The sequence below is a fragment of the Vombatus ursinus genome, unplaced genomic scaffold (genome assembly GCF_900497805.2).
Source record: "Vombatus ursinus unplaced genomic scaffold, bare-nosed wombat genome assembly UNPS02014499.1, whole genome shotgun sequence".
In the NCBI taxonomy this organism is placed as follows: domain Eukaryota; kingdom Metazoa; phylum Chordata; class Mammalia; order Diprotodontia; family Vombatidae; genus Vombatus; species Vombatus ursinus.
This window is the reverse complement of record NW_020954277.1, coordinates 182,015-244,457: the sequence shown is the minus strand read 5'-3', so window position 1 is coordinate 244,457 and position 62,443 is coordinate 182,015. Positions and strand designations below refer to the sequence as shown.

Sequence of the window (62,443 nt, the reverse complement as noted above, 5' to 3'; positions counted from 1 at the left end):
GTGAAGGACCTTAAAAGCCAAGAACAAGTTTATATTTTTTACAAGGTAAAGTTTGTAAGCTTGGTTTTGAAAAACATATAGTTTGATAAATGGGTTTCCATAGAATTGACTTCCTCTCTAATTGAAGACGTTTACCTACACTTCCCAGAAAAACCTTAAAACTTTGAGATTCCTTGTAGACTCACTTCTCTCTCTTTGACAAAAAGAACCTGGCTTCAGTTTGGTTTACCAGTCCCAGGAAACCCTTCAAGTTTTAGAAACTGCCTTATTGCCCTTTGAAAGCAAACTCCCCCTCCCAGCTCCCTTCATTCTCAACTCTCATTGTCTGTTCAAATCAGACATTCCAAACGGAAATTCTCACCTGGACCCTTTTCCAAACGGTCCACCTCCCCAGTCAACTGGCTTTCCCATTGTTTTGCCTTCCTGGCCATTGCCACCCTTGATCCTAGCTAGGCTGCCAGTGTTCCCTTTGCCCCAGCTTGCTGGCCACCCCCATCCAGATCTCCCTAGACCCCTCCTCCCCTCACCCCAAACTGCTTGGCCACTCCTTGGACCCCTCCTCCCATCACTCCAAGCTGCTTGGCCCCTCCCCAATCACTCTGTAATTAAGGCTCACCTTTCCCCCATTCTGATGCTGAGCTGTTCTCGAGCTTAGAAGCATGACACCCCTCATGCCAGCCCGTCTTAAGGGCATCACCTGGCCTGACCACCCTAGCCCCAGCCCCCACTCAGACGCTGAGCTTTCTACACTGCCTCACGCTGCTCATCCTTGTGAGCGTCACCTGACCGCCTTGAACCCTATTTAGAGCACAGGTACGTAGGTTCTTTTCCAATCTGGCCTGTAGGCTTATCTTTAATAAACTTTTCTCTGGCTGGAAGATCTGAGTTGAATTCATTCAGGCAGATCCGTGCCGTGATTTGGGCCTTTCCCCACGATCTTGGGGTGCCTCTGTGCATCTAAGAGCACCCCAAACTCCCCCCTTCATAATCATACGTATTTTTTTTTCATATTGTGAGAAAGGGATCCTTTGGACAAGGTGTCGCCAGACACCAAAGGCATTCGGGTCACAGAAAAGGTCAAGACCCTTGTTCTCGAGGGAAGAGGCAGCCACTTATGAGGGCTGCTATAGAGGGAATTCTTCCTCCAGTATGAGTGACACCACATGGCTTCTGATTGCCTCTTCCAACTCTGATCTTCTGTAAATCTGTCAGGTGGTAGCACTAGGGTCAAGGGGAAAGAAGGAATGACTCTTTCTCTGAAACTGGAGAAGAATTCAACTGGAGAGATACCAGGAATGCCCTTCTGTTGGTCTTCCATCACTTACCTAGAAATGTGCATCTTGGTACATCTCCCTCTGGGAGCCATAGGGCTTCACCTCTCTCCAACTGAGAAATCACTTGTGGTTTGTAAACAGGAAGCCCTGCTCAGGGGAAAGAAACAGGATGTACTGAAGACAGAGCACCATCCCAGCGCCTTCCCTCTGTTAATTATTTCCTATTTTTCCTGTACATCATTTTCTTTCCTATATATTTGTTTACATGTTGTCTACACCATTAGATTGTAAGCTCCTTGAGGGCAGGAACTCCCTTTTACCTTTTTGTATCCCCAGGGTTTAGCACATAGTAGGTACTAATAAATGTTTACTGAATTGAATTGAATCAAATTCTATTAGAAGCCCCAGGGAGTAGTAACAAAAGACTTCTGTAGAACACCGTACATTGTATTCCCAGGGAGTGCAGGGAATGGATCACAGGGTGAACACTGAAGTTCAAATCAAACTAATCCATTGTGGTCCAACCCCAGCTATGAAATATGAACCTTTCACATCTCTGGCATATGTATTCAAATAATCAATCAATGGACAAATCCCATTAAGAGCCTACTGTGTGTGAGGCACAGTACAAAGCACTGGGGATACAAAGACAAGTCTTGCCCTCAGGGAGCTTATATTCTGTAGGGGGTGATAACATGTAGATTTATAAGCACATGCAAAGTAAATGCAAAATAATTTAGGGGGTGAGGCACTAGGAGCTGGAGAGGGCCAGAAAAGGATTCCTATGAGAGGTGGCATTTGAGCTGGCCTTTGAACGTAAGGATCATGTGAGCCCCTCCAAAGAAAACCTAGGTTAACCAATCAGAAAAGGCGCCCTGCTTGATATAACAGACATGCCTCGAGTGCTCTCCAACTGAACCCAAAGCTCTCCTGCTGAATCTAGCTGATTGGGAGCATTCTTCTGAGAAGGACCAGGCACCCTTGGACGTTTCCCTTTTCTTATTATTTTATGACTCTCCCTGGTTAAAGACACTGTCTTGAATAATGGCATTTCTCTTATGGACACTGTTATGTTTTATGACGTCATTGCTTATGGTAGAAGAAAACCAGACATTCTGGGCATCCTCTTGGAGCTATCATGTCCACTGACACTACGGCACCTCTCTCATTTTACTGCCTTGTGGACCATATCTTCTTATGGGCTCTGCCCCGTTCTCATTTTAGGTCGTTTCTGTGGTCGTGGCTAACACACATGGGGACTAGCATTTTGGGTGACACAGGCGTCCTGAGTCAGGAGGAGAGGAGGTCTTGCTCTGAAGATATAACAGTTCCCTTCAAATATCTCCTCTTTGAGTTCAGAATTATTTCTGACTCCCGTACATATGCTTCTCTAGCTTAAAGAGAATAAACAGCACATATACAACCTAATTCCATTTGTTTCTTTATACACCAAACCTCCGACCAGGTTGACAAAGGAAATGAGCTAGAGATTCTGACAGACAGAGGTGAGCAGAAAGTGCATTCCAGGCACAAGGGACAGAACTGTACAAAGCATGGAGATGGGATACGGGGTATGGCGCATGGGGAAATGAATGCATGAAGGGCAGTGCCAAGACTTTAGGAGAGAATCTTTCACTGGCAATTCAATTCAGTCACCATTTCTTAAGCATCTACTAGTTGTGTGCCAGGTACTATGCTAGGCTCTGGAAATAGAAGACAAAATGAAAATGGAGCACCAACACAGAGTCCCTGGCACTAAGAGATGAAGGAATTCATCCACTTTGAGAATATCCCCATACAGCAAATCACACCAGACCTAAGTACTCCAGACATCCTGCAGCCTTTAGGAGGCCACTATCCAGAAAGAAATAGGCTCCAAACATTTTAATGGTGGCTATGAGAGATTCAATGGAAAAGCAGAATCATTGACCTACTGTCAGAGAATCCTCAAAACCAGAGACTATGGTGGGGGGGATTATCATTGTAGGAGCAGTCCTGAAAATTACAATTTCTACGTTGTCTCCTGGCAGTTCCTCACTCATGACACTCTGTCTCTGTCTCTGTCTCTCTCCCCCCTTCTCTGTTTCTCTCTCTGTCCCTGCCTCTGTCTTCTCTCTCTCTCTCACTCTGTCTCTCTCTGTCTTCTCTCTCTCTCTCTCACTCTCTCTGTGTCTCTCTGTCTCTGTGTGTCTCTCTCTCTCCTCCCTCTTTCTCATCTCCTCTTAGTTTTCCTGCTTCTTTCAAGTCTCACCTAAAGTCTGACCTTCTACAAGCAGCCTTTTCCAGAAATGGGTTCTGCACGACCGCACATACTTGTTTTGTTTTTCTTGCCTTCTCATTGGGTGGGGGAGGGGGTAAGAGGAGGGAGAGAATTTGGAACTGAAGATGATAAAAGTAATAACAAAAACAACAACAATAAGGTCTCTGTGCTTTAAAATAAATAAGCACAGATAATTGTTTTGAAAAAGAAAACAAAAACTGAACTAAAAAGGGAGTTGTTCGCAGTGTTCCTTAGCCTTAGCGCCTTCTTTCCGAAACCACCCCCACTGTCTTCTGCACGTTCCTTGTTTGCACACACAAGGTCTCCCCCATTAGACTGTGAGCTCTTCGGAAGCAGGAACCGTTTTGCCCTTCTTTGTATCCCCAGCCCGCAGCACAGTGCCTGGCACATAGTAGGCACTTATAAATGCTTCTTGACTTGACTATGAGCTCCTACATATTTCCGTCAAGCTCAGTATGAATGAATCAGGAATTGAAAAGGACCTTGGAGACTAGCTTAATCCACCCTTTTATGTTCCAGATTAGACAGCTGAGGCCCCAGAGATGTGAAGCGATTTGTCCACAGTCATATAACTAAAAAGCGGCAGAGTCAGGATTAGAACCTGGACCTCCTGAGTGCGAGCCCATTGCTCTTTCCGCTATCTCACGCCTCGTATGACGGACCTCCCAGATAGAGAGGTTTTTGTTTGGCGATAAGAGCTGGGTAGAAGAGAAAGGGACGATGGCTACTGACCCAGCAGCTGCTGGGACTACTGCAGGGTGCGCCAGATCCATCCTCAATGTGGTTGTCAAACTGCTATTCCGAAAACATGGATCTGACACAGTGCTCCCTTGCTCAGAAATGTTCAGAGCTGCCGTATTATCTCCCCTACAGCACTTAAAATATGACTCGATTCACAAAAATCGGATTGCCTCGACTCTAAAACACAAAATTCCCAGCTCGGCCTTTAAAGCCAGCCCTACAGTAGGGCTCCCACCCAGACTGGTTTTCCCAGACTTGCTTCTGTCATGGTACGTCCTCCCTTCAAGCCCCTTCCACACGGATCAAACCGGGCTGGTTGCGTCTGGACGTAGCATCCCACCTCCTACTTCCACGTCCCCATCCTGGCTTCACCTCTACCACCTTTCAGCGTCTCCGGCTCCCTGCAAAGCACAGCTCGGGTCTGACCTGCTACGAGCAGCCTCACCAGATTCCTCCCGTTAGCAGCGCCCATTTCCCTCTAGAGTAATTTATGTAATTTTGTGCTGCTTATCTTCACAGATGGCACATCCCCCACATCTAAGTAAAACTCCTTGAAGACAGTGTTTTGTTTCTGTTTTTGCCTCCCCGGCACTTAGCACAGTGCTTTGCACATAGTAGGCATCTCATAAATGCTTCAGAATGGCACCGTTGACTCTCCAGTGGTCAGATGCCAGCTCCGGGGGCAAGCTGTCCTTACCAAGGGAGACAAAGTTCTGATAGTTCTCCAGCATCACCTCCCTGTACAGGTCCTTCTGGGCCGGCTCCAAGCGCCCCCACTCCTCCTGGGTGAAGTCCACAGCCACATCCTGGAACGTCACCAATTCCTGAAAGAATCAACATTTTGATGGTGCGGTGGATGGAGCACTAGGCCTGGAGCTGGGAAGACTTGAGTTCAAATCCAGCCTCAGCCTTTTGCTACAGGTTTAACCACATCACCCACATTCTCCTACTCAGACTCCAGCGATTCGTTCTTACCTTCAGGATTAAACGTTGGGCATTTAAAACTCTTCACAAGTCGGCCCTTTCCCACCTTTCCAGTTTCTCCCTTCCCCCACTCCACAATTCAGTTCTACCGGCCTCCTTGCTATACCTCATATGTGATGCTCATCTCTCATCTCTAGGCGTTTGCATTGGCTGTCCCTCAGGCCTGGAGTGCTCTTTCTCCTCACCTCCACCTCTTAACTTCTCTGGCTTCTTTCAAGACTCAACTTACGGCCTTTGCCTTGGGACTAGAAACCAGCTCCAGGCAGCCCTGATGCTTGGCTGAAAGACCACCAGGCCCACTCAGCGGCAGCCAGATCAACCAGGGATGTCCTCGATGCACTGCCTGGTTGAACAGCCTTGTGCTGTGGCTAAATAAGTCTCCTTTTGTGAACAGCTGAATGACCTCAAGCATTTCATTTCATTTCAGTACCAAACGTAGTATTTGTACCATATTCTACCCAGAAACCAGCCCAACTCAGAGCCAGCCCAGAAAAGAAGGAACAATGTTTTTGCCTCTCTTTGCATCTCCAGGACTTAACACACATATGATCAGAGCTCAATACATGCTGGCTGATTGACGCTACTTTCTTTCTTTTTCTTTTCTTTTTTCCCTGAGGCATTTGGGGTTAAGTGACTTTCCCAAGGTCACACAGCTAATAAGTGTTAAGTGCCTGGTCTGAGACTGAATTTGAACTCAGGTCCTCTTAACTTCAGGGCTGGTACTCTATCCACTGCACCACCTAGCCACCCCTTGATGCTACTTCCTAATTCGATATATCACTCTCCATTACTGACCACAAGGTTTGGGGAATAATCAATCAACCAGCATGTACTAAGCACTTACTGTATGTATACAAGGCACTGTGCTCAGGAGTCAGATTATAAATCACAGATATATATGTGAGCTTTATCTCACCTCTAGGCATTAACAACTGTGACCTCAAACCACTCCTCCCTTTATTCGAGGTATCCACGGTGCCCTATCTCTCCTCCTTCCAGGAGAAGGGGGTATCACAACTCACTGGGGGGAATATGGTTAGTGGACCTTTGCAGATTCATAGGATTTTCAAGTAGGTGGCACATCCCAATCAGGCCTGGAGTTGGGAAGACCTGAGTTCAAATATGACCTCAGACACTTACTAACTATATAATCATGAGTAAGTCACTTAACATCTGGCTGCCTCACTTTCCTGATCTGTAAAATGGGGATAACAATAGCAACCTACCTCCCAGGTAAGGCTCAAATAAGATATTATTTGTAAAAGCATTTAGCACAGTGCCTGGCACATAGGAAGCATTGTAGAAATGTCAGCTGCTATTGTCATTATTATTATTCAAAAGGGAGAGGCAGGACAGGCCACAAGGATGGTGAAGAGACAATGCAGGCTGGTTGAAGGAGCGGGGTGCCGAGTCCAGAGAAGAGAAGGCTCAGGGGAGACATGATGTTGTCTTCAGGTATCTGAAGGGCCATCCCACGGAGGTGTCTTCTGCTCGGCTCAAAAGGGCAGATCAAGAAGCAACGGGTCAGAGTTGTGAAGACGTGCATTTAGGTGTGAGGCAAAGAAAAGCTCCCTAGCCCCGGGAGAGAGATCCAAAAGTGAAGCTGGCTTTCTCAGGTAGTGAGGGAGTGAGCTCCCTGTCACCAGAGGTCTTCCAGAAAAACCCAATGGCCATCTGGGTGCAGGGTAGATGCTCGGTCGTTTCGCATCCTCAAAGCCCTTGATATTTTCAAATGGCTCAACTTTCAAGAGGATATGTTGGACTGTTTTTTAATCGGATAGCTGCATGGCACGGTAGCTAGAACCCTGTGCCTGGGCGTCAAGAAGACCTGAGTTTGAATCTATCTCAGACATTTACAAGCTGTGTGTCTCTGGGCAATTAACAACCTCCATCTGACTCAGTTTTCCCATTTGTAAATGGGAATTATAATAGCATATACCTCACAGGGTTGTGAGGATTAAAAGAGATAATATATGTATATATTTATTATAATAGAAAACAATACAGGACAACTGAATTCAAGTCAAATACAAATATAGTTTTTGACCCAGATAACCGTCTGAAACATTCATTCTTTCTGTTACAAATGGTACTCAAAGAGTCCAAAGCTATGTGTACTATCAGTTACATGAGATAATTTTTCTGAATGGTTTTTTTTTAATTAGAGAGTATTATGAATTTGGGGAATTGCTTATTTGGAATTAACAGATATATCAAAACAAAGTGTATTATATTGTTTAATGTAAGGAAACAAAATAATTTATGGGGGACAAGGTTAATAGACTCAATTATATAATATCTGCCTGGTGAAATATAAGAAAATTTGAAAAATAAAAAGAAATGGAATAAGAAACATGATTCTTCCTACATATGCATCATAAAGCTTCATTTGTAGAATTTATAGGCAATTGATACAAATCTATGAGTATAATATGTAATCTCAGTGGACAAAGGGCCAGAGGGCCAGACAGTCTACAAATGAAGGAATATGCCTAGTAATAATAATAATAATAATAATAATAGCTAGCATTTACATAATGCTTCAAGGTTGACAAAATGCTTTACAAATATTATCTCATTTGAGCCTCACAACTCTAAGAGCTAAGTGCTATTATTATCCTCATTTTACAATTAAGAAAACTGAGGCAGACAGAGGTTAAGTGACTTGCCCAAGGTCACCAAGCTAGTAAGTGTTGGAGGCCAGGTTTGAACTCGGGTCTGCCTGGCTCTAGGCCCAGTGCTCTAACCACTAGCTACAAATACTTTGCAAAATATTCAGCATCACTAATTACTAAAGGAATAAAAAGTTAGCATGTGAGGTACTGCCTTACACCAACTAAAGTAACAAAAATAAACGAAAATGATCAAACTTAATGTTAGGGGAGCTGGCAGGAAACAGACAAGCTTAGACATTCTGGTGTCTTTGAAATATCCAGTTTTGCTGGGTAACGATCTGGCACTTCCAGGCTTCCCTCATTCTAAGAATTCACCCAAGCCCTAATTTCCTGTCCCTGTATTTCCAGCACTGCTATCATATGTGGGTAACCTGTTTCCCCACTTTCCTTTCCTTTGCCTTTCCCATACCCTCCAGAAGACTAATTTTTTTTCTGATCAAGTCAAATCAACAAGCATTTATTAAGCACTTACTATGTGCCTGGCACTGTGCTAAGCACTGAGAATAGAAATATAAGCAAACAATCGGGAAATCTGATTTAGGATGTGCGTAGATTTAGGAGGGGGTCAGCGCTGGAAAGGATATGAGAAATCATGTTAGCCTCCCCCCTCCCCATTTCACACATGGGGAAACTGAGGCCCAGAGACGTGATGTACCTACCCAGGTTCACCAGGGGTAGGACCTGGGCCAGGATCCAGTCATCTTCCCATTCTGCCCTAGCCCTGTCCAGCGAATGCTTCTTCCAAGCTTTCTGCCTGCTGCCGAAGTCTCCTCTTTGGACATTCATTAGGGTTCTTTTTGGTTGTTTCCCTTTTTAAAAAAGGTGTTTTATTTTTAATCTGTTATTACATCACATTCACTGATTTGCAACTCAGTGGTGCAGTGGATAGGGCACTGGGCCTGGAGTCAGGAATACCTGAGCTCAAATCCAGCCTCAGTCACTGACTAGCTGTGTGACCATGGGCAAGTCACTTAGCCTCTATCTGCCTCAGTTTCCTCATCTCTAAGATGGGGCTAATAATAACCCTTGCCTTACAGGGTTGTTGTGAAGATCCAGTGAGAAAATGCATATGCACAGTGTTCTGTAAACCTTAAAGCACTATGTAAATGCTAGGTATCATTATTAATGATGCAATAACAATAATAATGAATGTATTTCTCTCCCTTCCCTTACCCAGTGATTTTCCCCTTGTAACAAAGATAAAAACAACAGTTCAGCAAAGCCCACCAACGCATCAGTCGTATCTGACAGTATCAGTAACATCTAGTAACAGCACCTGCCTCTCACAGTTGGTGGGAGGACCAAATAGGATAACGTTTGTAAAGCGCTTCGCCCAGTGCCCGGCACATGGGAGGCCCTATATAAATGTTAGCCCTTATTATTATTCTTATTTCTCCTCCTTTCACTGCTCCCCTAAAAGGAGAGAAATATGCTTTCCTATCTCTTCTCTGGGGCCAAGCTTAGTCATTACATGTCTGTGGAGTTCACTTACATTTTTATCATTTTTTACCTTTCCAATGGTATCTTCATTATGTTTATTTTTTTTTCTTGGTTCTGCTTACTTCACACAAATATTTCTGTATTTTTCTGAATTCCTCATATTGGTTATTGGGCTGGTCAGAATTTCTAAGTCTTTCAAAGTTTGTCTTTACAGTATCTTTGTCATTGTATAAATTGTTCTCCTGGTTCTGATCACTTAACTCTGTATCAGTTCACACGAGTCTTCTCAGGTTTCTCTGAAACCATCCCCTTCCTCACATTTTTTATTTTAGGCAATTGGGGTTAAGTGACTTGCCCAGGGTCACACAGCTAGTAAGTGTCAAGTGTTTAGTCTGAGGCTGGATTCGAACTCAGGTCCTCCTGACTTTAGGGCCAGTGCTCTATCTACTGCGCCACCTAGCTCCCTTCCTCATTTCTTAAGGCACAAGAGTATTCCAACCCATTCATATACCATACTGTGTTCAGCCATTCCCCTCAGTGTCTAGTTGTCATCACAGAAAAGCTGCCACCATTAACTTCTTTTAAAAAACTATATTTAATTTTTTTCCAATTACATGTAAAAACAAAATTTTGACATTAGTATTTTAAAATTTTGAGTTCCTAAATCTCTCCTTCCTTCGCCCTCCATGAGAAGGCTGGATTGGACATGATTACAGGGCACCAGGCAAGGACAAGAGAAAGAGAGGTTTGAGAAATAAGACGGCATTTCAGAAGAGGCAGGAAAGCCTAACTCACCTGGGACTTGGCCGTCAGGTGCCCAGATGTCACTCCCTCCACCTCCTCCTTCACCCTTCTCATTGGCGGAAGGACAAAATCTTGAGAGAGCAGAGCTGGGGGAAAAGAAAAGAGGTAAGCGGCCAGTCCTAGAGGGCAGCTCCCAGACCCAGCAGGAGGACAGCTCCCCACGCACAGTTGGCTGGGAGGCCAGGGGCAGCCTTGTTGGATCTCCTTGGCTCACAGCCATGGCTCGTGGGCCCGACTCGGCAGGTTCCCAGGGACAGAGAACGTCCCACTCTGCCCTGGGTGACACTGAGTATGAGACTCAAGGTCTCCGTGCCTCAGTTCCTTCACTTTTGGAGGGAGGAGGAAGGGTGGTCCAAATCTGTGACTTCACTCATGTCAGAGGCTCTCCAGTGAGGAACGTCCCTATAGCAATCCTCGGCTTCTCCTAGTCCTAAGAGGGTTGTCTAGGGCACTGGGAGGCTAAGTGCTTTGTCTCGGGTCACACAGGCCATGGACCTAGAGGTGGAAGGGGGCCCTGCCTCTAGCCCGGACCCCTGAGCATCCAGTCTACTGAAGTCTGTGGACTCCTCACAATCACGTCTCTAGGTGTATAAAATAAAATGCATAGGATTACAAAGAACCAATCATACTGAAATACAGTCACTAAAAGATAAGAACCACTTCAGTCCTAGAAAACGGAAATGACTTGCCCAAGGTCATGCAGGTAAGGAGCATCAGAGATGGACTTGGACCCAGATCTTTCGGACCCCAAGGCGGTCTCCCAATCCCCTTTGCTGCTAGGCTGCCTCTCCACATCAAATTCAGTGTTTCCATTCCCTTCCCTGGTTTATAGGCAATATGCGGGATCTGTTTGGCTTGGCCTCTGATGGCAGAGCTCGGGACAATGGGTGGACAAGACCAGGAGTCATGGGCGGAAGTCACCAAGCACCCATTTGGGCCCGATGTCAGGAGAACACGATGTCCCAGTGGTTAGAGCCATCCCTAGGGGGGAGGTCAGTCTTCCACCACTCATCAGGTATATCTCTTTCCCAAAAAGACTGAACCAGAAGGCTCCCAAGTAGCCTGACATTCTGTGATTTGGTGTGAACCAACTAGCTGAACTGGTGGAAAAAGCTAATTGATGTCAGCAGACATCTAGCTTTCAGAAGCCCCCCGTGTCAGGAGCAGTGAATGGAAAATCACTCCCAACCTCGCTTTTGGGAACAAATTTTACACGCTACAGAGCTTGGGAGAAGGAGAGAAAGGGCTGGAAATGGACTGATTGCCCAGGGACGGGCGCTACTGAGGGATGATGAAGGCAGCGGAAATTGACAGTGGTGCTTTTAAAAATGAAGAAGGCAATATCAGTAAGACCTCAGGGATTGAGAGCTGGAAGCAACCTTAGAGACCACTGAGTCCACCCCCCTCATTTTACAGGTGAGGAAACTGAGGCAGACAGCAGTTAAGTGATTTGCCCAAGGTCGCACAGCTAGTAAGTATCTGAGGCAGGATTTGAACTTGGGTCTTCTCGGCATACCACTCAAGATCCGCCTCGTCGCCTCATCTGTAAGAGTCTTCACTCACCAAGCCATGGAGATCTGCTCTTCCCTACCTTACATCAGAACATCAGGAAGGACGCGGTTCTGCGGGGCCCAGAAGGAGAGCCCAGGGATGGCACTCTCCCAGGGGCGACGCGACCGCCTTGCTCAGACTGAGGGGTGGCAGGTGAATGGAGCTAGACCCAGACTGCCTTGGCTACTCTCGCAGAACGGAGACAGAGGATTCTAAGTCCCTTCCAGAACTGAACCTGTGACCCGATGAACGGTGTTTGAGGCAGGAGGGGCTCTGTTACGTCTGGGCTCCTGCCCTCCCTGCCAAGAAGCCTGCCTCATCTACCTCCCCGAAGGGACCAGGCGCTGCCGTCCCTCCCCCGTGGCTCTTCTCCACACTGCCCCACGCCCCCAGCCCCAGAACTCCTCACCTCTCTCTTCAAGCACGAGGAGCCAGGAGGCCTCCGTGGCCACCTCTCCTCAAGGCTGGTCTTAACGTCTGGCTTTTCTCAAGTCCTTTCTCCCCGGCCCCAGTGACGGGGACTTGTCCAATCACCCAAAGCTCCAGGACATCTTCCTTTCGTAGACTCAACGCTGAAGGTCCAGGCAAAGGTCTGGGCACAAGGAGGATGGATTTGGGCTCCAGAGGGCTGTTTTCCAATCCCTCCACCTTTCTGAAGAGCTGCTCACTGGCGCTCTGTGGATTCACCTTCAGGGTGCTGGGGGCCAGAGACAAAGTAGAGTCATCCATGAGACGCAGCAAGTGCCCCCAAGCACTTAGCGCAGTGCTTGGCACAACAGTAGGCACTTAATAAATGCTTATTGGCTGACTGGCTGACGATCACACATTCTAGGCCAGGCCCACACAGAGTATGTGCTGTTTTTTGCATGTTATTGTCTCCCCACCTGGCCCCAGAACATGAGCTCTTGGAGGGCCAGGCTGTCTTTGCCATTCTTTGAAGCCCAGCACTTAGCAAGGTATCTGGCACACAGCAGGCGCTTAATAAATGCTTGCTGATGGATTAAGTGCCAATACAAAACTAGGCATGAAATCATTTCCCATGATTGCACCCCATTCATTTGACAATTACCTAGTACACACAGCATGCCAAACCGTAGCAGATACTACTAGACCAGAGATCTTAGATGGGAGATGGGAGGCTAGAGAGACACCCAAAGGTGGGAGGGGGAAAAGGCAGCTGAACCGAGATAGCTAAGCGGCACTGTGAATAGGGTGCTGGACCTAGAGTCAGGAAGACCTGAGTTCAAATCCTACCCAGCCACTTAATTAACTTGTGACCCTGGATGAGTTACTTAACCTCGGCCTGCCTCAGTTTCCTCATGAGATAATATACATAAGTATTATGTGAATGGTAGGCCTGCAGGAGGCCTTTCCCTCTGAAATCACCTTCCATCTACCCTCTGTGTGTGTGTGTGTGTGTGTGTGTGCGTGTGTGTGTGTGTATGCATGTGTACATGACGGGCATGAACTGGATTTCAGTGAGGCAGAGCTGCACAGTCTCAGCCTCACTCTCCTCCGGAGCCATCAAAGTCCAGCGGCAAGACAAAAGTCTGGAGGACCGGTGATGGCCCAGGCTGCCGGGGGCGGCTGACCGAGCTCAGCAGCAACATATGTGTATGGTGTATGTGTGTGTCGTGTGAGTGTAGTACAATAAATACAAAATACGTAAATACATATAACACAATATATCCTGTGTGTACCTAGTTATTTGCATGTTGTCTCCCCGATAGAATGTCAGCTGCCTGAGGGCAAGGGCTGAATCTTTGCCTCTCTTTTTATCCCCAGCTCTTAGCATTGTTCTTCTGACCCGTCAGACTCTTCCTGACCCCATTCAGGTTTTCTTGGCAAAGATACCGGAGTGGTTTGCCTTTTCATTCTCCAGCCCATTTGGGGAACTGAGACAAACAGGGTGAAGTGACTGGCCCAGGGTCACCCAGCTGGGAGGTGTCTGTGGCCACATTTGAACTCTGGAAGATGAGTCTTCTGACCCCAGGCCAGGGTTCTAGCCGCTGAGCCACCCAGCCTAGTGCTGGCACACGGTCAGGGCTTGTGGCCTGACTTCCCTGCAGCCACCCCTCCTCCCGACCTTTCCCTGTCCTAGGCACTCCAGCAATCTCTCTAAACGGCATCTCCCTGGACCTCCTGGCATCATACATACATGATGTACATACGTGCATACATGATATGCGCCTGCCATCACAGATGCTCACAGCCCCCCTCAGACTGCCAGCTCCAGCTTCCTGAGGCCCCCAACACCCAGCCCTCAGGCTCTCCAGCCTGGGGTCTAAGAGTGTTACCCCAAGACGCTGGATCTGGTGCCTAGGACAGAGCTCCCAGGTCTGTGTGTCTACACAGGGAGACAGACCCCCGGCACAGACAGAAGCGGGGCTCTGCTCTCGGAGTGAGCTCCGAGTCTGAGCACACCCCCATGCCCTGCCCTCCAGCCTTGCAGAGCCCCTTCCCCTCCCTCTGGCACACATGCACGTGCAATCCCACACGTACACGACTGTACACATGCACAATCCCCAGCCCCTCGCACACTCACACACGCACGTCACGCCCATGCACACACAAGCCCAGCTCCCCTCCCTGGCTCCTGTCCAAGTGCCCCAGGAACAAAGCACCCCCTCCATCCCTACCCCTGCCCAGACCTGGAGATCTGCGCCTACGCACCTGAACCCGGTCCTCAGGACACCGCTTAGGAAGATGTTTAGGGGATCCCTGGACAGGTCACTCTTCAGGGATTCTGGGAAATGAAGGCGTAGAAGAGAACACGGCCTGAAGGATTCTGGGAAATGTAGTCCAGAAAAAAGTACATGCTCCAATTAAGTGTGCAGTAAGAGGAATGGGGGGGGGCGGGGGCCCAGGAACATATTTTGGTAAAAAGGGTTTAATTAAATTCAACAAATACTTATTAAATTTCTATTGTGTGGAGGACCCCATACTAGAGACTGGGGGGGAAATATGAACTGTCCCTGTGTCCCCCATGTAGCTTAGAACCTAGTTTGTTGATATGGCATAGGTAATAGCTGATAGGTGAAATGTACGATTAGATATGTGACTAGTGAATTAGAGAGGCACAAGAAAAGTGCTTTGTGAGGTCTTAAAGGGAAAAGGTAATGACTAATTTGGTGCATCAGGTAAAACTTCACAGGAAAAAATAGCTCTAAAAATGGGTGTTAAAGGATGCATAGGAATCCAACAAAAACCTTATGGAGACCATACCAAACGGAATCAACAAGGAAGATAGAAGGTTATCTTTGTGGGAAGGAAGATGAAAAGAATACTACATTTTTTAAAAAACTTGAAGAAGAAGGTGGTGCCAGACTGTGGAGGGTCTTACATTCCTAGAAAAGAAGGTTGAACTTTACTCAGCATGCAAAAAAACAGCTATTGCTTTTTTTTTTTTTTTTTTTGAGAAAGAGAGTTGGGAGGCAGCATGCTGCAATGGAGAGAGCTCTGCCCCTGGAGTCATAAGACCCAAGTCCAAATCCCAGCTACTGCCACTATAAACTTGGCCAAGTCACTTTACCTTCCTGGGTATCAGTTTCCTCACCTATAAAACGAAGAGGTTGGACTCCATGACATTTAGTGTCTCTTCCAAATCTAGTTCTGTGTTCCCTCATAGAGAACATCAGTTTGATAATAGCATAACTAATGGATTGGGGTAGGAGGGGTAGAGAACAAAGAAATTACAATAGCCTCCAGAAGATGGTCATGAAGGCCTGAACTCCACTGATGGGAGTAGCCATTGACAGGAAGATACAGGTGTTAATAGGAGAACTACGAACACAGAGAAAGATGGACAAGGTTGAACTTATTAACAAATTTGATGTGTAAAATGAGGGAAAGAGGTCAGAGTCTCTTAGAGTGGCAATCTTGGAGTCATCCTTAGCTTTTCTCTCTCTCTCTCCTCTCATATCCAAGCAGTTAGCAAGTCTGGTGAATTCATTCATTCAAGAAGTATTCATTAAGTACTTACTCTGTTACATTTCCCATCTCCATGCCTTTGCACTGGTTGTCCCTCATGCCAGGAGTGCACATCCACCTCACCAATGCCTGTCAGAATCCTTTGTTTCCTTCGAAATTCTGCTAGAGTAGCACCTTCTACATGAAGTCTTTCCTGATCACCTTAACTACTAAACTAATGTCACCCCTCAAAAAAATTACCCGGTATTTATCTTGTATATATAATAGGGCATTGGAGATAGCAATCTATTGTCAGAACAGTGTGGCAACCCCCATGGGGCATGTTCATCTGGCATTCCAGGCCAGCTCATTGAAGCATGGGGGAGGCGGGGTAGAAAGAAAGCCTCCAAGATGTGTTATGGAGAATTACTCTCCCCCTTCCCCACCCAACTTCCAAACATGCAGATATTTTCTGAATGTTTACTGTTATGACTCAGAGATTCATACTGTATGGTAACAAAAAAGTCTTTTCACTGGATGCTGAGCTGGAAGTCCATGAATATATCTGTAATAAGGCCATCCCCCACATGTGGCATGAAGATGATGTTGTGCTGTTTGAAGGAAGGCAGAGTAGTACCAAGCTGAGGGCAGGATCATGATGGAGATTGCCAGCTCCTCTCATGTCAGCTTCTTTCCAGAGTCTTTGCCTTCAGAAATCTTTGTTTTGGTTTTTTTTTTTGGTGAGGCAATTGGGGTTAAGTGACTTGCCCAGAGTCACACAGCTAGTGAGTGTCTCCACCTAGCTGCCCTTGTCTTCAGAAATCTTAAGTTGAGTTGGACAAACCCATTTTCTCTCTTGAAACTGAAAGCCAGGGGAGGCAGAGCCAAGATGGTGGAGAAAAAAAAAAAAAACAGGAACACATCTGAGCTCTCCAAAATTCTCTTCCAAACAACTTTAAACAATGCCTCAAAGCAAATTCTGGAGTGGCAGAACCCACAAAAGGGTCCCTGTGTTGGAACTGGCCACAGGATTCTGTTGCATTGCCTATACTCAGATCTGGGTGGCAGTCCTGGGTCACAGTCCTGGGTCGCAGTCCCAGGGCAAGTAGGAGCATTAGCACACCAGAGCTCGTGGCCACAGGGGAGTGAAGTCCCTGGTCACAGTTCCAAGGCAGAAAAGAGTGCTTGTGGTCACTCAGAGACCAGAGCACAGACCAGGAGAGTAGTAAACACACTTCTCCTTAGATCATACCACCTTGGAAGAACTGAAAGCTACAGACCCCTAGAACTAACTCTGAAAACCACAGCACAAAAACCTGAAGCTTGGGACAGTGCTCTCTGCACTCCAGGACCAAAGCCCAACTTTAATGTAAAGTTAAAAGAAAAGAAATAGTCTGGGAAAATGAGCAAACTACAAAAATTTCCCCTTGGGTGAGATCTGGGAGATCCCTCTTTTAGTCAAGCTGTTACTTTGCTCTCAATAGGAGAACTCCTTCACTCTGTATTGCCTGGTATATGTATATGTAGATAGATAGATAAATAAGTGTATATACGTATGTATGTATGTATGTATGTATATGAAAAAAAAAGATCTTGACCATAAAAACTTACTATGGTGACAGGGAAGATCAAAACACAAACTCAGAAGATAACAAAGTCAAAACTGCTACATCCAAAGCCTCAAAGAAAAATGTGAATTGGTCTCAGGCTATGGAAGAGCTCAAAAAGGATTTTCAAAATCAAATAAGAGAAGTAAAGGAAAAATTGGGAAAATAAATTACAATGAAGCAAGAAAATCATGAAAAAAAGAACCAGTCAATAGCTTGATAAAGGAGGCACAAAAAAATTGATGAAAATATTGAAAAAATACTGAAGAAAATAACACCTCAAAAAACAGAATAGGCCAAATGGTTAAAAAGGCACAGAAATCCAATGAAGAGAAGAACACCTTAAAAAGCAGAATTGGCTAAACGGAAAAGGAGGTACAGAAATTTACTGAAGAGAAAAACTCCTCAAAAAACAGATGGAAAAAGATGTACAAAAATTCATTGAAGAAACTATTTCCTTAAAAAGTAGAATTGACCAAATATAAAAGGATGTACAAAAGCACACTGAAGAAAATAATTCCTTAAAAATTAGAATTGAGGGGCAGCTAGGTGGCGCAATGGATAGAGCACTGGCCCTGAAATCAGGAGGATCTGAGTTCAAATCTGGCCTCAGACCAAACAGTTGACACTTACTAGATGTGTGACCCTGGGCAAGTAACTTAACCCCAATTGCCTGAAAAAAAAAACTTAACCTCAATTGCCTGAAAAAAAAAATTAGAATTGAGCAAGTGGAAGCTAATGACTGCATGAGACAATAAAACAAAGTGGAAAGAATGAAAAAAAAAGGAAGAAAATGTGAAATATCTCATTGGAAAAACAACTGCCAAGGGGCAGCTAGGTGGTGCAGTGGATAGAGCAACGGCCCTGAAGTCAGGAGGACCTGAGTTCAAATCTGGCCTCAGACCAAACACTTGACATATACTAGCTGTGTGACCTTGGGCAAGTCACTTAACCCCGACTGCCTCACTAAGAAAGAAAAGAAAAGAAAAGAAAAGAAAAGAAAAACAACTGCCATGAAAAATACATCTAGGAGAGATAATTTAAGAATTATTGGACCACCTGAAAATTATGATCAAAGAAAAAGCCTAAACATCATCTTTCAAGAAATTATAGAAGAAAACTGCCCTGATATCTTAAATACAGAGTATAAAAGAGAAATGGAAAGAATCTACCAATCACCTCCTGAAAGAGATCCCAAAATGAAAACTCCCAAGAATATTATAGCCAAATTCCACAGCAACCAAGTCAAGGAGAAAATATTGCAAGCAGCCAAAAAGAAACAATTCAAATATTATGGAACCACAGTCAAGATAACACAAGCTTAAGTAGCTTCCATATTAAAGGATCAGAAGGCTTGGAATATGATCTTCTGGAGGTCAAAGGAGCTAGGATTACAAGCAAGAATCACCTACCCAGCAAAACTGAGTAGAATCCTTCAGGAAGGAAAATGGATATTCAATGAAATAGAGGACTGTCAAGCATTTCTGATGAAAAGACCAGAGCTGAGTAGAAAATTTGACTTTCAAATACAAGACTCAAGAGTAGCATAAAAAGGTAAACAAGAAAGAAAGGATCATAAGGGACTTAATAAGGTTAAACTGTTTACATTCCTACATGGGAAGATGATACTTATAACTCCTAAGAACTTTCTCATTATTTAGGCAGCTGGGAGTGTACATAGAGGTCAGAGACGTGAGTTAAATATGCTATCTAAACATCTATAGGATATCTAAAAAATAAGAGTAAGGAGTGAGAAAGAGAAACACACTGGGAAAAGGGGAATGCAAGAAATAGAATGAGACAAATTATCTCCAAAAAAAAGAGGCACAAAAGAGCTTTTACAGTGAAGGGAAGGATAGGGGAAGAGGGAGGGAACACTTAAACCTTACTCTCATTAGGATTGGCTCAAAGAGGCAATAACATGCACACTAAATAGGGTATAGAAATCTATCCCACCTAGGGGAAAGTGGATGGGAAAGGGGATAAGATAAGGAGGAGCAGCTGATAGAAGGGAGGGCAGATTAGAGAAGGCAGAAGTCAGAAGCAAAACATTTCTGACGATGGACAGGGTGAAAGGAGAGGAAGTAGAATAAATGGGAAAATAGGATGGAGGGAAATACAGTTAGTAATCATAACTGAAAAAAGTATTACAGCAAGTTTCTCTGATAAAGCTCTCATTTCTCAAATATATAGAGAACTGAGTCAAATTTATAAAAATAAGAGCCATTCCCCAACTGATAAATGACCAAAGGACATGAACAGGCAGCTTTCAAATGAAATATTAAAAGCTGTTGTCAACTGGACCTAATCCCATTGCCTGCGGAGGCCAGAGCTAAACAGACAGAACAGGCAAGAACAACTGTGCAGAGCCTTAGGCAGAAGTTTATTTTCTATAGTGAGGGAAATGGCTTGCAGGCCAGAAGGGATATTAGACACGTGTGCTGGGGGCCCCACCTGTGGGGGACCTGCTTTAGCGTGGGCAAATCTCAATACTCGTACCAATGGCTACGCAGTGAACTGTAGACCTGACAATGAGGGGTAACAGCAACAGTGAGACATTTGATTCATAGCAGAGCTTCATGACTGGAACATGGTTCCTTCAGGGACTTGTCTGAGGTCAAAGAACACCTGCTGTTGGTGTGAAACAATTCTGGGATTTGCTGCAGGAGATCATCCAGAGGGTGAGCACAAAGGATTGTTGTTATGCCAAGCTTAGCGCACAGCCTGCTTGCTGGGCCTTAGCTCTGGAAAACAGTGTCACCTAATAGTATCCTGATGCTATCTATGGTCACATGAAAAAATGCTCCAAACCACTATGGATTAGAGAAATGGAAATTAAAACAATTCTGAGTTATCACCTCATACCTCTCAGATTGGCAAATATGACAAAAAGGTAAAATGACAAATGTTGGAGTGTTTGGGAAAACTGGGACACCAGCGTCCTGCTGGTGGTATTGTGTACTGATCCAACCATTCTGGAGAACAATTTGAAGGTCTGCCTGAAGGTCTATAAAGCCCTTTGACCCAGTAATACCACTACTAAGTCTATATCCCAAACAGATAAAAAACAAAAAGGAAAAGGATCTATATATACAAAAATATTTATAGAAACTCTTTTTCTGGTGGCAAGGAATTGGAAATTGAGGAGATTTCATCAATTGGGGAATGGCTGATCAAGTTGTGGTACAGGATTGTGATGGAATACTATTGTGCTATAAGAAATGCTCAGCAGGATGCTCTCAGAAAAACCTGGACAGACTTACATGAGTGATACAAAGTGAAATGAGCAGAACCAGGAGAACTTTGTACACAATAACAGCAATATTGTATGATGATCAATTTGGAATGGCTTAGCTATTCTCAGCAATACCATGATCCAAGGCAATTCCGAAGGACTTGTGATAAAATTGCTATGCATCTCCAAAGAAAGAACTGATGAAGTCTGAATGCAGATTGAAGCACACTTTTTTTTAACTTTATTTTTCTTGGGGTTTTTTTTTTGGTCTTTTTTTCACAACATGATTAATATGGAAATATATTTTACATGACTTTATATCTATAACCTATATCAAATTTCTTGCCTTCTCAATGAGGGGGGAGAAGAGGGAGGGAGAGAATTTGGAATTCAAGATTTTTTTTTAAAAATGTTAAAAATAGTTTTTAAATGTAATTGGGAAAAAATAAAATACCTAATAGAAATGCAAAAAATAAAGAAGAAAGGAAGAAAGAAGAGAGAAAAATAAAAGACAGGAAGGAAGGAAGGAATTGTGAGAAATAGCTCATTCAGACTTGAGAGGGATGAAGTTAAAAGTCCAGTTTATTACACAGTTGCAACCGCAGGTGTCCTATGGACTAAGCAGGAGCTCACTATTTATCTCTAATCTCGGTCACAAAGTCCCTCCTGTTTCCTCATTGGCTGAGTACTCCAGAGTGTACAACTTTCCAGTACACCTGTTATACATCTAACCCTTGAGAAGTCCCTTCTCCTTCTACATACATCACATGTTCAGAAAATGGCATCTTAGCTCTGCCTGGAGGTGGAGAAGTTAGTATTCATGAGCCTTTTAAGCATGCACACTCTAAGCAAAGCTTAACCTTTGTCCTATTTACTGGCTGTATCCCATTTTACTCAGTTACTTTTCCAGCAGCTGTTTCAATTTTATGGAACAAACATTTTCGTTGTATCTCTCAATTTCTCCCTCTCTCTTCTAATTTGGGTTTTGTTTCCATAATTTCTTATTTTCCTTCTTATCCCTTTTCTCAAAATTTTCAAGAAATTTTAAACATTCATTCTTGTCCTCCCTTTCTTCTCTAGGACTGAGTTTTCTTTTTTACTACCATAATTGAGCAACACAACAATTTGCATTCCCTCTACCACGTGTGAAATAAGCCTTAACAGGCAAGGAATCAAACAAAGTATAAATAGTAATCCCCCTAATCCTAACTGAATCATCATTCCAGGTTGCTTCCACCATGTCCCTCTCGGTCAATTAAATCAGTTTGAGTCAAACCATCCTTTCCACTTTCGAACTGGCACATGTGCCACTTGACAAAATTCAGCCAGATTTTTAACTATTTTCCCATTATCATCAATTTGTAGACAGCAATTACTCATATTGATTTTTCTGCAAACTCCCCCTTCTTTTGCTAGAAGATAATCTAATACCAATCTGTGTTGATACACAGCTGCCCATGTCCAGGTGGCTTGATCAGCAAGAAGTTTGAAAGCTTGTATGGTTTGGTTAGTTATAATTTATACCACTGCCTGGAGCCTAATTAATCTATTAAGGAGATAGACGGGAGTTCTATATCCCCAACCGCCCTCTTGGGCCCAAACTGCTGGCCCATAAGTTTGTATTATTCTTTCAGATGGCCATTCACTCCCTCAACCACTGGCATCTCCTGATTGGATAATGCTGGTATCTAAGGTTCTTTTCTGTCTTTGGAAATCATCATATAATGGGATCCCAAGGACATACCCCTTTGGTCTTTCTAAAAAGAAAAAGCCTGATCTTACTAATGCTAATACTAATACCTGTCCAATTAAATGGTAGGTGGGTGTAACTACAATCCCCACTAGATGGGCCATCTCCAGATAAGCAAGAGAGGCAAGTACCATTGGGACACTTAATATGTGTACTATTCCACTGATCTCTGTACTTTGTTCAATTAATGGGGCAACTGCTTTCACCTCTACAGTAGGTCTACTCACAGCCACTTTCTCCCAGGTTCTCACCTGCTCCTGTTTGGTTCAGGCAATATTGTCCTCAAACACTCCTAGCCAAGGGTCAACTATGTTTTTCTGCTTGGTCCTAGAAACCAGTGCCATTCTTTACCTCTGACCAGTTACTGAGTATCCACACTGTACTCAAAGGTACTGGGTACCATGGCCCCGATTCCACTGTTTCAGGACCTCCACAGACCCAACAACTGCTCAGGTTGAAGGCGTTAGCCACTATTTCAGCTAGTTGTAAAAAAGCATTAGGAGCAATGGGGAAGAGGCACAGGACAGGCCATACCAGGGAGGATTAGGACTTCTATCACTAAGTATGACAATGGAAGCATTTGCTGTGGTTCTGCCATAATTCTATCAGGGAATATAGCTGTTCTTATAATTCCTAATTCTACACACAGAGGAGCCCTACACTTATCATCCCTAACTAGCTCCTTCAATAAAGGGATCCCTTATCTAGGTTTTTCGCAAATGGCCACCAAGAATATTACTACATGTATAACAAACAATATTGTAAGCACAAGAATGATCAATCCAGGGTCTTTTTACATCCCCTTCCTTCTTGGATCAGGGCAACTTTGAACAGTCCATTCCCGGGGTTCATCCACTGGTCCTTTGACTCTGGTTTAATGTGTCCACCCCTTTTCGGCTGTCCAGATTGCTGTTTCTGTGGTCAGCAACACTTGGTAGGGTCCTCCCCAGTCAGGCTGAAGTTTGGTCTCCTTCCAGGATTTGAGCAGTACCCAATCCCCTGGTTTGTACTTATGCACCTCGAATTTCAATGGTGGAATCTGAGCCAAAAGTCCTTTCTTCTTCAAATCCGAAAATACAGTGGATAGTGCCAGTACATAGTTCCTCAAAAATCTATCTTTGGTCTCGAAAGTAGGGATGTTTCTCTGCCCTCCTGGATAAGGTAACCCAAACATTTCATAAGGTGATACACCAAGATCTTTCCAGGGTGAAGTCCTAATTCTTATTAAAGCTATTGGCAGGCATTTAATCCAGGGCAATTTTGTTTCTAACATTAATTTGGAAATGTGTTTTTTAGAGTCTGATTTATCCTTTCCACCTTCCTGAATCTTAAAGGCTTTGTTGAAATTTTGACACTTAGGTGCAGCTTCCTTGATTCCTTTAATTACCAGTCTCCTCAGATCTCTCATTTTTTTCCTATCTACCAGGTCATGGGAGGGTGCCAAGGGGTATGAAATTCCCAATTTATTTCCAAATAATCCATTATTCGCTGTAAAATATGGAATCTAAAATGACCACCATTGTCTGAATCTATATTTTCTACTAAACCATATCATGGAATTATGTGTTCCAAAATTACCTTAGATACTCCTGCTGCCATAGCATTAGGCAAAGGATAAGCTTCGACCCATTCAGTTAAATGGTGTTTTCTCAAAGCTGGATCACACATTGCTTGCACTCCCCAATGACTTCCTTGATGTAGAATTGATAAAATTTCTCTCATGATTTGTTTATTAACCATTTCTCTCCCATCTGGTAATAACCAACAGCCTTGCTCAGTTACAATCGCCTCAAATTTAACCAAACCTTTCTTTTCGACTTCCGTAAGCACAGGGATCACTTTCGTCTCAAGGACTTCGGGAATTAACACGTGCATTTTTGTAGGTTCCGTGGACAAGGCAGCCTCAGCCTTCTCATCTGCTAATCTGTTGCCCTTTGCTTCAAATATTCCTTCTTTTTGGTGGCCATTCACATGTACTATGGTAATTTCATTTGGTAACAATAAGTTGGCCAGGAACTGCTTTACCAATTCTTCACTTATTAATTCCTTCCCTTTGCTGTTTATCATTCCCCTTTTATACCAAATTTTTCCAAATGTATGAACTACCCCACAAGTATACTTGGAGTCTGTATACATAGTGCCTCCTTTCCTTCCAACAACTTTAGAGCTTGATTGAGGGCATATAATTCACAAGTTTGAGTTGACCAACTATTAAGTAACCTATCAGATTCCTCTAAAGAGTTATTTTCACCATTAATGACAGCATACCCATTATGTCTTTTCCCCTCTATTACTCTGGAAGATCCATCAATGAAAAGACGACACCTCTCATGGAGGGGGATGTCTCTCAAATCCGGATGTACACTTGTTTGATACTCTATGATGGCAAAGCAATTATGTTCCAAATTTTCATATTCTGTCTCTCCTTTTTGAAGGAAAGAGGCAGAATTGATACAAGATTCAGTCACTAATACCGAATCATCCTTTCCCACAGATTGTAATTTATTTTTTGACACTCTAAGACCTACCTTCCCAAGGAAATTTAGTAAAGCATTTGTTGCTTCCACTACTTTATTTTTCTTTTCTCCTTTAGCTCAGGACATTGCCTCTTAAAGTGTCCAAATTTTCCACAATAGAAGCATCTGGCTGAATTAGAGGGGTTATAATTTGGCCTACCTCTGCCCCTCCCTCTTCCTTTTCCTCTTTCTGCCCCCATTCATTCTCCTTGCGGAGCCCTTCTCCCTTTCTCTCCCTTTTACTCTTCCATTTCCTGATTCTTCCCCATCTAACCTCTTAACCACCTCATCCGTGACTGAAACCATGATTTTGGCTTTCTGCCTCTGTGTCTTGTCTTCCCTCTTCACAAACACTTTCTGTGCCTCCTTAAGCAACTCGTCTAATGGTTTCTCACTCTATCCATCAATTTTCTGCATCTTTTTCTGGATGTCTGGCCAAGATTTGGTGACAAAATTGACCTTTAACAAGCTTTGAACCACCCCTGACTCAGGGTCCATAACTAAGTACTTTCTCATTTGATCTCCAAGTCTTTGCAGGAATGCAGAGGGGGACTCATTTTTCTCCTGTTGAATCTTAAAGGCTTTGTTGAAATTTTGACACTTAGGTGCAGCTTCCTTGATTCCTTTAATTATCAGTTCCCTCAGATCTCTCATTTTTTCCCCTATCTACCAGGTCATTGTTGTCCCAATTAGGGTGAGTATTTGGAAATTTTTGTTCTGCATCTAGAACTCCCAGGGTCAGTGGATTATTTCTCTCCCATTCTCTCAAAGCTGCCCTACTAATCATCTCCCTTTCTTCCCCTGAGAACAATATATTTATAATTGCCATCATTTCAGACCAGTTATAAAAACTGGGGCCTAAAAATTGGTCTAATTGATCTGCTAAGCCAATTGGGTCCTCTATCAGAGATTTCATTTCTTTTTTAAAATTCCTAACTTCAGTACTTGTTAAAGGACTGTTAACATATCCAATCTCCCTAGACCCACTGAGACCTCCCTTAAGGGACGTAATTTAGGTTCCCCTTTCTCTTCAGAAAGAAGGGAGTAATTCTGGAGTTCCTTCCAACATTGTTCCAATTCTTTCCTTAATTTACTAAAGGTGGGAGCGCTACATGCCCCCAAACTTTCTGGACCTCTCTGCCAGTTCTCAGCTTTCTTTCCCTGATACCCAGATATTGATTCCTGAAATTCAGCTCTTTCCCCTAGATTTATCAAATCTGTTTCTGGAATTCTGGGTGTAGAAGGAACATAAGGGGGCAGGAGGGCAAGAAGGGGGTCCCACTTCTGAGAATCTTCCTCCTTTTTGCATCTGAGTTTTCCTTTTTCCTTTATCTCAAGTGGAAACAATTTAACAGAACTCTCTCCTTTCCAGCAGCTGGGAAAATTAGACTCCTCCTGACTGAAAGGATCTTTGTTATTCACAAAAACATTTAATATTTGACATACCCAATCCTCATCTAATGTGTATTTTGGCCAAAACACTGCCAGTGGTAAAATACTCTGTCTAGGCCAAGTAAAATAGCAATACTTTATCATTTTCTGCTTACCCTTCCCTCCTGTACAAGAATTATCATTCTAATGTTTCAACATCCTCCCTAAAGGACTATCTAGAGGGATGTTTCCCAGAGAACTCCCTTTCTCCTTGTGTGACACCTTAGTTCCCTGATTTCCCATCCTACCTATCTTCCTGAGATATCTTGAGTATGAAAGACCCACCTCTTAACTAGAGGTTCAGATTTGCAAATCTAAGCCTGCACCCTCGGAGTGAAGCCCCACATTCCTGTACTTCCAAACTATACCTCACACTCTCAGTCTCAGACCCCTGTAGGATAATTCCCCCACTGACAAGGTAATATTTAACAGTCAAAATTTTCTTGCCTTGCCCCATATACGAACTTTCGCAGTGGCCATGGTTTCTCTGCCTATTTTCTGCTTTTCCATTCACCCTTCCTTTTCAATCTGTCTCAAGTCCCCACAGTCGGACTTTCCCGAAAGGGTACTCATCCTCAATCCATGAGACCATTAAAAATCAATGGGGCATGCCTCCCTACCTTTTGGGGATGATTGCCTTTCCACTTCAATGCCTGGTATGCTGGACAATACCCCGAGGAATTGTGAGAAATAACTCATTCAGACTCAAGAGGGATGAAGTTAAAATCTCAGTTTATTACACATTGCAACCTGGACACATTGTACCAAAGCAGGAGTTCACTATTTATCTCTAATCTCGGCCACAAAGTCCCTCCTCTGCTTCCTCATTGGCTGAGTACTCCAGAGCGTACAACTTTCCAGTATGCCTATTACACATCTAACCCTTGATATGTCTCTCCTCCTTCTACATACATACATCACCTGTTCAGAAAATGGCTTCTTAGCTCTGCCTGGAGGTGGAGAAGATAGTATTCATGAGCCTATTAAGCATGTGCACTGCTAAGCAAAGCTTAACCTTTGTCCTACTTACTGACTTCAAACCTCAAAACAAGATAAGTCCAGCTTTATCCCATTTTATTTAGTTACTTTTGGTGGTTGTTTCAATTTTATGGAACCTTTTGTTGTACTTAACTAACTTCTAACAGCAAAACAAGACCAGCTGTAGCCTCTTTTACTTAGTTACTTTTCTAGTGGTTGTTTCAGTTTTATGGAAACAAACATTTTCATTATGTCTCTCAGAAAGAAAGAAACAAAGAGAAAGCCAGAAGTGCCCAAAGCTCTAAGAAACTGAAGAGATTTGAAGAACCTAGAGCTCTCAGCTCAGCAAATCTGTCGCACCTCTCACACAGGTGCAAGAAGTAGATCTCCACCAATAAGGAAAGAATTCCATACCAATGGACTTTGAGACTTGGGTTACATAATTTTTCATATTTCAAGTAAATGAATATCTGGGGTGGGAGTACCCAGGTAACCAATTAGACTGAGAGATGCATCAAAGCTATCTGAGAGGTACCACCAGAAACCAGAATTGGTAGCCAAGGCGGTAGTATCAGATGATGGAGAAAGTTGCCACAGTCTAAAACCTTTCAAATATTCTTACCAGGCCATTTTAGTAAATCCCTTTGCTTTGTGTCTGTTGGTTGACTATTAAAGAAAAGAGTCCCTCCGGGGGCTTATGAGCTATAGTTTCAAGAGTACAGACTGCAGGATTCTTTGCACCTGAGGGAGCTGTCCCCCTGGGGTCCCAACCGGTGGGTACAGTTGGCAGTGATGGCCCCACTGTAGTGATGCTATGCTACAGTCTAAACATTCTATATGTCGTTCTCTTGCTCTGCTTTTTTAACTTTGCCTCAATTTACACAGATGTTCCCATATCCCTTTGAATTCCTCATATCTGCCATTTCTTAGAGCACAATGATATTCTACAACATTCATACACCATTTTTTTCAACCATTCCTGAATTAATGGAAACTCATTTTGCTTCTGACTCTTTGCTATCACAAAGAGGATTGTGATGAATATTTTGGCATAAAATGTAATATATAATATAGGCACATAGGAAAGGAGTAGGGAAAGTCATTCTAGGAGCTGGAAACCTAAAGACACAGAACTGTCAGTGAATGAGTGTGTGTGTGTGTGTGTGTGTGTTGGGATTAAAGGGGCTACAGTGACAAGATTGGCCTTAGGACAGCCAGAAGTGAATTTGGGGAGTAGTAGAAGACAAAGTTAGACAAATTCTATGGAAGCCTTTAAGGAGTTGGCTCCTTCCTATTGCACAACCACACATTTTTCCCAGAATCAGAATCAGGTGAATCCATTCTAGAGCCCTGAATGTAAACAATCAATCAATCAATGAGAATCTACGAAATCCCTTCTTCATGCAGGAGATGTTCTAGACACTGAGTATACACACACAAAAAAAATTACAGTATAATTCTTCCAAAGTAATTATCCAGTGTTTCGAGGAGCATTTAGACCAGGCAGGGACATTAGTAGATAAATAAAATAGTTTTACTATTGCAGGCACCAGAAACAGGCTATGTGGAGCACTCAACGATGCCAAGGTCATCCACTTCATCCTAAACCATTGCCCATCGTTCTGACCTTTGTCCTGCCAATGGACTTTGGTCACTCCGGTGGAGTGAGGCTGATGATTTTGTGCAACTCTGCCTCACTGAAATCCAAGTTACACACAAGTCAAAAGACATCACCATACCATTTTACCACTTTTATCTACCTCAAAGTACCATGGCAGCACCTAGTGACATCCACAGGTGTGGACACACTAGAAGCTGCAGTCACAATCCTGCACACAGGCAGCCCAAGCCACAGGGTCGCCTTCTCACTGAAAGCGGGCAGCGGGATTTGGCCCCCCGTCGATGTCTGAGCAGCCTTCTTAAGGACCGCACTGCTCACCTCCTGGTGTGAGGAAGGGGCTAGAAAAGGTGCCCTCAAAACTGTCCGCTTTGCCTGCTTCCTGCAGCAGGCAGGGAATCCTACCCTGTGGTCAAAACACCAAAAATAAAAGTACAAAAACTTTTCCAAAGATGATCCCACTCACCATCGGTACGTGGAATGTGCCCACACTTAAGAACAACATGAAACCTGGTACACCTGAAAGTGTTAAGGGTTGTTAAAGGGTCCCCTGAGCTCTTCTTTTTGAGTTGCCATATTTTCCAGAACCACTGGACCCAGAGCACGCAGGAGGCTCTGAATGCGTCGACGAAGCTCCCCAAGCTGGACTCCCTGTGTATCCTTGGGAGGCAAGCCAGGCTGCAGCCAGTCTGTGCCAGGTTGGGATGATGCTTGTGCATCTGGGGTCCTCACAGAGGAGCAGACCCGCCTATCTTTATAGTCTGGCAGTTCTCACGGGGAAAGAATGCAGCTTTTACCATCCCCTGGCTCCTCCGGCTGAGGTGCCTTTGTCCCACCTTTGCTGCCCATTTCCCTCCCCTATGTCCAGCCCCTTCCTGGTATCCTCTCCTCCCTTTGTCCTGCTACTGTAAAAGTGTAAACTTCTGCAAGGACTGGGAGCTCCTCGGGCTCCACGTGCATGTTCGTTTCTCCGCTAATAAACCTGGTTGTCACAGAAGTCTCCTGACGCTGTGATTGCCTGTTGACAGGACACATTTGTCTGCATGTTGTATCCCCTCCTCCAACTAGATTGTCAGCTCCTGGAGGGCAGGGGCTATCTTTTGCCTCTTTTTGTGTCCCCACGCTTAGCACAAAGTAAACACGTTGTCTGGCACGCAGTAGGTGCTTAATAAATGTGTACTGAATGCAATCTAGAGATGAGCAGGTGAGAGAGGAGTGCTGTTTGGGAATAAGGTGACGAGCGGAAGGCTTGGCCTTGGTGAGAAGGTCACTCATGGGTCAGCGTCTGGAGTAAAGCCTGGGTGTGGGGTGGCCCCAGCCCGCACACTTCGGGCTCTCCTCAGCTCCGCTCAGCCCGAGGTCCCTGGGGAGTGGGGGCACCCAGGATTGGAGCCTGGTCCACAAGAGGCCTCCGCAGGAGAAGGGGACGAAGGGGCAGTGGAGGCGCAACAGGGCCTGGCTAACGTTGAGACTGGGCTATAGCTCGGCTGGTTGTTAAATTTTCAGGGTCAGCATTTACCACCTCGGAATTGGGCCGTTGTTTGATTGTGTTATTGATTCCTAGATTTGAGAAAGCGATGGAGAAAACTAACGTGAAACTAACGTTGGGGAATTCGGACTACGTTTCCCAGGATGCATCTATGTGGCTACGCCGGGATCACGACCCCACGTTCCGCTGAGCCGTTTGAGGCAGATCTTCCCACAGCGAAGGGCGGGGCGGGGCCGGAGCTCGTGATCCCGGAAGTTGGGCCGGGCTTGTGGCGGAAGTGAGCGAGGGCAAGAAAAGGGGAGGGGACGGGAAGACAGGGACGCGCCCCCCACCCCCCTCCGCTCCGGCGGTGTGCGCGCGCACGCTTGCTCTGCTGCGTGAGTGCGTGCGTGCTCGCGTGCGTGCGCGGCCTTGGCGGCCGGGCGTCGGACTCGCCGGAGTCGGGCGTGTCCCGAGGCAGCCGAGGTCGCGTAGGGGCCGGGGCAGGTGCGGGAGGAGCGGGCCGGGCGGGGGCGTGTCCCGGGGCTGCGGAGAAGCCGGGCCTGAGGCGCGAGGAGAGCGGTGAGCCCCGGGAGATGGGGGGGTGAGGGGGGAAGAGAGGACACGTGACCCTGCGGAGAGGGCACGTGACCCTGCGGAGAGGGCACGTGACCCTCGGGGGCGGGAGCGGCCGGGCGGCGGTCGCACCTGCAGCCGTCCGCTCCCCGGCTTGGGGTCTTTTGGGGGAGTGGGGAGCGGGGGGAGGGCGGAAAATGAATGTTTGTGGCACTCCGGGGTCCTGCTCCCAGACCCTTCACCGACCTCACAAGAGCAGACTCTAAACAGCAACGAAGCGGCGGCTGATAATGACCGCTACGGCGTGTGAGGCGCCTACTGTGTGCCAGGCCCCGTGCTCGCCCGTGAGGTCTGGCCGTCGTGGGCGCGGACCGCACCCCGAGGCATTCTGGGAGAGCGAAGCCGAGCAGACCAGCGAAATGTGACAGTGACGCTCCTGCCACGCCGTTGTAGAGGGGCCCAGGAACGCAGTTGGGGATTCTGGGGGTGGGGTGTCCTGCCAGCTCGTCCACAGCGGCCCCGAGGGCTTTTTTCCTGACCTTTTTTGGGCCCCGTTGTCGGGCTCTAGGTACGTCTCTGTGTTGTTCTTGATCACTAAAAATCGTTTGGGAACCCTGATCCTTTCAGCTTGGGCCTTCCCAGTGTTGAGTCATCCGCAGATTTGTTCATCCCGTGGGGAAGCTCCTCCATGAAAGTCGTGGGTTAAAATATTGGACCTAATGAGCGAGCACCTCCCCGAGGCAGTCCCCTGAAGAGCCTGGCTTTGGCCCGTGTATACAAAGTATCCCCAAAGTCTTAGGGCGGTATTCAGCTGTTAAACCATTAAAGCTTAAAACGGCACTAAAATTTTTGGGACAGGTATAAGCATGCCACACTTGTGGTATGCGTATTCAACCAGTTTACGTAACTGTATTGCTGACAATTTTCATAATTACGTTGTTCTACCTACATGTCTCCAGATAGTCCAAGGAGAAACTTTAATAATAGCTGTCATTTGTAGAGTGCTTGAAGCTTTGCAAAGTGCTTTACATACATTATCTCATTGAATCCTTAGAACAATCCTATGAGGTAGGCACTATTCCTACCTCCATTTTACAAATGAGGAAACTGAGGCTGAGAAGTTAGGTAACTTGCCCAGGGTCGCACATCTAGTAAGTGACTAAGGCAGAATTCAAACTCAGGTCTTCCTGGCTCCCAAGACCAGTGTTGTGTCTACTTTGTGGCCACCAGTCTGCTTCAAGCCTTGCTGTTTATGGCATTCTTCTTATCTATCGAAAGAGTGTCCTGTCCAAAGGGAAGTAAGGTTACTCTGTCATGACAGCAGAGACTCTGTAAGTTGGAAGATACCTCGGAGGGCATTAGATCATAGATTTAGGATTGGAAGGGACCTCTGAGAGCGCCTGTACCTCTCAATGGAGCCCTTCCACACATCTCTGACAAATGATCCGACATCATCCTCCACCTGAAAATGTCCAGTACACGGGAACCTGCTGCCTGGAAAGGCAGCCCTGTTCTGCTTCTGGGGCCAAGCAGAACAAACCAGATATTCGTTAACCCTTCCAGAACTGATTACCTCATACCTCTATCATGTGTAGCCTAAATCTTCTCTTCTGAAGCTTAGCATCCCCAGTTCTGTCAACTGATGTTCACATCCCCTGCTTGCTCTCCTCCAGAAACCTCAGCCTTTCAGGATACTTTCTAAAAAATATATATATATATATATATATAGAGCGCCCAGAGTGGAACACAGTATTCCAGATATAATCTGACCAGGTCTGAGTACAATAGGTCTCGTTCTCGCCCTCCTTTTTCTTGGATGTCATACCTCTCCCAAAGAAGAATGAAATCTTACTCTCCGCTTGGTGGTGATATGGCCATATTTCACTGGTGGCGCTTACAGTCCACTAAGACCCCAGAGTTTCATTTCAGACAAACTGCCTACTGTCCCCCCATGCCTTGCCAGCATTTCTTTTCAAGCTGATTCCTTTGAACCCAAGTGTAAGACTTTATATTTATTCTTGTTAAATTTCATAACCCAACATTTGGCCCAAGTCGTTGGTTACCAGTGCTAAGCTCAGAAGTCTGCGTCAAGCCATTATGATGTGCATTTTTTTCCCCACTGTCTCTAAAACCTCCCTATAAAAAGTCCTTTGTAAACCCCAGTAAATTCAGCTTGTTTTGAATTTTTGTTCTCCCAACATTAATCTTTTATTTTTGTATCCATCATTTGGTACCTCCTGTTTTTTCTTCTGTCTCCTGAACCCAAGTTGGTTGATGAATTCCCTGGTCATCCACATTGGTCTTCCTAGCCAGCTTCCCCTTTTCTTCTCCATCAGAATCGTTTCCCTTTTGTGTTTTCAGGATTTCATTCTTTCTCATCCCCTATTTCTTCCTAGCTGGACTTTTCTGTAGAATTTTAGTCCATGGAATCCTACCTTTCCTCTTTCACAAATTCCAAGATTAACGGGTAATTTTTCTCCAAGGTTTCCATTACTTCCACTTGAGCAACACATTTCTTTATATTTGTGAGAATCATGTCCAGAAATGAATTCTATTGGTTCTTTCACTTTTGAAGGATGAAATCATTATTAAAGCAAGTCAATAAATCATTAGCCATTCTGCTTTTAGCAGAGACAGCCCCAGCAAGCATCTGGATAATTGAAATCCCCCCTCACTACCCTCTGTCAGGCCTCTTTGCCAGGTTTGTGAGTTCATGTGCGTCTCCACATTGGTCTGTTTCAGATAGGTGTACCTTTTCTTCCTTATCTGGTCCTCCTTTTTTTTTTTTCTTCTTAAATGTAGCCCTTCCCCCACACAGTGTAATTGGTTTTCCCTTAGACTCTCTTACCACCAGCTCTGTTCTTAGACCTTCATTCAGGCTGGTCTGATCTGTGACTTACCCACGGTTTCCACTCTATGTCTGGACTGAATTTTGGGGGGACGTTTGAGGGTGGTCAGCCTCCAGCTGTTTGTTTCTCACAGCCCTCAGGCATAGAAGCTATTCCCCAGGGGAATCTTCCACATCATACATGAAGGACCATTTGTGTTGTCTCTGAAGTGCTTGCCTGGGGAGGGGGGGCCTGTGCCCCCATCCTACATGTGAAAGAGGGAGTTAGTTGCTCGTGGTCTCACTCTCGCTCTCTTTGTCTCTCTTGCTCTCTCTCTTTCTTTCTCTTTCCTTCCTTCCCTTTTCTCTCCCCCCCATTACTTCTCTCACTCTGTCTTCTTTCTCTCCCTCCCTCCCCCTGATGTATCCTGTCTCATACTTCAGTTTTCCTCTTCCATATCTGCTGTGTGCAGAATCTAACATCGGAGCTAGTTTGAGCAGGAGGTGAGTCTGCTTTGTTGTTTCTGTTTTGGGAAGTGGGGGGAGCCCAGTCTCTTTCTTGTCCCTACGTCTAGCCTGCCCCATAAGCTCTTCCCTGAAAACATTTGTGCCATCCTGGACTTAAGCCAGTGGGTCTTTGCCTCAACTTTCACCTATCAAAATACATTCATGTCTTTTACTTCATTTCGTCTTGGTGAGAACCCATTACGCAAGTGGGGCAGTGGCTGTATCATCATTTTATATATGCAAAGCAAAAATCAAGTGATTTGTTTAGCCCCTGTGGACAAAGCTAGGGCTAGAATACAGGCCTCTTTGATAATCGCTAACATTTGTATAGCACTTTAAGGATTGCAAAGCACTTCACAATGATTGTCTCATCTCATCCTCACTGCTACATAATGAAGTAGATGCTTTTGTTACCCCTGTTTTGCAGATGAGAAAACAAAGGTTGACAGAGGGTAAGTGACTTGTTCAGGGTCATACAGCTAGTGAATATCTGAGACACAGTATGAACTCAGGTCTTCCTGACTCCAAGTCCAGCATTCTCTCTACTTCACCTGGCTGCCTTACTCCTAGTTATTTGCCTTTTTCTATAATGTTCCACTACAGCTCTGTTAATGAGGCTTTAAAAAAAAACAAAACACCGGATGTTTCCACATTCTGTTAGCCCCACGGTGTTATTTTTTGTTTATAGATTTTTATGGATTTTTTATTGTTTTCACATAACCTAGATTTCTCCCAGTGTTCCTTCTTTCTTCTCCTAGAAAGCCATCCATTATAACAAAGGTTTTTTTTTTTTAAAGAGAAAAAATGATTTAGCAATATTGGCCAACATATTAAAACAAATCTACCAGCATATACAATGTTCTACTCTCAAGTCTCCAGCTTCTGCAAAGCAGCAGGGGAGGTGTCCGTTCTATCTCTTCTTTGGGACCAAGGTTGAACATTTCATGGCAACATTCAGTTTCTGTTATTTGGTGTCTTTTGTTCTTTCCATTTACATCATGGAGGTCATTGTGTCTCTTGTTTTCCTGAATCTGTCGACTTCACTTTGCATCATTCACGTAAGTCTGTCCAGCCTTCTCTGCATTCATTGGACTCATCATTTCTGGTGACCCAGGCATATTCTGTTACTTTCCTGTCCTGCAGTTGGTTGAATTCTGCCCAGTCCTTGGGTTTCTCCTTTGTTTCCAGTTCTTGGCTACCACAGAAAGTGCTGCTAGGAATATTCTGGTGTATACAAGACCTCCTTGGGCTATATGCCCAGCAGTGGAATCTCTGGATCACATGATGTGGCCCTTTTTGATCGCTTTATTTGCGTAATTCCAAATTACTTTCCAGAATGGTTGTAATAATTCACGGTTGCCCCAGCGTTAAGTCAGTTTGACTGTCTGTTCCCAAACCTCTAACGCTTACTGTTCCTGTCATCTCAGTTATCTTACTCCCACCTTCTTCCTCCCTCATTCCTAAGGAGGTCAGGCTTTCCCATGATCCAACCTTTTCCCTCTCCAGTTAGTGCGTGATGCAATTTTTGTTGTAGCTAAACCAGGACCAGACCTCTGTGCTCGTTTGTCGTATGTCCTAAAGCAGAGACTCTCACTCCTTAGGTAGTCCTTGTTGCAGTCATTGTGTCTGTTGTTTTCTTGGTTCTGCTTTCTTGATTTCCATCGTAGAAGTCTTCCCATGTTTCTCTAAATTCTTCATGCTCACTTTTTCTTAAAACACTCTAACATTCCATTACATTTATGTAGCATAATTTGTGTCGCCATTCCCCAGTCAGTGAACATCTGCTTTGTTTCCAGTTCTTTGCTACCACAAAAGATGCTGCCGTGAATATTTTGGTGTACATGGAACTGCCTTTCTATCTCTGACCTCGTTGGGGCATGTGTTTGGCAGTGGAATCTCTGAGTGAAATAGTATGGACAGTTTAGTCATTTGCTTTCTAGAATGGTTGAGTGAGTCGTGTATCAATGTGTCTGTTTTTCTAAAGCTCTCTACGTGGACCCTTCCCAACTTCTGTCGTCTTTGTTCGTTTTCAGCGTGCTCAGAGCAACCTCCGAGCTGAGACCATTGTCCTTTGATCTAGTTGTGACCTAGTCCAGTATCCTGGCCACAGTGGCTGGAGCCCTCCTTACGTCCTGTCTGACCAACAGTGGCCCCAGAAGTAAGTGTTCTGATGCTCTTTTCTCTCAACTGAGCCTCCTACTCTGTGGGCCACACGTTTGCCAAGGACTGTCAAACAGCTTTTTCCAAAGAATTCAGCAAACTCATTTTTTCATATATCATGTCAGCTAATGACAGGACTGAAAATTTTGTTTCATTAATAGGTAGTTGAGGCACAAAGAGACTGGTTTGCACACTCAGCATCACACAGAACTTAGGGTGAAGCCCGGAAATTCAACTGACGTGTCCCAATTCTGCAGCCAGAGTTCAGTCCCGTGGTACCTATTACATGACCATAGGGGCAGGTTTGGGGCCCTGAGGGCTGTGGTCCGTGACCCTTCCCTCTAATTCTAGGCTGCCTTTTGATCTCTGACTCTGGAGGGATCCTGGGTCTCTCACATCTTGGCCAGAGTGTTGTCATTTCACCCTGATGAATTTGGAACCGCCAGGCACGGACTGGTCTCCTTCATGACTTCTTTCTTTTCCTTCAGTGCTGGGTTCTCCAGATTCTGCCTTTCCCCAGGAAAGGGGAGTAGAGGAGGAGGGAATGACTTCTGGGCTCCTGATGGCCAGGTCCCTGGTGAGTTATGGTTTCTTCTCTCTCCTGACATTCTGCTTTGTTCCTCTTTCCCTTGTCCCCCGGCCTGTCCAGGGATGACCGAAGCCTTGCATGGTCTCTTTTTAATAACTCTGCCTACGTGGCCTTCATAGAGCTCATGGATATTAGGGTGAGAAGGGAGCAGAGAGTCCAACCCTCTTATCTGACATAACAGTAAACTGAGATCCAGGGAAGTAAAATGTTTCATTCAGAGTCACCTGTTATAAAGACTGTGTAAGAACTGAGGTCTCCACGCTCCTTAGCCTGGGCCTCTCTCCTGGGGAACATTTGCTTGTTCATTGAACCACCTGTATACTGTGCTGAGCCAAGTGCTGTGAAATAAACCAAGTCCTTATTGTTGAGGAGAAAAACTACATACCAGGAAAAAAATAATAAGTATTTTTTCCAAATGGAAAGTCAGATCACTAAGGCTATAATGGAGTGGCCAGTACGTCAAGGATTTGTGATTTGGTTGCTGATGAGGGTTTTCTGTGTTTATGTAGACCCCAGCCCCTTTATACCTTGGTAGCTAAGCCTCAGAGTGGTTACGCAGCTGGTATGTGTCAGAGGTCCCACGTGGTGCATGTCCCCAGTCCCTCCTCCTGCCTCTGGACGCAATGGAAGGAATTTGCACACAACTGTTCTGACCAGATACATGACAGATCTGTTTTACTCAGCCTCAGCAGGGCGCTGTCCCTTTATTTCTGAGACCATCTGATGGGGATGGGGTGGGGTGGCTTCCTTTTTTCTATTTTCTTTATCTCATAACCTCTCAGCACAGTCTGCCATTCTGTCCTCCTTTCCCCCAGACTCTTAACAGAGATCCTCCCATAACTACGTCAGAGTCCTCTTCTGTGTGATCCCCCCCATACGCCTCTCGTGTCCTCCCTCCCAAACTTCCTCGTATCTCACTACTTTGTATTTCTCAAGGCAGCCCCCCCACATGCACACCAGGTCCCGTTCCATGCCGTCATCCCCAGCAGATTTCCCGTCTCATCCCCAGTCTCTCCCTTCTCTTCAGCCTCTCTCTATTGGCTGCTTCCCTCCTCCCTCCAAATGTGTCTCTCCATCCCCACAAAGCCCCCTCGTGGCTCAACGCCAGGAGAAGGCCGTCTACAACAGGTGCCTCCGCTTCCTTTCAGCCAAAGCTGCTGCCTCTAGAGTTATCAGCGATCTCTTCCTTGCCACATCCGGCAGCCTTTTCTCAGTCCTCGTCCTTCTTGACCTCTCTGCAGCCTTTGACGCTGGTGACCAGCCACCTTCTCCTTGAGTCTCTGCTGGTTCTTCTCCTCCCTCTCTGGCCACTCCTCTGTTTCCTTTGCTGGCTCTTACTCCATGTCACCCTCACGGTGGGGGTTCCTTGAGGGTGTGTCCCTCTTCTCCTTCTGTACTCTTTCACTTGGTAATCTTGTCAACTGCCATGGCTTCAGCCTGGACCACCAGTCTCACATCTCTAATTGCCTTTTATACACCTTGAACTGACTGTCCCATGGATCCCTTAAATTCAGCATGTCCAAAGCTAACTCATTATGTCTTTCTCACAAACCCATTTCTAAACTTCCCTGTTACGGTCCAGGGCACCAGGCTCCCAGCCTCCATGCCATCCTGGGATCCTCTCACCTCCTGCCTCCCCCTATCTGAACACTTGTCAAGTCCTATGAAGTCTGCCGTCGGAATGTCTCTTATATGTGGCCTCCTCTTTGCTCCGATGCTGACGCTGACTGGCTCCTGATCACGTATCACATCACAGCTGGACCATTGCCGTGGTCTGCCTGCTACAAATCTCTCCTCACTCCGGTCCATCTTCCATTCAGCTGTCAAAGTGATGATCCTAAAACCCGAGTCTGGCCTATCATCCCCCTCTTTATTAAATTCCCTATTATTCCATCCCCAGGATCAAATAAAAGACCTTCTCTTTGGCCCTCAGAGCCTTTCGTAACCTGACCCCTTCTTACCTTTTCTGTTTTCATACGCCTTCCTGTCTTCCACAATATTTCTGTGATACAGCAAGATTGACCTTCTGGGCGTTCCCCAAATGAGCCCTTCCAGCTCTTGGCTCCCAGCATGTTCATGCCTGCTCGTCTCCACCACCTGCTTCCTTCCAGGCTCAGTGACGTGCCCCCTACCCCACGAGGCCTTTCCTGATCCTCCTCACTCTTACTGCCTTCCCTCTGAGAGTGTCCCAGGTTTATCCTGCGTGTAGTTTGCTTGGCCATGGTTGTTTCATGTTGTCTCCCCCACCCCATTAGGTCATGAGCTTCTTGAGCACAAGGACTGTTCTTGCCTCTCTGTTTACTCATCATCTCTCCCACTTGAACATAAACTTCTTGCAAATAGGGATTGTCTGCTTGTATTTGTGTGCCTAGCACCTCGCACAGCACCCAGCACATACAGCGTGCATGGTAAATGCCTGTTGATTGAGTGGTTAATAAGCAGTCCCCACCCAGTCCTCCTCTGACACCTCTTTGTAGCATGGAGTTGATTTTCAAGTTCTCAGATATAGTCTAGAACCACTTTGGGAGTAGGCCTGCAATAGATGAGGTCTACCTTCCAAGGCCTAGCCTGGCTCAGCATAGGGAAGGCTGTCACCCAGGAGCTGGCCTCTTGGACATCAAGGCTTTACTTGCCATCCAATTAAGGCAAGGCAGAAGTCAGATGATTCCTGGCTTGCTTATGATGGAAACAAACTGAGATTCTTATGTGAATAACCAATTAAAAGGGGGGGGGGGGGCAGGAATCCAAGTTTTTTCCTTTTTATTTTCTCATTCTTCCCCCCCCTTTTTAATCAGTTATTATTCATTCTCTCATTAATTGTTAACCAGTCAGAGTTGATTTCCATCTATCAGGAACATCCACTCTTCCAAGGGTATATAAGCATGAGTGGCCTCCATGATTGCTTTGGTTTATGAGAGAAAACCAAATGACTGTAATTTTATTAATTATCTGCTAGCCATAGTTAATAAAAATTGATTATTAATTACCCAGAAATTGCATCTCTCAGACTTTTAATGTGTCACAGTGTTTTGATCTTTAAACATTAACTTATTTGTTGAGATTTCCAACTTGAGATCACACAATTTAAGTCGGAAGGGACCTCAGAGCCCGTCTAATCCCTCCCCCCGAACCCCAAGAGGAATCCCCTTATTTCAGACCTGACATGCGGCCTTCCAGCCTCTGCGTAATGCCCCCGGTAACAACATACTTTTGACTTTTTGTGGCAGCTGTTCGGACTTTTGGACGGATGTGAGGAGATTTTTCCTTCTGTCGGGTTCCAGTCTGCCTCTGCAGCTCCTCCCCTCCAGTCCTGAGTTTTCCTCTGCTGCAGAAGAGTTCATGTCTCATCCCTCTTCCACAAGGGCTGTTCAGATTCTGGCTAGCTAGTGTATCCCACCTTTCTCCAGGCTAAACATTCCTAGGTTCTTTAAAGGAACCTCCCATCGCAGGACCTCAAGCCCACGCTGCCTCCTTGTCATCTTCCTCGAGAAGCTTTCCAGGTTTCTCAGTGCCCAGAATGCAACGTGGTCCTGCCATGGGCTCCTCCCAGAGTGCAGTCCCACCAGACCCTCATAATCACCAGCATTGACGTTTGCATAGCACATTAAGCTTGACTAAGTGCTCTACAGATGTTATTTCATTTTATATTCACAGCTACCTGAGAGGGAGGTGATATTGTGATTCCCATCTTACAGATAAAAAAACTGAGGCAAGCAAATTGTTCAGGGTCACACAGCTAGGTAGTCTCTTGAGGCTGGATTTGAACTCAGGTCTTGCTGATGCCTAGTCCTGGTGAAGCCACCTCACTTCCCTGGCACACAGCTTCTGTTTGGAGAAGCACACAAAGGAAAATTCATTTTCTGGTGTGTCCAAAGTTAACAAAAAACATCATTAAATGGCATGCTTGGTCCTCTTGCCTTGCAGTGCTTGTGATCAGTGTTTGCCACCATAGAGGACCATAGGACTGCCATAGAGATGACAATCTCTAAGCTTCAGGAGGGCAGGGGTATTTGGTTTTTGTCTTTGCATCCCCAGTACCAAGCTCAATGCCTGGCACCTAATAGTGGCTTATTAAATGCTTATTGAACTGAACCTGGCCCAGACACTTACAGATGGGACAGGGAGCTCAGGCCAGAGTGGAGTACAAGGAGAGTGGGCTAGAAGCCAATGAGGAAATGATGCCATGATTTAAACCATCCCAGGCTATACTGTGATGCAGAAACCCTTCTAGGACTGGTGGACAGAAGTGCCCACATGGTATACTAACATCTCTCACCAGGAAGTTAGGCTCAGATTAGAGCAGGTGGAAGCAGACTTAGAGAAGAGGGAGGGGTTCCATGTGGATCCTCATGGGCCGGGAGAAGACCTTGAGGAGACCCCTCTGCCCTGAGTCCACCTGCTTCTAAAGCCAGGATACCTGCAGGGTGGCTCAAGTACCTGGAGGGTTGTATCCCTCAGAAGACAAGACTCAGGGCAGACGTGATACATGTCTCCAGGTACGTGTAGGAGGTGGAAAAGGAGTCCCACCTTTCTTCTCTTCCCAGCCAGCCCGTCCATCATGGCGCTGCCAGAGCGACCCTCCCCTGTGCTCCACATCCTGCCCCAGTATTCTGCTGCATCCACATCATGTGCTGTTCCTTTACTTGATAATTCATGCCAGAAGCTGGCATTCCCTAATCTTCCAATCTTACCTCTTTTCTCACTTGCAAACTAGACCACATGCCATCCTCCTGAGCATCCCCCACTGCTTTGCCTGTTATGGCTTGATTCATGCTGTTTTCCAGGGCTCTGATGCCCTTCCTGCTCTCATTTTTGTCTCTTGAAATTTCACCTGTTCTGTAAGGTCCAGTAAAATGTAGTCACCATGAAAGCTTAGTCTCACTAACTGCTCTTCTGATCACCCTTCTGTAGTGGGTGGATTTTTTTCCCCCTCTCCTCCTGCAACCAGCAGAATACATCTGTCCTCTGGTTACCTGTAACAATGGAAGCAGTTATTTGGAAGAGAGAACAAGGTGATGTTCATTAGAGCTAGTGACACCTTACTATATATAGCATATTAATTTGCTTTGTGGCCGTCCTCTTTATTCTGCCTAAAATGTGTCAGTTGGTAGTGGACCTTGCTTAGCGTGTGTATCTGTTTAGAAAGGGCTTTTGATAAAGTGATTGCTGCTGTTACTGCTGACTCTGTGACGGCAGAATTTTGTACAAGGTGAGGCCTCTAGAAACACTAGAGATGGTACATACACCACTCCTAGAACCAGTCCCTCATATTCCACATCTTGGATGGTTCCTGAGTGAGCAGAAGTGTTGGCTCTTTCAGGAATTGGTGACATTCCAGGATGTGGCCGTGGACTTCACCCAGGAGCAGTGGGGGCTCTTGGAGCCGGCCCAGAAGGACCTGTACAGGGAGGTGATGCTGGAGAACTATCAGAACTTGGTCTCCCTTGGTAAGGACAACTTGCCCCTGTGAGCTGGCGTCTGTCCGTTGGGCTAGCCTTGTGTCCTTACTTGTAAAGGCTGTGGCCTGGCTGAAGTGCCAAGCTGGGTTTTACCTTAGTGTTTAGGGATAGTTGTGAATGATGATGGTGATGGGGACCATGGCTGACATTTGTATTGTACTTCAGGGGTTAACTTATGGTACCTTATTTGATCCTACCCCAAACCTGTGAGGTCATTACTGCAGTCATCCCCTGCAATCATCCAGAGGAGGAAACTTCAGTTTCAGCGAGTCTGCAGATCAGCACGCCTTTATAAAAGGGCTTCCATGTGCCAAGCATGAGAGACTGAGACAGAGAGACAGACACTTGATGCCTTTCCATTGGCCCCATACTTTAAGAGTGTCTGAGCAACAGTTTGAACACAGGTCTCCCCTGACTTCCCCAAGCATGGATTAAGCACCCCTGAGATGTAAAGCATTGTGCTAGGTGCTGAGAATACAGATACATGAGTGAAAGAGTTCCTGTCTTTGAGGAGCTTATGTTCCAAGAGCAGCACGATGGCCGTGGCACCATGCTGCCTCTCTCTGCCCTTCTAGTAATGGGGGATCTCAGTTTACCTGGCCCCAAGGAAGGGCTTTGATTTATGCAAGTGGAAATCCCAGTTTTGGGTTACTTCCCCTGTTGGGTTCCCTCAGGGCAGAGATTTTCCCCTGAAATCCCAGTACAGACCCCTAGAGGCATGAAAGATTTCCCTTCCTCTTGGCAGGATCAAAATAAACTGATTTTCTTTGCTTCTACAGCCACTCAGATTCCTCATCTGTAAAATGAAGGGGTGAGACCACATGGCCCCATACAGGCCCTTCCTACAGGCCCCTGCAGCTGGAAATCTCTGATCCCATGGTGTCAGTGATCTTACCTCCATATTGCCTGGGTGCAGCACAGTATAGAGCACCCTTCCCAGTCCTGGGGTCCTTGGTGTTAATCTCTGTCTGCCCCTTTTTTGTTAAAGAAAAAGGGGCTGCAGTGAATTTTGAGATGGGTTTCTATTCTCAGCACTTTGCCATTTCTTTCCCTACCAGGAGGACTGCCAGCCCGCAAACCTCATGTGATCTCCCAGTTGGAGAGAGGAGAAGCACCATGGATAGCAGAGAGAGAAGCCCTGGGAGGCGTTTGTCAAGGTGAGTGAGTGAGTGAAACCAGGCTGATGGCAGTCGTTGCCAACAGGAACTCAGTCAGTAAAGTTGGAGTCCCTTTGAAATGGTAGGTGGGGAACCTTCCGCAAAGGCCCCAGCACCAGGAGGCAGTTGAATTTGGTCTAATTACTGATCATCTGTTGTCTGAAGGATCTCCTGTAGGCCCTCTTGAGCTGGAACAAATATGTAACGCTTCTCCTCTTGTCTTCCTTTTGTTCCTTTTATCTGATGTTCACCCTTCTGGGCTCTGGATCTCAGCCTTTCTCCCCTCCTCACCCCTCCATGTTTTTCTCCTCTTCATTTTGGAGGTGTTAAACAAATACTGTATGCTGGGACCTCTGTAAGATACTAGAGTTTGTTGTTGTTCGGTTGTGCCTGATTCTTCATGACCCCATTTGGAGTTTCCTTGGCAGAGATACTAGAGTGGTTTGTCATTTCTTTCTCTAGCTCATTTTAGTGATGAGGAAACTGGGGCAAACAGGGTTAAATGACTTGCCCAGGATCACACAGCTAATAAGTGTCCGAGGCCAGATTTGAACTCCTGTCTTCCTGACTCCAGGCCAGGCGCTCTATCCACTGCGCCACCTCGCTGCCCCCACTAGAGCTTAAGGTACTAAAACGGATGCCTTCCTGCCCAGAAGAAGCTAACACTGCCTCCTTTATGTCTCCCTCTTCATGTATTCCATTCCTTCTGTCTTCAGACATAGCTGGGGCTGGCCTGTATTTTAAACAAACAAGCTTTGTTCACCTCTTTTCCCCCCAACACTCACACACTTGCTCTTAGACTACCACTTCCCTCAGCTCCTCAAGGATCTGTGACCTCCACTGAAGGGGTATTCCCTGTACGCTGGGTTTGGTCATTAGTTGCCCAGCATTTGGTTGGAGAAGCCTGCATTGAGAGCAGAGCCACCATTCCAAGGCAGCCTGTTCAACTCTGAGGCAACTCCATTTGTTAGGGACTCTGTCCTCCCGTTGAGCCTGAATTACTCCATTTGCAACCTTGACATCTTCTTTGGGGCCAAATTAAGTGGGTCTCTTCCACATGATAACAGCTGTCATGGCCCATGGAGTCTTCTTCTGATTTCACCTTTCTCTTCTTTCAAGCTGCCGTTGTAGGGCGTGATCTTCAGGCCCTCTTCTGGATGTTTGACAGCGCGTCAGCATCAACAAAAACAAAACAAAATTGTCCTGTTTGGAACTTATGGACCATTCGTGTAACACTTTGTTGGAAGCATTTTCACACCCCTTTCAGCCCTTGCCCCGTGAAGTTCATCCACCACCAAGCCCATCCCACTGTGCCCTTTGGACCTTCCTCCTGCTCCCCAACTCAGTCCTCCTCTTAACTTCCACCATCCACAGATTCTACAGAACATGTTCCTTATGCCTCCTCACCTGAAGGAAACAGGCTCTTTCTTGACAACATGGCATTCCTCCCAGTCCTCTCTCTGGATAGCCACGGCTCTTTGACCACAGCCCAACCCGCAGGGCCAGCTCACCACTGCCACCCTCAGCCCCTTCCTCTGTCACAAGCATTCAGTGGCACAGCCTTTCTCAAGGTCTGTTTCGTGTGTGCCCCACTCCTGTCTTTGTTCCAGGGGTTCAGGATCCAGCCCATAGTCTTCCTGTCTTCTTTGTCAGTACCTTCCTTGGAGATGACATAGTTGTGTAGATGCCTTCTTGGTAGTAGGCGCCCTCATTTCATCAGCCTCCTTAGTTGCCATCCTAGTGTCCAGCCACAGATGTGTGTGCACACACACCAAGGCCACTCTGGGCCCTTATTTAACTTTGAAGCTGTTGACCAATTCCTGTGTTCCCAGTCTGACTCTGCCTCCCTGGCTTTGCCTCCCTCCATAACTAGTCATGACCCCAAAGAGGTCATGTACATGATGGGGACTGAGGGTCAAACAAAGATGAGAGTCAGGATGGACTGTTGACCTGTTGGACCATGGCCTCACTCGCCAGTCCACCCCTGAGCCCTCAGGGTCTGCGGTCGTGGGCATCTCCCAGCCCCCAACCATTCTGTCCTCCTCACCTCTCTCCTCAAGCATGAGGTCCAAGGCCTCCATGGTCACCTAGGCTCAGAGCTTCCTTGCTGATGTCCTGGGTTCCCCGTCCAGTGGGGTTGACATTAGCATCTCCCAGCTCCCTGCTTCCTGCTTCTCATCCTCCTGGGCCTTGGAGCTGCAGGGGAAGTTGTACCAGCTCACATTCTGTCTCCTGCATGAGGCATCTGATTGAAGTATTACAATGTATGCGTGATTAGTTGTAAGGCTCAGTAAATAGTGAGAATTTCCATTGAAGATTAATATGTTGAAACAAAATTTAGCAGTAAAATTTTTTAAATAAAATAATTTTAAAATCTAAAATTGATACAGGTAGATATTTTGATCTGATTTTAAAATCTAATTTGTTGATCCAAATTTTTGAAGAGTAAAGGGAAAAGTACAGAGCCAAAGGGCATAATCCCAGGTTAATAATCCATTATTCACTAGCCTTTGAGAATTAAACAATTCAGCCAGTTACAAACACATGTAGCTGTCCAGCTATTGTCCAATTAAATATTTCTTCAGCATGTTCATGGAGGAAGCTTTTTTAAATTGATAAGGAGCCAAACATAAAACCTGTGTGTCATCTGACTGTAGTTTCTACGGTTAGCTCATTTTTCCTTTCTGACAATTAGACATTTCTTCTTGGAAAGCTGGTAACTCATGTGGTGGAAAATGGATTTATGCCACAGTCATATCCAATGTGTTTAACAATATAAATATTAAAATCCTATCATGAAAAATAATATAGAGAAGAATAAAGGGTTATCATTTTCACAGTTATAGATGGGGCTAAAATTCTTAACTAGCCATGATACTGAGTGAATTGTAAAAGGCAGAGTAGATGATTAAGTTTATATAAAAATAAACTTTTGCATAAATGAATGTAATTCAGCTACAATAGAAAAGATAAGTACTGGGCGAAAATGTTTACATTAAATTTCCGTAGTAAAAGCCTTACTTATCTAATGTCAAATCTAAGATTAAGAGCCATTTGCCAATAGTGTAATGATCAAGGGACATGATAGAGAAGTTTCAAAAGATGAGACTTCAGAATAGCAAATAAAGACAGGAGCAAAATTATGACAGCTCTGAGTGTATATCACTTTACATGTGTCTGATTGGCAAAGATGGGAAAATTCAGTATTGGTGGAATGTGCTTGTGGGACTGCTTTGGAATAAATAAAATGTGAAATTATATGAGAAACATGGACTTATTCATGCCCTTTGACCCAGCACTGCTACTCGTAAATTTATATTTTGTGAAGATGTCTTCAGAGACTTTGTCCACAATGTCTCCCCATCCAGAAGTCCACAGACATTATTACTAGAAGGAATGGAGTCGCTTTCTCATGGTCTCATAGTGAATCCATGCAGGGTTTAGGGATCAGCAGCATTTTTAAATGTTCACAAATCATCAGCGCTATCATGTGTTCTTGAAGGTTGTCCATGTTTGATTTCAGGTCTCATTTTGACAATCAGACATATTCACAAATGACAGCACTCCAAGGACTGAGATAAATTCTTCCTTTACCCTACAAAATAAACCCTTAATCCCAGGCAGCTAGGAACTGTGCAGCAGAGCTCACTGGAAGAAGGAAAGAAGAAAACAGGCACTTAAAACTTAAAAGCACTTTACAGTATCTCATGGGATCCTCATAATAACCCTCGGAAGGAAGTGCTGTTATTTATTGCCATTTTACAGATGAGGAAACTGAGGCAGACAGGTTTAATGACTTTCCTAGGGTGACACAGTGAGTGTCTGAGGTCAAATTTGAACTCGGGTCTTCCTGACTCCAGGCCCAGTGTTCTAGCACTGTGCCACCTGGTTTCTTAGTAGTGTTCATTTTACCCTTTTCCCAGTTGATCATACACTCAGAACTGGAAGGAGCCTCAGACACCGTGCATCCGGTCCTCTCATTTACGGATAAAGGAAACAAAGGCCTAAGAAAGCCATGGGCCTTGCTCAGGGGCCCATGGGGAGGAAGCATCGTAGCTAAGTGGGATTTGAACATAGGTCATCTGACTCCAGAGCTGGTGCTCTTGATTAAGCAAACTGTCTAGAACTTGACCCTACACCAACTTCCTTTCTTGTCACACAAAGAAATACAGATATTCATGCTTATTTGTTTATTCCAGATTCTGTTATTTGGAAAACCAGATTTGAAACAAAGGAGTCGGTTTCAAAGCAAGGCATTTCTATGGGAGAATCGTCCAAGGAGAGAAGTTCAAAAAATGCCATCTGGGATTCCCGGTTACCAGAAGATTGGGATTCCGGGGTCACTTTGGAGAGGCAGAATCAGGAGAGATCGTCCCAACAAGTTTTGGTCAGTCACAGAATAATTTCTAATGAGTTGAGTGTTCCTGAGTGTAACACTTCTTTGAGAAGCTTCAGTGTAGGATCAATTCTTGTTCCAAAACAAAATGTTACTATAGGAGAACAGCAAAGTCAGTCTGATTCCCTTGGAAAGACCTTCATACAGTCCTCAGATGTTATTAAGCATAATAAGATTGCCTTAGGGAAGAAACTTTGTAAGTTTAAATCTAAGAAGCCTCTCAATTATCATTCAGACCTTTTTCAGTATCGGAGAATACATCCTGGAGAGAAACACCTTAAATGTAGTCACTGTGGGAAAGCCTTTGGGAGCAGATCATGCCTTATCGCACATCAGAGAATTCATACTGGAGAGAAGCCCTTTGAATGTACTGAATGTGGGAAAGCCTACAGGCGTAAGGCACATCTTACTCAACACCAAAGAATCCATACTGGAGAGAAACCTTATAAGTGTAATGACTGTGGAAAAGCTTTCAGCATTGATTCATACCTCATTAAACACCAGAGAATCCATACTGGAGAGAAGCCCTATAAATGTAGTCAGTGTGGGAAAGTTTTTAGCCAGAAAGGTCACCTTAATCAACACCAGAGGATTCATACTGGAGAGAAACCCTATGAATGCAACGAATGTGGGAAAACCTTTGGTCAGTCTAGACACCTTAGTGAACATAAACGAACTCATAGTAAAGAGAAACCCTTTGAATGTAATGAATGTGGGAAACTCTTTAGACAGCTGAGAAACCTTAGTGAACATCAGAGGATTCACACTGGAGAAAAACCCTATAAATGTAATGAATGTGGGAAGGCCTTCAGCAACAATTATGTCCTTATTCAGCATGAAAGAATTCATACAGGAGAGAAACCCTATACATGTAGTGAATGTGGGAAGGCCTTCAGTCGTGGGACGTACCTTATGAAACATAAGAGAATTCACACCGGAGAGATACCCTATAAATGTAATGACTGTGGGAAAGAATTCACTGACAAAGCATCCTTTATTTACCACCAGAGAATTCATACTGGAGAGAAGCTCCACAAGTGTATTGAATGTGGGAAAACTTTCAGCCAAAAAGGAAGCCTCAAAATGCATAAGATGATTCATACTGGAGAGAAACCATTTGAATGTCGTGAATGTGGGAAAACTTTCAGAAACGGGGGTCACCTGAGTGTACATAAAAGAATTCATACTGGAGAGAAACCATTTGTGTGCAATGAATGTGGAAAAGCTTTCAGAGATAGTGGAGGTCTTAGTGCTCATCAGGAAAAACATGGAGAGAAAAGGTATACGTGTACTGACTGTGGAAAAACCTTCAGAAATAAGGGATACTTTCGTGTACATCAGAAAACTCATACTCAGGAGAGACACTATAATTGTAATGAATGTGGGAAACACTTTAATCTAAGGGGATCCTTTATTATTCATCAGAGAGTCCACACTGGAGAGAAGCCCTATAAATGTAACATATGTGGGAAAGCTTTTAGTTACAATACATCCTACAGTAAACATCTGAGAACTCACACAGGAGAGAAGCCCTATAAATGTAATGAATGTGGAAAAGCTTTTACTCAGAGGGACTACCTCATTGAACATGAGAGAATTCATACTGGAGAGAAACCTTTCAAATGTAATGAATGTGGAAGGGCCTTCAGGCAGAAGCAAACATACAATGCACATAAGAAAATTCATACTAGAGAGAAACCCTTTAAATATAATTAATTGGGAAAGCATTCAACTAGAGGGAACATGGTATAGCAGGTCAGTGATTTTTATACCAGTGAGAATCCCCATAAATACAATGAATTTGAGAAGGTAACCATCATAAACCATAGAGGAAGGTAATTCAGAAAGTGCACACTTGAGAAAAGCCCTATGAACATAATAAACATTGGCCAGATTTTAGGTGTGTATTTCATTTGTCAGATAATTCATGCAGGTTAACTGTGGCTTTAATAGTATGGAGAATACTTCAGATAATCTGGTCAAAAATGTTATGTTTTGTTCCAAGGTACATTATTTGGGGATTTGAGACAGAAAAGTAGCTATAATAAAACATAAAACTTTCTTGTCCCTTTCTGCTGGAATACACATTTTTAACTGACATTATCTAGCAGTTCAATTGCATAAGAGCAGGTTTTGAAAGAACACATATACCACAAGACCACAATTTTAGAAAACCCACTAAAATATTAGCAAAAAGGAGAAACCTTGGTAGCTTAGAGCAAAGAAATAAAACACTGCAGATAAATGACAGTAAGATGACTTTCCTGCCATAGCAGGAGGATGCATGATGGTGAGAGTACCCATCTTCATGTGTGTCTTACGTGTACATTAATTACTCTCGGGCTCAAATGGGTCCACTTTACGTGTGCTTTGTTGCCCTGGCCAGTAGCCAGAAAAGAATCATAGAATGTTAAAACTGGAAGATAACTTGAAGATCACCTGGTTTAACTACCTCTGGTACTTAAAGATGGGACATGGAGAGTAAGAAGAGGTATTTTGGTTCTTCTTCTGGCTGCGAGGGAAAGTGAAGTTTCTAGCAAATGCAGGTGAGACTCAATGGTGGTGAGTGGCTGGCTGACTCTCCAGCAACCCCACATTCTTCCCCTGCATGTGCGCACCTCAGCTTCACTTTTGATACGTTTGGAACAATATACAAGTTCTGGGAAAGGTGAGATTTGGTGGAGAAGAAAATCTAGGTACAATTCCTTTGTGTATTTTTTGTGTAATTTGTTTTTGTGTTTTGTGCCGTGTTATATTGATGATGGCAAGGGATCTGAGGACCCCTAAATTAGAACCAGATGAGCCAAAGTGTTGTGTTCCCAAGGTAAACCCCGGGGTGAGACAGGAGCCAACATTACACAAACATTCCTTATTTCAGGTATAACTTCTATTCAGGGTCCTGGCTCAAAACTTTGACCTGCTGGATGATTCCACAGTTCAGATAACAGAATCTCATTAATTTGAGGCGGGTTACCATTGATATGCTCAGCTAACTTGGATCCTTTCAGAAAATCCCACATGGGAACCCTCCCCAAATATGTCATTGAAATAACCTTTCAAGATCACAGTCCATAGAAGACAGTGAGGCCATGTGTTCCATCCTAAATATGTAGCAGTGTTTGCTCTGAGATATCCTTAGCTGGAGTAGAAAGCTCCACTTTAGATTAGATGCCCAAATGACGTGAATGTCATTGGGTTAGCTCAACGTCAGAAGAAGGGAACCCTGTGTCATTTGCTCTTGCCCTTTTACACAGTGGATAGCAGACTGTACTCATTTTGTCAGTGTGTGTCCATTCACATGCGCTGAAGACTATTCGCTAAACATTACTGAACAGTACTTAGTTAATTTCCAGGCAGCCCACTGAGGCCATCAAGATGGGAGAAGAGGTTGAGGCTCAGTACCCCAGCTCGTCTATGTAATCTAGTTAATCCTCCCTTTCAGTCTAGCCAGTAAAGATGCTGCATCCGCAGCCCCTCCTTCCGTTCCTCCAAATCACATTTGTTAACTAGAAAACAGCATGAAGGGGTGTAAGAAGGAGAGATCTGTCTCCAGGCAGTACTAGTAGCTCCACTTTAGTTGATGGACTAGGAAACCAAAGAGTGCTCTCAGGCAGGTGTCTGGGTGATGGTCTGTGGAATACTGAAGTTCACCAAGGGTTTCAGGCAATCAGTCCTAGGGCTCTCCCTTTTTCCCCAGAGTTGAATGTGTGCCTACTACTATGAATCATTGACATCTCACAGTTTAAGCTCTTGTCCCTTCTTGTCTAGATTATTACAATAGCATCCTAATCAGTCTTGCTACCTAAAGGCTCTCCACATTCTACTCCATCCTCCACATAGTTATCAAAATTATTTTCCTTAAACACCAATCTGTTACTCTTCTGAAATTCCACTGACTCCCTGTTGCCTTGGATAAAATAAACTCTAGCTTTAAAAACCTTTTACAGCCTGGCCCCAACCTGTCTTTCCAGCCTTGCTCTCCCATTACCTGCAATCCAGGCAAATTGGCCTCTATTCTTCACATGTGACATAACACTCCATCTTGTATTTATTTATATGTATTTTCTTTATATTTGTTCTATATATATTTATATATGTGCTTGTCTCATTAGAATGTGACCTCTTTAAGAGTGGGCATTGCTTCGTGATTTTTTATTTATTTGTATTCCTGCCTGGAACAGTGCCTGGCATGTGGTAGATGTGTAAATGCTTATTGATTGATGGATCTCCCATTCTCTTCCAGGTCTTAGTCCAGAAATATGGTATGGATCATTGGGCCAGTCTGATCAGTTGGGCTGGGCTGAAGGACCAGGCCCTTTCTCTCTGTGGTATAACATTTCTCCTCCCTTGTAATTTGGGAGTATTGAGACACAGTGGTTGAGTGATTCTGTGGGCATCCCCACCCCCAGCAACTCAAGTGTCCCATATTTCTAAGCCCTACATGATCATAATCTGATAGCAAAGCAGTGTGCTCTCATTAAATGAGCTGTGGGTTTAGAGTAAGAAGAGACCTGAGCTTGAATTACAGGTTCTCACGTTGACTAGGTTTATGATCTTAAAAAGTACACTTAATCCCTCCTATGTTTATTAGTTGATGTTTTCTTCATTTATTCTCCTTAGTTTATTCCTGGAGTTTGTGGTAGACTAGAGGAAATCTTGGCTTAGTCTAGTCTGACATGTGCCCTAGATTTTGACTGGAAATTGGAAAAAGCAGATTATAAAGGGGCAATAGGATCCTAAGGGATTGGAGATGTTCAAAAACAAAATTCTAAAGACACAAAGGAAAACCATTCCAATGAGGAGAAAAAATGAGAGACTGAAGTGGATGCGTAGAATCCTTACTGACTGATTTAATTTTTTTAAAAGACCAGCATAAAGCAGATTGTAACATAGGTATTAGGATTAACAAAAGCCTGGATCTATTAAAATATATATTTGCAGGAATGCTAAAAGCTCTGAATAAGCTGTGGCTGATAAGGGAAGTCAAGGACAACCAAAAATGATTCTTTTAGTTACATTAGGAGTAAAAGAAGGATAAAAATGTTGGGTATGTTTGCTTGCAATATGATAACAGACAACAAAGCATGGCTGTTGTTCTCATTTTGCGTTTTCTCATCCAAAGAGAATGAACTTTGCAGGGGAAATGACTACTCTATTGGTGCTTGGGCTTGGTAAGAGGATAGTAAGGTAGCACCTAGTTGTCCTTGATGGAGTCAGCCCTCCTGGTGCAGGTGACCTAGATTCTTAGGTCCAGAAAGAATTGGCAGATAAGATTGCTGAGTCACTAATATTTGAACAATCATGGGAAATGGAAGCAGTAACATGCGATTAGGAAAGGGTAAATGACCTGATTTTCAAAAAGGAAGAGAACAGTCTGCAAACTTAGGCCAGCGAGCTCGACTGTGATTCCTGGGAAAATCCGAGATAGACCATTAAGGAGAGGTCGTTGGTGATCCAGGAAGGGAAGCAGTGATTATAAAAAGCTAGCAACAGGATATGCCAGACTCATCTCATTTCCCTTTTTTGACAGGGTTGTTAAGCTAGTAGATGACGGTAATGCTGAGGATATAGTTTACCTGGGGTTTTAGCAAAACATTTGACAGAAGTGTCTTGTACTGTTCTCAGGAAGGAGCTGGAACAGGGGGTTAGATGACCGTACCATTATCAACGAATGTCATCAGCGCCTTGGATAGTGGCCTGTTCACCAGAGGGTGCAGAGCTGGTGAAGAGACAAGCAGTGGGTGACAGGACATGAAAGGATCTGGACTTAAGTTGGATTTCTGTAGGGATAGTGGCCTGTAAGCTCAGTGGGAGTCAGCAATGTGGTATGGCAGTCAAAAAACCAAATGTGTCTTCAGCCGTATTGAGAGGCTTCACTCCCAGGAATAGGGAAGTTTTAATCCTGCTATGCTTTGCTCTTGTCAGACTTCATCTGATGTCGTCAGACTTCATCTGATGTCGTCAGACATCATGCAGCGTGTTCAGTTCTGGTTAACACCATATGAATGAGAACATTAATAAGCCTGGAGAGCATCCAGAAGAGGGCAGCCAGGATGGAGAAGGGCCCTAGGGTCTGTGTCATGTGGGGTCCAGGGGAAGGAATGAGGCATGTGAGCCCAGGCAAGAGAAGACTTAAAAGGGGGCATTAAAACTAGTCACCTTGTTCTGCTGCTGCTTTATGCTAGTTGCTTAGATTATTAATTAAAAATTCATTAAGATTGTTCAATAACTTTTTTTTGGCCAGCGTTATTTATCTAGTTTCAGAATCAAGCCAGCCGTTACCTTAAAGAACTAGACACCCCACCATCTCTTCTCTGTAGTTAGCAAATCTTACCTATTACTAGGATTGCTTACTTGTTGAAGATCATGCAAGAACCTACTTAACCCTGCTTTTATTGTGTGGTTTTTTTCTCCTTTTTTTTTGGTAAGCAGTTCATTGACTCATCTGCGTTCTTTCTTCCCTTGAAATGAATGGGTTTGATCAAGTCAGCTTCTCACTTTGGCAGTTTGGATTTTGGGAAATCCTTCATTTAACTCATGAGCAGACAACCATACTGGTTGTTGAACCTTCTCTTATCTTGGTTGTGTCTCTCCTTTCTCAGCCTAAGTTTGGCTACTCTGTGATTTGTTTTTGTTAAAATTAAACTGAAAAATAAAGGTGTTACTCTGGTTGCAAATTTGTTTTCTGTTTTGTCTTCTAATTTATTGTTTTGTTCCTTACATAAGGTCTTCAGACACAGATTTAACTAGAGAGGAAAATGCAATGAATTGATTTCCCTTTATAAACTTCGTTGCACTACCAAGGTTAACTTTACCTCAGAGGTTTCATGGGACCAGAGTTTGAGTACTTCAGAACCTCCATTTTAAGGAAAGTTTCCAGACCAGCTACCCATGGTCTTCTTTCTGCACCAGCCTCCACTCCTGGTTCTTTGCACTTTCTCTACCATGTAACAGCCTTCTCACCCTGGAAGTGCCCTTGGCCCTTATGCCCCCTCTTCTGACTTTGTTTCTTCCCAGAAACTCCATTTTAAGGAAAGTGCCCATGCCAGCTGTGTTTCCATAGGCTTGACTTTAGGATTCCCCACACCATTTCTTCTGTCTACAATCCTCCTCACTACTTTTCAGCTTTTTTATGTGTATTATCACCTCATTGGAATGTAAGCCCCTTGAGGGACTTTGTATTTGTGTTCCTACTGCTTAGCAGCAAGCCTGGCACATAGAAAGCACTTAATAAATGCTTGATTACTTGACTATAGCCACCGGAATCTACCTTTGAGGCTAATTCCAACTCTATTTACAAAGGAGGAAACAGGCCAGAGAAGGGAAGTAATTTGCCCTAGGTCACAGAATAAGTGGCAGAGCTGAGATTCAAACCCACATCCTGAGTCCAAAGCCAGTGATCCTTTCACCATATCATGCTGCAGTATTGATAGGTAATGGTTTACATTTTATTAACAGCTAGCTGTTGGCTGTTCTTTACTTCAACTATTTACTTTTTAGGCCTCTCTCTGTGGACTTTTTTTTTAAAAATGGTGTTCTGGGGGCTTTTTTCTATTTTGTTACCTCATTGTTTGGGAAGATGTAGCATGTAATATTTCCACATTTTTGTCTTTGCTAAAAGCTTTGTGCCAAAGCATATGATTTTAGGACTTCCAGTGAAGATAGCTGCCTGAAGGGCAATCATATTTCCCAGATTCCCACATACCTGATCCAGCAAAAAAACTGAAATTTGAAGCAGACTGAATATTGATCAAGAAATACAATGAGAGCTCAGATTCTTATAATCTAGCCAGTGCTTAGATTCTTACAATCTAGCCAGAGGCTCAGATTTTTATAATCTAGCCACTGGTCAGATTCCTAAGATCTGGCCTGCTTGCATTAGAATACAAATGCTTAGGTTCCTTAAGAGTCTGGCCAATATGGCTGATGTTCTAATAAACCTTGTCTTTGGCTGAAAGAAGGCTTGGGTTGAATTCATTTGGGCAGGACCCATGTGTTGTGATTTTGGGGGGTCTCAGCACCTCGGAACCCCTAAACCTCATCATTTTAATGGCGCATACAAGGAAGCTGCCTAACCCAAAGTTCTTCTCCAGCCAAGACTGGAAGGTATGTAAGCCTCTCCCCCTTCTTTCTTGCCCTGCAGTTGGGGTCGCTCTTCAAGTACCCAGGAAGGAAGGCAAAGCCGGAGGTGCTTTTCGGTCAGACAGTTATGAGGCTGACTCACACTCGGCCTGATGCTCTCAAGCTCTCAGTGCACTGGTTGGGTTCGAGGCCATGGAACTGGGTACACCTTCTGCAGCATAGGGGACAAGGACAGATGCCCCATCTGGAAGTATGTGCCCAATTCTGTCAGTTCTCTCAGTGCTAGGGAATTGAGAAAACTGCAGTTGCTTTTTGGTTTCCTGAGGCTTACTTACTCACTCCCCTCTACACCCCTGAATCCTCCTTCATGGAGGTTACAGGGAAAAGTTAGAACAACTAAAAACATTTTAGCAGATTCTGGAAGTTATGTGATTGATCATTAAGGAGTTTTGAAACTCCTCCTTACAACCCTGGTCACTCCTTTCTGCCACTCACTTCCCTTGAGTCAAGTGGGTATCTGTTAATCCCTCTCATAGGAGAAGAGAGTTGCATCTCCCCCACCACCACCGAATTCGCCCTCTACAGCATGGGCACCACTAGCAATGGCCTTGGGCCCTGGGGCAACTTTTGCCTGGAAGCATCATCCAGGTTCAGTACATCCTGCTTAAGGTAAAGAAGCTAGCCTCTGAACATGGGTAAGCATGCTCTTTTAAAGTTGCTGTGTTGGAAAGCCTAGAAAATATCATCCCAGGAAAATCCCTGGAACAGCTGAACCAGAAGAAAAATGGGGTGCAGCAGTCTGGTAGCCCAGGTAGCTTGAGGGATTAATGGGAAAGGCCCCTCTTGCCCTGAGGGAAGGGGAGCAGTACGAAACGGGAGACATCCCAGCAAACTAGTGGAAAGCTCCACCTCAGCATACCAGGAGGAGATCCTGAAGCCCAAGTGGTGGAGCTGGCAAACACCAACACCTGGACCCTGAGTTCCTCATTGAGGGCAAGGGAACTGGTGGAAACCAGCTCAGAAAACCACCAGGTACCTCAGCATTCTACAGCAACTGGCTCTCCCAGTGCCTCAGCAAAACTAAGGGAAGCAGTGCTCCAAGGGGCCCCAGGTGGATAAATACCCTACAACATCCATCTGAAAAGAGCTGAAGAAAGCAAAAGGGAGGAAAGGCCTGGGTGAGCAGGAAATCTCCAGGAACCACATTACCCAATCCTACCCCTAGAGTTCCAGTGTTACTGATTCTCAACCAACATCAGGTAAGCTGCCAGAACCCTACAGCCTCCAACAGCATTGGAGGCCCCAGCACACAAAGCCCTAGACTCCGAACAGAAGAAGCTTGGGTCAGTGCCCTCTGCTCCCCAGCAGGAAAGCTCAATCTCTTTAAAGGCCAGGAAATAAGCAAACACCATGAGCAAAAAAAAACAAACAAACATGATAGATTCTTATTATGGGAAGAGTGAAGATCAAGGCAGAAGTTCTGAAGAGGACAACATTGTCAGCAAACCCACATCTGGAACCTCAAAAGGGAATATGAAATAGTCTGAAGCCCAAAAAGCCTTCTTAGAAGAGCTCAAGAAGGATTTTAAAAGTCAAATGAGAGAGGTAGAAGAAAAAATTGGGAAAAGAAATGAGAGGTATGCAAGAGAGAGTCAATAGCTTGGAAAAGGAAGGACAAAAATTAACTGTAGAAAACAAGTCCTTAAAAAATACAATTGGCCAAATGGGGAAGGAGGTACAAAATCTAATAGAAGAAAACAATTTGTTAAAAATTAGAATTGGACAAATGGAAGCTAAGGACTCTGTGAGAGAGCAAGAATCAGTCACACAGAAACAAAATAAAGAAAAAATAGATGAAAATATAAAATACCTCATGGGTAAAACAGCTGACCTGGAAAATCGATCCAGGAGAGACAATTTTAAAATTATTGGTCTACTTGAAAATCACAATGAGAAAAAAAGAAAAAGAGCCTGGACAGTGTCTTTCAGGAACTCATAAAAGAAAACTGCCCTGAGATCCTAGAACCAGAGGGTAAAATAGCCATAGAAAGAATCCACCAATCACCTCCTGAAAGAGATCCCAAATTGAAAACACCAAGGAATATAGTAGCCAAATTCCAAAATTATCAGGTCAAAGAGAAAGTACTGCAAGCAGCGAGAAAGACACAATTTAAATATCATGGAACCAGAGTCAGGATTACACAGGACCTTGCAGCTTCTACATTAAAAGACCATAGGTCATGGAACATGATATTCCATAAGGCAAAGGAGCTTGGATTACAACCAACGATCAACTACCCAGCCAAAATGAGCATGATCTTTCAGGGGAGGAGATGGATATTCAACGAAATAGGGGATTTCCAAACCTTCCTGATAAAAAGACCAGAGCTCAACAGAAAATTTGATCTTCAAATACAAGACTCAAGAGAGACATAAAAAGGTAAACAGGACAGAAAGAAACAACATGTTTATTAATAAAGGCAAACTGTTTACATTCCTACAAGGAAAAATGACACTTGTAACCCTTGAGAACTGTATTGTCATTACACCATGTTAAAGGAGTATACATAAAGGGAGTATTAATTGACTTTGAAGTAATGATGAAAAAAAAATCCAATCAAGTGGGTTAAATGGATCCAAGTAAGTGGATTAAGCTGATCTAACTAAGAAAATGTACTGAGAGAAAAGGAAAGGAGGAGGCAGACAAAGGTAAATTACATTACAGGAAAAGGCACAAAAACCTATTACAAGCAGAGGGAAAGAAGGGAGGGAGATGAGCATTGTTTGAACCTTACTGTCATAAGATTTGGCTCAAGAAGGGAATAACATAATCACTTAGGTACTAATATTGATAAACTTAACCCTTTCTCAGCAATAAGGATCTAAGACATCTCCAAAGGCCTCATGATGGCAAATGCTATCCACATCCAAAGAAAGAGCTGTGGAGTTTGGGGGCAGCTAGGTGGTGTAGTGGATAGACCACCGGCCCTGGATTCAGGAGGACCTGAGTTCAAATCCGGCCTCAGACACATAACACTTCACTAGCACTGTGACCCTGGGCAAGTCACTTAACCCCATTGCCTAGCCAAAAAAAAAAAAAGAACTATGGAGTTTGAATGCAGATCGAAGCATACTATTTGGTATTTTTTTCTTCTGTTGTGTTTTGTTTCCTCTTTCTGGTGGTTCCTCCTATTGGTTCCAATTCTTCCTTACAACATGACTAATGTAAAAATATGTTTAATAGGAATATATATGTATAGCCCGTATCAGATTGCTGCCATCTTGGGGAGGGAGGGGGAGAAAATTTAAAACTCAAAAACTTATGGAAGTGATTGTTGATAAATCAAAATAAATTTAAAAAATAAAGTTGTGTTAACTGTTAATGATGAGATGCTGATTCTCTGTGTAAAGTAATTTGGAAGTGCGTTTAACAAAATTAAAGTCACCTGATTGGTAATGGGTTTGTTTCAAGTTTCAAATTGAACTTTTTGTATCAGTTATGTCAAGCAACTTTTCATAATTTGGTTACCGCTAAAATAATTTGGCTATTGTTGGTTATTGTTTTAATGTGTAAACTTGCCAAAACGCTTGTTTGGGTTTTGACTTGCTGAGAATTTGCAAGTACATAGAAATAATCTCTGAACAATTGGCTTTTTACACCAGGACAAATTTAAATTTGAGATGTAAATCCTGGAAAAGTTTTTCCTAAACTCTGATTAGTGAAACTTGCTGTTTGAGGTAAAAGCTCATGGGATTTTATTTTGAGTTGTCTGATGGATCATAATTATCCATTGATAATCAATAATCCACCATCTGAGAGAAATGCAGAGAGAATGGGATGCTGGTGGGAAGTCAGCATCGGGAAAAGCTGAGAGGACAATTTTAGCCTCAGTCTAAGATGGGATCCTTCTGGCCCAGTTTCCCCATTATGTTCCTTAGAAAAGGAGTGTTACCCACCTGCCTATTCTTGAGTCTGGCTATGAGGTGGAATTGATTAACTGCATGGTTGGAAAACTGAATTATCTGAATCCAAACAGAGCTAAGGATGTTTTATCCTGTCATATTTGGGCCCTAAATCTAGTCCCTACTTTATCCTTTTCTAGCAGATTTCTATAATCAGAACAAGTGGTCAGTTGCAAGTGTGTGAGATCTTGCTCTTTTGACCTGAATGTGTAGTCATGCAGTACTCCCAAACAACTGAAATGAAATCAAAAACATCTTCAATTTGGTTGGGGAGGAGAATTTGAGTGAAAATTGAAGTGAAAGTCAGCCTGTGGCAAATTCATTTGTATAACTATTGAACCCAGGGGTGGAAAACTTCTACCTGAAAAAGTGTTGCTTAAACTTCAGAGAAAGTAACAAGATCAGGTAATCCTGCAGGTCAAATGTAAATGATTTTAATGGGGCATTTACACTTTCGCTTCTCTCTATATCTGGGCCCTGTGGTCTTTTCTGTCAGATTTGTATCTTCCAGACTACAGACCATTCACCTACAGGTGGTAGCAAACAGCGGGTACCAGCTAATGTTCCCCCATCGTCCCCTGGATGCAGCCTGTGCTCAGTTCCAGTCAACCTCTTTAGGACCCCCTTGAGGCAGGGACAGCTCTATGCCCCTTGCCAGCAGGAAGCAGTTTCAGAAGAAGCCAAGACCTTTGTTCCTTACCCTAAAAGAATTTGGGTCCCATTTGTTTGAGGGGGGAATGATGGGGATGGGATCTGGACCCCAAAAAAGGAAAAACCCTGGACTTTTCCAGAATGATTGGATCAAGTTACAGCTCCATCAATGATGTATTATTGTGCCTGACTTTCCATTGCCCTTCTAACAACTGCCATTTTCCTTTTCTTTTTGCAAAAGAAGTGGAACCTCAGAGTTATTTTCTTCTGCATTTCTATAATTATTAGAGATTTGCAGTGTAGGGTGTGTTCAGAGAGGACGAGTACCTGTGGTGTGAGGGCTGCTGAGCCCTCTTCAGAGCTGCTTTCTACCTTTGGTGTCTATGTGATCCACACCCCAGTAAACCATTGTGGCAGATGGGTTAGACCAGGTTGAGGGTAACGGAGGGGTCTCAAACCCATCAGTGAATTAGTTGGGGTATCTACCCCAAGCATGTGAAGACTTCCCTGGTGGAATGGATAGATGAGAACAATTTGTTCCAGTGGCCACGAAGGCAGCTGAAGCAGGCACTGTGGAGCACTTAGAGCTTGGTTAGACATTGAAGTTGCCAAAGTCAGGTAGTGCATCTTGAGCTATCACCTGTCATCTTGACTGTGTCCTGCCACTGGACTGTGATGACTCTGGAAGAGAGAGTGAGGCCAATGACTTCACGTAATTCTGCCTCACTTAAATTCAACTTACACACAAATCAAAAGACACTATCCATACCATGTTACCATTTTTACCTATCTCAAAGCCCTCTGGCAACAGGCAAGTGACAAAGCAGCAGGTGCACATACACTGGGAGCTACAATTGCAACTCTGCACACAGGCAGCCCAGGCCATAGGGTCATCTCAGTGGAAGCATCAGTAAAATTCGGCAGCCCCCTGGGCATCTGAGCAGCCTTTTAAGGATGACACTGCTGACCGCCTGGTGTGAGGAAGGGTCTAGAAAATGTCCCCTAAAAACTGTCTGCTTGCCCAATTCTGACCTGATTACCATGGTACGCAGGGATCCCACACTGTGGTCAAAACACAAAAACATGTACAAAAACTTCTTCAAAGATGTTTCCACTCATCATCGGTAATGGAATGTGTGTATACTTCTAGACAACACAAAATCCAGTAGACCTGAAAGACAAATAGTTCTTGTTATGAGTACTCAGCAAGTATCACATCCAAATAGCAGCCCTGAGTAAAACAAGGCTGGCAAATAAAGGCCAGCTTACTGAAGTCAGAGCTGGATACACATTTTTCTAGAGTGGCCGCAGTGAAGGGGAGCACCAGAAACTGGCATGGGTTTTGCCATCAAAACTAATCTAGTGAACATGCTTGCATGCCTTCCAAACAGAGTGAACAACAGTCATGACAATATGATTGCCACTTGCAGGAAAACATTGTGCCACCATCATCAGTGCCTATGCTTTGACTGTGATGAACCCTGATGAGGTCAAAGAAAAATTTTTATGAAGACCTGGAGACCCTTATCATTAGTGTGCCAAAAAAGGACAAGCATAAAATTCTGGGTGACTTTAATGCTAGAGTAGGCTCAGAATGCCAGACTTGGCAGAAAGTCCTTGGGAGAAATGGAGTTGGAAACAGCAACAGCAGTAGGCACTTACTACTGAAGACTTGTGCATCTCATGACCTTCTCATCACCAACACTCTCTTCCATTTACCTAAATGTAAAACAACTTCGTGGATGTACCCTCACAACAAACATTTAATGTGTGATTGTAAGAAGAGACAGACAGGATCTGAGTAATGAAGGCAA

At 44.4% G+C, this 62,443-nt stretch overlaps 2 protein-coding genes across 5 annotated transcripts; one reads left to right on the top strand and one right to left on the bottom strand.

The window, feature by feature from the left end:
• Positions 1-912: 912 nt before the first annotated feature.
• On the bottom strand, positions 913-14,501 carry LOC114042515 (zinc finger protein 69 homolog B-like). 2 transcript variants are annotated; one of them, XR_003568994.1, is made up of 7 exons: positions 14,424-14,501; positions 12,160-12,447; positions 10,191-10,285; positions 8,615-8,764; positions 4,994-5,120; positions 1,326-1,421; positions 913-1,221 (listed from the first exon to the last, which is right to left on the bottom strand). XR_003568994.1 is itself a non-coding variant. In XM_027861210.1 (6 exons), the coding sequence occupies exons 3-6, from the start codon at positions 10,251-10,253 to the stop codon at positions 989-991; spliced, it is 519 nt and encodes a 172-aa protein (XP_027717011.1). In that variant the 5' UTR covers positions 10,254-10,285; positions 12,160-12,447; positions 14,424-14,501; the 3' UTR covers positions 913-988. The 2 variants fall into 2 exon arrangements, 1 of the variants encoding a protein (XP_027717011.1); XM_027861210.1 differs by lacking the exon at positions 8,615-8,764.
• A 16,302-nt stretch (positions 14,502-30,803) lies between these two features.
• LOC114042511 (zinc finger protein 883-like) lies at positions 30,804-54,601 on the top strand. 3 transcript variants are annotated; one of them, XM_027861194.1, is made up of 6 exons: positions 30,819-30,844; positions 36,206-36,330; positions 36,821-36,909; positions 42,242-42,368; positions 43,439-43,537; positions 47,737-54,601. In XM_027861194.1, coding segments are annotated over exons 2-6 (2,229 nt in total). In that variant the 5' UTR covers positions 30,819-30,844; positions 36,206-36,329; the 3' UTR covers positions 49,650-54,601. The 3 variants fall into 3 exon arrangements, with proteins under 3 accessions (XP_027716997.1, XP_027716996.1, XP_027716995.1); XM_027861195.1 differs by lacking the exon at positions 36,206-36,330 and having other exon boundaries at positions 30,818-30,844; XM_027861196.1 differs by lacking the exons at positions 36,206-36,330; positions 36,821-36,909 and having other exon boundaries at positions 30,804-30,844.
• The last annotated feature ends 7,842 nt before the right edge of the window (positions 54,602-62,443 follow it).

What these genes read in the sequence shown, in the direction of transcription:
- LOC114042515 (XM_027861210.1), bottom strand. Translation starts at nt 10,253, where the DNA reads ATGAGAAGGGTGAAGGAGGAGGTGGAGGGAGTGACATCTGGGCACCTG. An exon ending in ACCTGACGGCCAAGTCCCAG is followed by an intron (nt 5,121 to 10,190) that starts GTGAGTTAGGCT and finishes TGATTCTTTCAG; the next exon opens with GAATTGGTGACGTTCCAGGA. An exon ending in TCAGAACTTTGTCTCCCTTG is followed by an intron (nt 1,422 to 4,993) that starts GTAAGGACAGCT and finishes TCCCCTGAGCAG; the next exon opens with GGCTTCCTGTTTACAAACCA.
- LOC114042511 (XM_027861194.1), top strand. An exon ending in TCCTGATGGCCAGGTCCCTG is followed by an intron (nt 36,910 to 42,241) that starts GTGAGTTATGGT and finishes TGGCTCTTTCAG; the next exon opens with GAATTGGTGACATTCCAGGA. An exon ending in TCAGAACTTGGTCTCCCTTG is followed by an intron (nt 42,369 to 43,438) that starts GTAAGGACAACT and finishes TTTCCCTACCAG; the next exon opens with GAGGACTGCCAGCCCGCAAA.